A 66969-nucleotide genomic window follows, 5' to 3' on the forward strand; every position below is an offset into this window, starting at 1 on the left:
TAAGCGTCTGCCTTTGGCTCAGATCATGATCCTAGGGTCCTGGGATTGAGCCCCACATCAGGCTCCCTGCTCCATGGGAAGCCTGCTTCTCCCTCTCCCACTCCCCCTGCTTGTGTTCCCTCTCTCGCTGTGTCTCTCTCTGTCAAATAAATAAATAAAATCTTTAAAAAAAAAAAACATTAACAATCTCAAATGAAAACTAAGCAATTAGAATAGAGAATATATCAGACTATGGTGTATTTAACAACAAAACAGTTTTAAAAATTACACATAACCCCAAACAAGATAATTTGACCATTCACGAGTTGGAATGGAATGTAGTCAAATTATCCAAAAGCAATTGTAATGTTCAACCTTGTTATTCAGTCAGTATTTTTATGGTGAACTTTAATATTAATAAGTTGTTATTGACAGAACCAATAATTATGTCAGTTTTAATCAAGATTTACAGCTAAAGTAATAGTTGTATGACTTATTATGTTATAAAAGGGAATGCAATTATAATTTAGATGAGGGTTTAAAATTCAGGTAGGTGTGCTTTAAATTAATGCTAAAAGTCAATTGGAAAAGATCAGTAAAAATTAATGTCTGTACATATATATTTTTTAGTTCCGTTGACTAAGATGGCCTAATAACATTGTCACTCTGTAATGCTAGTTTTGATATGTACTGCTAGCCCTCGGATTTTTATCTCTAATATTGTTTTCCTTAAAAAGAAACTAGGATTCCTTGAACAGATAGCTGGTTTTCATCTTTAGGGAAATAAGTACAAATTGGAGGGGTAAGGATGAGAGTGGGATAGGAGATGGCAGGGAGGCAGGCAGCAGTAACTGCCAGAGAACAAGCAAGGATGCTTCAAAAATTCAGAGGTTCCCTCAAAAGGACAGGAGACAGCTTACAGTGGCACCAACTGGCTAAGTTGTGACCATATGAAAATAAAAAAAGAAAATGATAATATAAGACTTAAAAAATGTGTGAGTCGTTGGGCTCCCTGCTCGCAGGGAGCCTGCTTCCCCCCTCTCCCTCTGCCTGCCACTCCCCCTGCTTGTGCTCTCTCTGTCAAATAAATAAATAAAATCTTTAAAAAAATCCTTAAAAAAAAAGTGTATGAGTCATAATGAAATTCAAAAGTGTAAGAACTACTTTTCAAATACTTAATACTTTACTTGGGTGAATTTTCTCCAAATGCTTAAAAATATTGTTTACATTTCATTTTATTTATGTAAACCAGATCAGCAAAAGTGTTTCCTTACTCAAAAACTAATACAAATCAGAGCTTACAAGAAGATCTTACTTATCTCCCTATAAAATATTTATGGACAGACTCATGATTCTTTTGCCAACCTCCCTCCCCACAACCCCTGCCAGAGGCTACGCACCAACAGGATTCACATATTAGAAGATACGCTACCATATTATTTCAGAAGTTAATGAAATGTGTCAAGATGGTCCATTCACACGAAGGTGCTCTCCCAACTGATCCTGATAGCTATACCACAACAGGATAACGAGAACGTGATGCCAAAGCCAAGTGGCCTTTTAAATGTGCTTCAAACATATAGAATTATGCTTTTTATTTACATTTATTTGCTTGTTGATGGGTTTGGTAGTTGTTGCTGGTGGCTATTTTAACTTCTCTCCTTGCCCTTTGTGGTTCTTAAAAAGAATGGAGTGGATGAAAACATCCCCACAGACATTGTTAGAAGCCAAGAACTTATACCCTATGCCTTCTGCTTTCCTAGTCCAAAATCACCTTGCCCTGAAAATTTCATTTGTACCCTTTAGTCATAAGAGATGAAATGAGAAATAATTTGTGTTGCTTACTCTGCAGATGAAAAATACCTAATTCTTTAGGTTCTTGGCTTTGTGGCTTTAAGGCCAAGAAACTTAATGACTTTAAAATGCATAAGAAGCATATTTCAATAAAAAATTTAAATGATCAAATGTAATAGTATATATATTATCCCATTTATGTAAATATATTATGTATAATCTTGAATTCTGTTAAAAAATGTATCAGATGGCAATACTCCCAAATTGATCTACAGATTCAACACTCTGTCACAATCCTAGCTTGCTTTTTTGCAGAAATTAACAAGCTGATACTAAAATTCATATGGAATTACAAAGGACCTAGACTAGCCATAACAATCCTGAAAAAGAACAAAGTTCAAGGACTCACACTTCCTGATTTCAAAACTTACTATACAACTACAGTAATCAAGACAGTGTAGTACTGGCCTAAGAATAGACATAGATGAATGAAATTCAATCGAGAGTCCAGAAAGGACCTCTTATATTATTGGTCAATTGATTTTCAACAAGGATACCAAGACAATTCAGTGGGGAAAAGAACAGTCTTTTCAGCAAATGGTGCTGGGACACCAGGCAAAGGAATGAAGTTGGACCCTTACCTCAAACCTTATATAAAAGTTAATTCAAGCTAGGTCATAGATCTAAATGTAAAAGCTAAAACTTAGAACTCTTAGATGAAAATATAGATGTAAGTCTTTGTGCCCTTGGATTTGGCAACAGTTTCTTAGATGTGACATCAAAAGCACAAGCAGCCTCAATAAAATAGATAAATTGAACCACATTAAAATTAAAAACTTTTGTGCTGCAAATGATAACCTTAAGAAAATGAAAATACAACTAACGAGTAGGAGAAAATATTTTCAATCATATATATGACAAAGATATGGCATATCTGACATATGTCATACATATGACAAAGGACTGGTCTCCAGAATATATAAAGAATACTTACAACTCAATAATAAAGAAAACCCAATTAAAAAAATGGGAAGAGTATCAGAATACAGATTTCTCCAAAGAAGATACACAGATGGCCAACAGGCATGTGAAAAGATGTTCAGTATTATTAGCTATTAGAGAAATACACGTTGAAACTATAATGAGTTATGACTTAACACCCACAAGGATGGCTGTAATCAAAAGGACAGGTAAGTATTAGGATGATATGGAGAAATTGGAACCCTCATATATTGATGGGAATGCAGCTGCTTCGGCAGTTCCTTAAAGGTTAAACATAATATTATCATATGACCTAGTAATTCTACTCCTAGACATATGTTCAAGAGAAATGAAAGCATACATCCACACAAAAACTTGTACATGAGCATAGCAGCATCACCATTATCACTAAAAAGTAGAAACAAGCCAAATGTGTAGCAACTGATGAATTCATAAATGAAAGGTGGTATATCCATACAATGGAATATTATTTGGCCATAAAAAGGAATGAAATACTGATGTACGCTACAATATGGATGAGTTTTAAAAACATTATGCTAAGTGAAAGAAGCCAGTCACAAAAGAACACATATTGTATGATTTAATTTATATAAAACATCAAGAATAGGCAAATCCATAGAGACAGAAGGTAGTTTAGTATTTGCCTAGGGCTGAGGGAATTGGGGAATGGGTTTATTTTGGGGATGATGAAACTATTTTAAACTTAGATCGTGGTTGGTGATAGTCGCACAACTGTGAATATACTAAATACCGTTGAATTGTATGCTTTAAAATATGTAATAGATAAGTTACAAAGGTATTTTAATCCTAGTAACCCTTAGGGATTTTTAATCCCTAAGATTGTAATTTACTTAAAATTACGTTAATGCAATGTTACCTTAGAGATTGATAAAATCTAATAAAAGAAAATTAACAGAACTTAAACAAATTTAGTTTAATTTATGTGATCTAACTTTATATTAGGCTATTTAGGAAGGGCCAGTTAGAAGAAGTGCAGGGCTTTCTGAAAATTGGAGCTATTTAACTACAATAATTATGATGTTGTTGTTGATAAACTTCAGACTTAGAAATTTAGAAAAACATAAAAACTGCCTTCTTAGCCTAAAATAAGAGAACTTTTTTTTAATGCCCAGATTTTCTCACTAATTATTATTGGACTATTAGCTAAGAAATAGAACCAAACAAAAAGCCCAAAAACTAAACAAACCCAAAATCAAAACAAATCAAAACAAAGACAGTCTTTAGACGAGCAGATTTATTTTAGACATAACATGACATTTAGTTTTCCTCTACAACATTCTTACAGAATTTTATAGAATTTTTTTTTACCTGTGATTATTTCCTTAAGATAAATTAGTGGAGGTACAATTAATTTACATACCTGCCAGCATTTGGTTTATTCATTCAGTCATTCACTTAACAAATGCTTTTTGACTGTCTGCCATGGCTCTAGGCACTGGGTAGAACAGGGGATATAGAGAACAAAGCAGACATGGTCACAGCTTTCAAAGAGCTTACAGTATGTAGTAGTTAAAAAACATTAAACAAATATATATAGTTAAGATTATCTTAAATTCTATAAAGAAAAGATCAGTGTGCTAGTGAGAAACTAATGAAGGATGTGAGGATCAAAAAGGAAGAAAAGTTACTTTTTTTTTTTTTTTTTAAGGAGGCTCCACACCCAGCACAGAGCCCAGCATGGGGCTTGAACTCATGACCCTGAGACTGAGACCTGAGCTGAGATCAAGAGTCAGATGCTTAACTGACTGAGCCACCCAGGTGTCCCAGGAAGTTACTTCTTTTACTAAGGAAGTAATTATACACATGCCAATCCTAGGTTTTATTGTTTTAGAACAATTTTTTACCTACTTGACTGACAAAATAAAGATTGTTTTTAACTTGCATTTCTTTTATGAACAGTGAACTTTAGCAACTTTTCATGTTAACTGGCTTTTATTTTATTTCTTGTACTCTCTTCTTCCATCTTTAATTGGCCATTCTTGAGAAGGAAATGTATATTTTGAAACTATTGTTTGTTGATTTAAGTTTTTTATTACATTGCTCATTTTAAATCAGATTTTATTATTTTCCTCAAAATAAACTCAAAACTAACTTACTTTTTGCCTCTGTGTTAAGTGAATGTATTCTTTTATATGTCATTGACTGTCACTTGCTATCCATACTTTGTGGTAACAAAAACATACCAAATTTGGATCAATTTTAGACACCAAAGAAGACATACAGATGGTCAGCAGACACATGAAAAGATGCTCATCATCACTAATCATCAAGGAAATGCAAATCAAAACTACAATGAGATATCACTTCACATCTGTCAGAGTGGCTAAAATCAACACAAGATATGACAGTGTTGGCAAGGATGTGGAGAAAGGGGAATCCTCTTGCACTGTTGGTGGGATTGCAAAATGGTGCAACCACTGTGGAAAACAGTATGGAGGAGGTTCCTCAAAAAGTTAAAAAAAGAACTACCCTACGATCCAGCAATTGCACTACTAGGTATTCACCCAAAGAATACAAAAATACTAATTCAAAGGGGTACATGCACCTTAATGTTTATAGCAGCATTATCTACAATAGCCAAATTATGGAAACAGCCCAAGCGTCCATCAACTGATGAATGGATAAAGAAGATGTGGTATATGTATACAATGGAATTTTACTCAGCTATACAAAAGAATGAAATCTTACCATTTGCAATGACAGTATGTAGTTATGGAGCTAAATGAAATAAATCAGTCCGAGAAAGACAAATACCATATGATTTCACTTATATGTGGAATTTAAGTAACAAGCAAAGGGAAAAAAGAGAGAGGCAAACTGAGAAACAGATTCTAAACTATAGAGAACAAACTGATGGTTACCAGAGGGAAGGTGGGTGGGGGGGTTGGTGAAATAGGTGATGGGGATTAAGGAGTGCGCTTTGTCATGATGAGCACCTGGTGTTGTATGGAAGTGTCAAATCCCTGTATTGTACACCTGAAACGAATGTGACACTGTATGTTAACTAACTGGAATTTAAATAAAAATTTAAAAATAAAAAGTAAAAAAGGTTTTTGGATCAGGTTTAAAAAATATTTCTAAATACATCTTAATATATGAAAGGGATATATTTTCATCCAGTTGACAGTAGAGCAAAATTTTGTATATTTTACTTATGTATTGATTGATTGTATTTTAGCATTTACAAGAGTTGAATTCTTCCAGGACAATTTTATTATCATACTTCTATTTTTCCAGCATCCTTGTGTCATCTTTTTATGACAACATTGTGTAGTTGTTATGTGTACCTGCTTTGAAATAAGGCAGCCTCTGTTTGAATGCCATTATTACCACCTACAAATCAAATATAATCTTAGGCAAATTACTTATCCTTTCTAAGTGTCCTTATTTTCCTCTGTATAAAAACACTCCTCACGTTCAAAGCCCTTAGTATAGCACCTGGCACAAAGCAATTGCTCAGTCAGTCAGCGCTATTATGGTCTTTTCAATCACTGTCTTCCAATTTTCCCCTTCAGATTTCATGCCACTTTTGTTCCTACAGTTGTTTTCCCATTTTGTTTACTTTCCTATTATTTCTGTCATGTGACTAATTCTCACTGTACTATTTCAAGAAGAAAAATGCAGACAGTCTCAAGCACAACTATGACATCTGTATCTGTGATTCCTATTAAACCTTAAGTCTGCTTAGCAGGGAGCCATCCTGCTAACTAGAGGCACTGGAAAACAGCATTATGGTTTCTAAAGGTGGAAGAGATTCTTACCTTATCCACATTCGGAGACATTGCTATGTTTGGTTGGATCACTAACTGGTAAAGAAGATAGAGGAGGATATTATAAAGCACACCAGTGTAAACCATGCATATCCAATGTGTAAAAACTCAACTTCTAGCAGAGTAGTCTGGTCTTCGTAAGAATTTGAATTTTGTTCATCTTTCTAGGAACTTCTGAAGAATGGGGAAAGCAGGTTTTCATAGTGGCCAGTCAGGATGTTTGAGCCTTGACTATCTTTTACTACCTTGCCTGCAAACATTTGTATAAAGATCAAATTGATTTGCAAGAGCAGTCCTGATTAGTGAAACTGAGAAGTCAGTATGAAGTGAAGTAAGTAGATGTTTTAGGGGCCAAAAGTAGGAGGTGGGAAGTGTGTGGCGAGAGGATAGATTTAACAATAGAACAATACGGAGACAAAGGGTTCACAAAGAAGAGAAGAAAAACAAGGTAGAAGATAGGGTGCTGTATTGTTCGGCAGCCATGAACAGGTTTTTTAATGTTGCCTAAGTGATAGTATAAAGGGATAATGAGTACTTCAATTTATTTTTAGGAATCAGCTGGCAGTAAGGATCTCCTTTTCCTGTCCTTTGACAGTCTAATTCACCTAACAGTAACCTGGATGTCCTGTTTACTACTTTGAGAAGGGAGAAGTTAAATGATTAAAAATGGAATGTTTAGTGTGCCTGGGTGGCTCAGTCAGTTAAGCATCTGCCTTTGGCTCAGGTCAGGATCCCAGGGTCCTGGGATTAAGTCCCACATAGGGCTCCCTGCTCAGCGGGGAGTCTGCTTCTCCCTCTCCCTCTCCCCCTCCCCCTTGCCCTTGCTCTCTCTCTCTCAAATAAATAAAATCTTAAAAAAAAATTTTTTTTTAAATGGAATGTTTTGCAGCCTACAATCTACTGGCAATGTCTTTTTAAAAGCATTTAAGCCTTTGTTGGCTGCAGATTTTAGATTTGCATGTGAATAGTGGCCCAGAATTGAAATTTTTCCAAAACCGATATAAAAAAAAATTTATTGTGGAAAAACTTAAATATATACACAAGTAGAAAGAATGGTATAATAAATCTCCATATATCTATAACCAGCTTCAACTACTAACCCACAATTAATTTTGTTTCATTGATATGTCCACCCACATTCCTTTCCCCCTCACCTTCCTGGTCCCTCTCCCCAACTTCTCAGACTTGAATTTTTTAGAAGCAAATTTAATACATCATATAATTTCATTAGTAAAAATTTTAATACGAAGCACTAGAATATAAATAAACAATAATAATGTGAATTTCACACCTAAAAAATAATAATTCCTTAGGATTATCAAATATCTGGCCAATGTTCAAACTTCCCTGATTCTCTCTCTTCTAGTTTGTTTGGTAGAATTGAGATTCAAAGAAGATTCATACATTTAATTCATATATCTTTTAATTCCATTTTAATGTATTCCTCCTTCATCTCTATTTTTGTTCTTGCAATGTAATTGTTGAAACTGGATCAGATGTTCTATAGTTTCCCATAGACTAGATTTTGCTGATTATATCCCTATGGTCTAGTTTATATCTTCCTTTGTTGTCCCATGTATTTTCAGTATATTGTTAGTTAGATCTAGAGAGACCTGTTAGATTCAGGTTTTGGCCATTTTTACAAGACTGCTTCATAGGTGCTATTATGTTCTTTCATCAGGAAATACATAATGTCTGATTGTGTATCTTTTTGTAATACAAATATCTTTGATATTGATAATCATTGCAAAATGTCATAATTATAGGTGGCTTCTTCATTTATTAGCTAGGTAAGTTTATAAATTGAAACTTCCCTCACTTAGAGCTATTTTTCCATATGCAGTTGGGTCTGTTTCTGTATTTTCTGTTCTGTTCCATTCATCTGTACATTCATGTGCAATGCTATACTATTTTTACAATAGAGGCTTTATAATATATTTCAATATCTTATTGGGGCTAGCCTCTATTTTTCCAGTATTCTTACTCATTTTTCCTTCCAGATGAACTCTATAATCCATTTTTCTAACTCCAGAAAACAAGTAATGATATCTTGTTAGGAGCATATTAAATGTATACATTAACAGAGAGAATATGACATCTAAGCATCTTTATGATATTGAATCTTCTTGTCTAAGAACATGGTATATCTTTCCATTTGCTGAAGCTTACATTATGTTTTTTGGAAGATTTTGTTACATTCCTATATCAGTTTTCTGTGGCTGCTATAACAAATTACTATAAACTTGGTATCAAAAAATAACAGAAATTTATTCTCTCACAGTTTTAGAGGCCATAAGTCTAAAATCAGCTTCACTGAGCCAAAATCAAGGTGTAAGGCAGAGCTGTGTTCCCTCTGCAAGCTCTAAGAGACAATATTTTAATTGGCTCTTCTAGCTTCTGGTAGCTGCCAGCATTCCAAGTCTTATGGCCACTTCATTCTAATCTTTGCCTCCTCCTCCATATTACCCCTTCCTCTTCTGTGTACCAATCTCTGTTTGTCTCTCTCTTATAAAAACATTTGTGATTGGATTTGGAGTCTACCCAGATAATCTAGGATAACCCCCTGTCAAGATCCTTAATTTAATCACATCTGCAAAGACCTTTTTTCTTATAAGGTAGTAGTTATAGGTTCCAGGGATTAGGACCTGATATCTGGATGCCGATATTCAGCCTAATGTAATTACTCCTATAGATTTTGGACATGTCTTTTTAAATTTATGATTAGATATTTTCTTTCATTATTTGTTATCAAAATCTTCTTTATCTTTTAACTGGTTTATATTGGTATACTGATTTTTGTATGTTGATTTTATAACTTGCTACTTTTCTAAATTCTCTTACTCCTTGTAGTAGCTTTTCAAAGGAATGCTTTTGTTTTTTTTTTTTTAATATTTTATTTATTTATTTGACAGAGAGAGAGAGAGACAGAGTGAGCACAAGCAGGGGGAGTGGCAGGCAGAGGCAGAGGGAGAAGCAGGCTCCCCACAGAGAAGGGGGAGCCCGATGCGGGACTCGATCCCGGGACTCCGGGATCATGACCTGAGCCGAAGGCAGTGGCTTAACCAACTGAGCCACCCAGGCGCTCAAAGGAATGCTTTTGTGTTGCTAGATGGCTAATTATATCATCTACACATAAACATAGTTTAAACTTTTTCTTCCCAACTCTCATGCTTCCAGTTATTTTCCATTGTCTGATTACATTGACTAATACCTCCGACATGATGTTAAATAATAATGGAGATATTAGTATCCTGATCTTATTTCAGTCTTTAGCAGAAAAGCTTCTAGTGTTTTTTACAGATAGGATCCAAGGCGTATTTTTTTTAAGGGATTTAACTTTATAATTTAAGATGAGAAATGTCAGCAATTATCTTTATAGAGCTTTATTTATTTATTTTCCTTTTTAGGGCTTTTAAAGCATTTTTCAAGTATCTGATTTATTTGGTTCTATGAGATAAAAGGACAAATAGAGTAACTTAATTTTATAGTTAAGTAAATGTTGAGAGAAATTAAGTAATTGCCTAAGGTCATGATGCTTAGAAAGTGGTACAAGGTGGACCAGAATAAAAAAAGGTTTTTTTTCACTGCACTAGGCTGCATATTCATTTTACTTAATATTTTCCTCCAGGAAAACTATAGATTCAGGACAACGCATTACGTGCCTATGAGAATACATAAATAAGTTATTTTCCTTTTTAAAATGTGAGTTTTAATGGTTCGCTATATTGAATGATTGGGTATGTGCGCTTATGTGTTTTTAGAGAGTAAAATACTATATGTGGGTAAGTGTAAAGTCCCCTTTAATGACCTGACTTCAGTCCCATTTCCTCTCCTCGGAGACAATGTAGTATAGACTCGGACAGTTGTGGTTTTTTTCTTTTTTTGTAATGCCAAGTGCCAGACTTAAGCTTTGATTGTAGAGGCATCCATATCAAAGAGCCATCCATCTCAAAGATTGCTATCTTAAATATACGCTGTGCCAGCCACAAGCCTAGATAAAGAGCCAGGCCACCTGCCCCTAATGAGGCTCCTTTGTTCTGCAGATCTTAATTGATTTTGATAACTGTCCTTTTGGGTCATTTGTTTTTTCCTCTGCCTGAGCTTCAAATTCATGCTCTTATGTTTTAATTCATCAATAAAGAGTGAGCCCTAGAGCCCCCACATTTGACCCCAATAAAAGGAGAACCCCTGGCCCATTTGCCCTCTACCCCCCCCCCCCCCCCCCGCCCCGCCCCACTCTCTGGCACTGTCTCTGGCTCCCTTTCTTTCCTGGGCTCCCACACACTCTCCTTCTCTCCCTCTCTCTGTTTTTTTCTCTCCATCCCTCTCCACCTCCCGCTGTGTGGCCCCAAGTGTACTATGTAATTTCCAGGTCTTATAAGTAATAAACCTTTGTTTTGTCAAAGTTTCCTGATGGTTGTTGCTGAAGGATGTCTTGGAATCGTAATAAGAACCACAAGGGTCAGTCCAGTCATAACACTGATTTGGAAAGGGGAAATGTCTGTGGGCAGCTCACTCCAGGGCCCAGGTGAGCACCACCAGGCATTTCTAGTCTGCAGCCTTACTATGGATAGGCTGAGACTGGCACAAAATAGGCAACAACCCACAAGCGTTAGGTATGTTAACCTTCTAGTCCATTTTTTAAAATCCACAATTCACAGACAAAAATGCATGATACAGGGTCAGCGATTTTATGAGAATTATTACAGAGATGATATCAAAATCTATCTCCCTTTTTTCACTTATCATTGTCATATGGATCTTGAAGTATGCAAGGCTTTTCTAAGCATAACATAAAATGCAGAATGTACTTTTAGAATCTAGATCTCCAGAGAAGTCTGGTATCTTTCCATTATCACTTTGCCTACTAAACTGTTCTCATTAAGAAAGTTTTTAGGGGCGCCTGGGTGGCTCAGTTGTTAAGCATCTGCCTTCGGCGCAGGTCCTGATCCCAGGGTCCTGGGATCGAGCCCCGCATCGGGCTCCCTGCTCGGCGGGAGCCTGCTTCTCCCTCTCCCACTCCCCCTGCTTGTGTTCCTTCTCTTTCTGTGTCTCTCTCTGTCAAATAAATAAATAAAAAATCTTAAAAAACTTGTTTTTAATTTAGAAATATACTTTCAATTTTGATTAAATATCCATCTGGCCTTTCTAAGTTGTAACAAGACTTAAGGAAGAGAGGAAAAACATTTAAATATAAAGCATTTTTAACCGTTTTGTGCTTGTGAAAGTGCTGAATAGAAGTACCTGCTGAACATAAAGTTTGTAATTTCATTTTGCCTGCAGAGGGAGGATTTAGGTAGGAGTTACGCATTAGAGTTTGGTAAAAAGTGACTTACTTTCTTGAATTAAGTCAATTTATATCCTTGATAGTGGCAAAATCATTTCAAAATGTAGGGGCGCCTGGGTGGCTCAGTTGGTTAAGCGACTGCCTTCGGCTCAGGTCATGATCCTGGAGTCCCGGAATCGAGTGCCGCATCGGGCTCCCTGCTCAGCGGGGAGTCTGCTTCTCCCTCTGACCCTCTTCCCTCTCGTGCTCTCTATCTCTCATTCTCTCCCTCTCAAATAAATAAATAAAATCTTTTAAAAAATGACATGTAGTACAAAATTCCAGCACTTAATATTAAAAACCATCTTAGGAGTAGGGGACCTGAGGAGAATTTCGGAATATCTTATTCAATAATCTTTTTTGTTTTCTGTGTTGGAAATGAGAGGCTTCACCAACCACTCAGATGCTGCAAAATACCTGTATAAATAGAACTGCTATTTTGTTTTAAGAGTGAAGTGTTGATGGTTTAGACCAGGAGTTGGCAAACTTTTTCTGTAAAGGGCCGGATAGTATTTTCAGCTTTGTACCCCATGTGGTCTCTGTTGTAACTACTCAGTTCTATTGTTGCAACCAAAAGCAGCCATAGATAATACATAAACAGATGGGCAAGACTGGCTGGGTTCCAATACAACTTTATTTACAAAACAATTAGGTGGATATTAATGTGGGAATCAAAAGCAAAAGAAAATAAATTTCCTTACAACTTGCTGCCAGTTGACAAGTCCTTGATACAGGCAGAGTGACCTTCCTCTAGGAACTCAATTACCTTGATGTTGATACTTTGCTAAGGGCAAAGGGCAATCTTAGTGTAACATTATCCCAACCACCAGGATCCTGTAAGTCTCCTTTAACATATAAAAATTCCTTTGGAAACTTCCTTTTCCTATAACCCCCATGATATATGTTAGCAATCATCCTTCAAGCAGATGGCCCAGTGATATACATCTGAAGGGTTTCATGAGTAAGGTTTTACTAGACGGTGATAAATGACCTTTTCCTAACAATAGTTAGCCCCTCAAGGTCCTGGAAACCTTGCTTCCAAATTCCTTAGAGACCTAGGCTATCCCTAACCCCCCTCCCAACTTGAAAATATATAATGGGCCACCCCTCACAATCCCAGTGCAGCTCTTTCTGCCCATGGGTGCTGTCCCCTTGCTTTAATAATACCACCTTTTTGCACTAAAGTTGTCTCAAGAATTCTTTCTTGACTGTTTGCTCTGAACCTTAACATTTCTACATCAGATATGACCCACAGGCTGTAGTTAGATCTTTGCTGGGTTGAAGGCAATGGTATACTGGTAAACGTTCAACAACTAGCTTTTTGGAGAGACTGGTAAGCCGAGATTTATAGCACTTGCCCATTTATGTGACGTAAATATTTCCATCACAGTTGATTTCAGGCTATTTATTTGATGTTACTGAACAGGGACAGAGAAAGAGATATAGACTAGTATACCATCACATAGCATTTCTACCATACAGCTACACTAGATGTAAATAACCTCAAGACCATAGATAATAGTAAAATGACATAAAGTAATAAGAAGTGATGGATTTTGAATACAATTTGTTTAATTGCAAATTAAAATAATTTTTAATAATGTCTATGTTTAACATTTGGTTCACAAAATTCCTAAAAATTGAATAATTGGTTCTGGTGAGCCAGTATGAGCCAATTCCAGCACACCACTGTGGTGGAGGATATGGTCAAGAATTTTGTCTTAAGAAGCTACCTACTGAATCATATGGGAGAGTAAAACCGAAAAAATATAGAGAATTGTGTTAATATGCAACTTTTGCACTAATCTTGTTCATGTGTTAAGGATCTGAATAAATATATATTTTTTTATTTAGGTGAAAATCGACTGGGCCAAAAGTGCTTTATTTCTTGGTTCTTTATCTCAACTTTTAAGTGATAACATAGGAAGTAAATTAGGTCAGTAGATTCTGTCAATATATCATATATAATATTAAGTGTTACTTACTGTTTGATTTTTCTTTTCCTTTAAGGCATAACTGTGACGCCTGATGAAGAACAAAACTTAAATCATTATGTAGAAGTTTTACAGAACCTAATACTAAGTGTCCCTACTAAGGAGCCAGGTCCTGAGAAAAAATCAAAGTCTCCAAATAATGTTCATTCTATAGGACCGAAAGTATCAAGATTAAAGGAGATAATCACACATGGAGACTTTTCCACTGAAAATGGTGTTTTAATCAATCGTATCAGTGAAGAACCCACAGCTTCCCCTACCGGAGGCTTCACACTGGAAGTAGAGAAGAAGGAAACTACCCAAAGTACAGCATTCTGGTCAACTAAACCAAATAAAGTTTCTGTTGTGTTGCACACAGATGAACCATATATTGTAAAAGAGCCAGAGCCAGAGCCAGAACTGGCACAAACTGAGGCACCAAAGCCATGGCCAAACGTTACTGAGACATCCCCAAGTCCAGATGTCACCTCGGGCCAACCATTTATTGCCTCTTCAGGTTGGAGCACTGACGTGGATAAGGTCACAGAACTAGAAGATGTTCCTCAGCTCTTGGGTGAAAATGAAATGGAAAAATCGGATGCACTAACGTTTGAAAAACGCCCACAGGTTCTGAGTAATGAAGACATTTTGAAAAAAATTTCAGATATTCGTTCACAGGTACAACAGGTACCTCTTGCTGAGAGCCTCAAGCCAGAATACAGAGAGGACATTCAAGCCTCTAGAGAGCACCTAAAACGGAGCCTTGCTTTAGCAGAAGCAGCGGAACATAAACTACAAAAGATGTATAAATCCCAGCTGTTACCACCAGGACGAAACAGTAGTGGAATTGATGACATTGAAACTGTTATTAACATGCTGTACAATTCCAGATCTAAATTATCTGAATATTTAGATATTAGACATGTTCCACCAGAAATGAGACAAAAAGTTACTACAGTATTCAATACACTGAAAAAAATATTATGTGTAAGTCAACTAGAAACTCAAAACCTTATTAGGAAGTTATTAAAGAATAATATAAAAATTTTAAACGTACTTGATGTTCCATGACAAAGTTGATTTAAGCAAACTACATTCATTTCACTGGAGAAATAAACATATTAGTGATTTACAAGTTGTATGAAAATTTTTTCTATTGTTGTTCAATGTGCTAACATCTTTCCATGTCATATGTTATAAAAAAATTTCATATGCACGAAAGCCTAATAATTTAAAATAAAATTTTGGTTCAGGAGTTTGTAGTTTTTTTCTCATTAATTAACTTTAAAAGTTATGAAGATCTTTGATTTTACTTGAATAGATTAGTTAAATTCACCCATTTTGTAAGAGTTAGGAGACGGTGTGCAATCTGTATGTAGCCTGTTTTAAATAATTGAATATAAATGTAAAATTTTAGGATATATGGTCTTTATTACTCTTTGAGAGAATCTGAGTTTTCTGTCTGAATAACAAAGTTGGAACTTGAATCAGCACTTTTATTTGAATATCTGTCTGCCTCCTTTGAAAGGTGGATGGTATATGAAGATACGTCCCTGTTTCTTTGTTGTTAAGTACTTTTGGAGTATCAGTGAGTGACTGTAGCTTGGATTTGTAATGTAGCCATTCTCACTTCCTATTTTTGTTTATTTCTATATATATACATCGAAGCTTTGCAAATCTTTTGTCAGGAATATGACTAACACGACTAAGGTTAACTGTGTAATATTATGCTTATGGTGCACGTAATTCTCTTTCATGATTTGACGAGTATTATATTTAAATTCATTTATTTATTCACTCATCAAACCAGTCATTTATACTTTAGTAGAGATTTATTGACCTTTTAGGCTATGTGCAGAAAAAATACTAGGCTTTGGGGATATAGTAAGACCTAGTTCCTTCTCTCTTTGAGATTGTATTAGAGGAGGAAAGATAGACATTAAATAAATAACCTCAGTAATTTTTAAATTTCAGTTGTGACAAGTTGTTATGAATCTGTGAGAAGTTCGATCTCCCCTAGACCAAAAATAACTGGAAAGCTATCTTGAGAAAGTAGCATTTAAGGCGATATCTGAAGGATGAGGCTGCATGTTGGGGGAAGGCGGCATTCCAGGCAGAGGGAGGAGCAAGTGCGATGCTCTGAGTTGGGAAGGAGTATGGCAAGTTCAAGAAGTAGCTGGAGTGTAAGAAAGGCAGAACATCTCAAGATGGAGCTGGTTAGGTACATAGGGTCGGAACAGATCCCGCAAGGCCATAAAGTGTGTGCATATTGACGATGCTAGCTGTTATCCTATGACCGCTGAGAAGCATTTGTGGATTTTAAGCAAAAGATGGGTATGATCAAATTTGTGTTTTTAAAAAAACCACTCTGGCTGCAGTTTTGGAGGCAGGCAAAAGTAGAAGTGCACTAAGCAAAGGCCAAATTTAGCTTCGACTAGTTCGAAAGAAGTGTTAGTTTAGAAGTAGAATGAACAGTATTTGGTGATTGCATGGACATGGACACTGAGAAAGTAGCAGGGATCAAAAAGAATTCCTACACAATTAGCTAGATCATAAAAAAGACCACATAGGTTTTGTTTCACAATAATACTCATTACTGTTTCCCGTTGTTTGTTTTATTTTGTGTGTGTGTTGCTTATTTTTTAAAATTAATTTTACTATGGAAGATTTCAAACATGTGAAAAAGTAAACAGATTAATGTAATAGGTCTATGTACCTAATGTCCAGTTTCAACAGTGATCTACTAATGACCTGTCTTGTTTCACCTAAACCCTCACCTTTTCCCCTTTCCTATTTTATGTTGAATTAAATCCCAGATACTTTTTCATTTCATTTGTAAAGATTACAGTGTGAAGCTCTTTAAGTTTTTTTTAAAAAAAAAACAACCACAATATCATCACACATACAAATTTAATAATTCTTTATCATCAAATATCCAGTCATTGTTCAGATTTTCAACTGTTAATAATTTTCTTAAATTTAGAGTTTGTATGAATCAAAGATCCAAATAAAGTTCACACATTGAGATTTGATTTGACTCGTAAATCTTTTTTTTTTTTTAAGATTTTATTTATTTATTTGACAGCGAGAGAGGGAACACAAGCAGGGGGAGTGGGAGAGGGAGGAGCAGGCTTCCTGCCGAGCAGGCTTCCTGCCGAGCAGGAGCCCGATGAGGGGCTCGATCTGGGCTCCATCCCAGGACCCTGAGATCATGACCTGAGCCGAAGGCAGACACTTAATGACTGAGCCACCCAGGCGCCCCATAAGTCTTTTAATCTAAAGAGTTTCTTTCATCTTTTTTCCCCTTGAAGCTTACTTATCAAAGAAATAGGTTTGACCTATAGTTTTACACCTATGGATTTTGCTGATTGTATCCCCATAATGCCTTTTAGTATGTTTTCCTGTCCTCCGTATTTTCTGTAAATTGATAGTTGGATCTAGAGAGGCTTTATCAGACTCAGGTTTGTCTCTTTTTTTTGGTCAAGATAGCATAGATCATCTGGTTGTGTTTACTTTTTTTTTTTTTTAAGATTTTATTTATTTATCTGACATAGAGAGAACGAGAGAAGGAACACAAGCAGGGGAAGTGGGAAAGGGAGAAGAAGCAGGCCTCCTGCAGAGCAGGGAGCCAGAAGCGGGGCTCAATCCCAGGACCCTGGGATCATGACCTGAGCTGAAGGCAGATGCTTAATGAATGAGCCACGCAGGTGCCCTGGTTGTGTTTACTTTTGTATTTATAGAGCAGCCTTTGATGTTCATTACCTAGATAGATTATTGATCAGGTGTTGCAAAATGGACATATCATTCCTTCCTTATTAGCAGGAATATGTCTATAACGAGAAACTTCCTCTCTGTTATTTGATTCCCTAGGGGTCCAGTGTGTATTAGAAAGACATCAAATCTTTCTCTTAACAGTTTTCAAAATAATTAGTTCATAGAATCCTCCAATGGTGACCTATTTTTTTAATTTAGATCTTGATTCTTTTGGAACAGTTGGAGGCTTATAGAGAAATCAGAAAATACAGAGTTCCCAAATACCTCTCTCTAGTCTACCATAGTTTCCACTATTATTTATATCTTATATTAGTGTGGTACAATTCTTACAACTGATGAACCCACATTGATACATTATTATTAACTGAAGCTCCATAGTTTACATTAAGGTTCACTCTTTGTATTGTACATTTTATGGGTTTTGACAAATATATAACAACACATATCCACCATTACAATATCATACACAATAGTTTCACTGCCCTAAAAATCCCCTGTGCGTCACCTATTTATCCCTCCCCCTTCCTCCCTAATCCCTCCAGTCCCTGGAAAAACTGATTTTTTTACTGTCTCTATACTTTTGCCTTTTCTAGAATGTCATGTAGTTAGAATCATATAGAATATAGCCTTTTAAGATTGGCTTCCCTTAATATGTGTTTAAGATCCCTCCATGTTTTTTTGTGCCTTGACAGCTCATTTCTTTTAGTGCTAAGTAATATTCCATTGTATGGATGTACCAGAGTTTATACATTCACCTGTTGAAGGACACCTTGATTACTCCCAAGTTTTGCAATTATGAATAAAACTGCTTCAAACATCTGTGTGCACGTTTTTGAGTAGACCAAAATTTCAATTGTGCCAGTTTTTTTCACACCTTTGAACATGCGATAGTTAGCAAACTTCTATATTTTGGCCAATCTGATAGATGAAAAGTATTATCTAGTTGTTTTAATGTATATTTATTTAATTATGAGTGAGGTTGGACATCTTTTTATATTTATATTTTTATTTCTGAAAACGGCGTGTTCATGTTTATTTCTCTGATGGTTGTTCTTCCTTAGTGATACATACAACCTTTTAATATAACAAAGAAATTGGAATTTTGTGTCATATTTTTACAAATATTTTGTCTAGTTTATTATTTGTGTTTTGATTTTTCCATGTAGAAATTGAAAACCTTTATAAATCAAATTTATACATTTTTTTCTTTGGGTGCCTTTGTGTTTTGTGTCTGACCTTTCCCACTCTGAGATTTTACAAAATTCCTCTTTTTTATTCTAGTGTTTTAGTGGTTTTACCTTTTTTAAAAAATAAACTATTTTTTTAGAGCAGTTTTAGGCAAAATTAAGGAGAAGGTGCGGAATTTCCATATATACCCACACATGTATAGCCTCCCCCACTATCAATTTCCCCCACCAAAGTGGTACATTTGTTACAATTGATAAACTTACACTGATGCATCATTATGACCTCCAAGTCCATAGTTTATGTTAGGATTCACTCTTGGTGGTATACATTCTGTAGGTTTGGACAAGTGATAGGTTTTCACCATTATAGTATCATAAAGAGTAGTTTTCATTGCCCTAAAAATCTTCTGTGCTCTGCCTACTCATTCCTTCCTCCTCTCAATCTCTGGCAACCACTGATCTTTTTAGTGTCTCCATAGTTTTGTCTTTCCTATAATGTCATATAGTTGGAATCATATAGTATGTAGCATTTTCAGATTGGCTTCTGTCACTTAATAATGCACATTTAAGGTTTCTCTGTGTCTTTTCATGGTTTCATAGCTCATTTAATTTTAGCTCTGAATAATGTCTATTTATCCATTCACCGATAAAGGACATTTTGGTTGCTTCCAAGTTTTGGCAATTATGAATAAAGCTGCTATAAACAACCAGGTGCAGGTGTTTGTATGGACATAAGTTTTCAATTCCTTTGGGTAAATACCAAGGAGCCCAATTGCTGGGTTGTATGGTAAGAGTATTTTTAATTTTGTAGAAGCCATTAAACTGTCTTCCAAAGTGACTGTACCATTTTGCATTCCCACCAGCAATGAATGAGAGTTCCTGTTCCTCCACATCCTCACCAGCACACGGTGTTGTCAGTGTTCTGGATTTTTACCATTCTAATAGGTGTGTAGTGCTCTCATTGTTGTGACTATTACCTTTTAATTAAATTTTTTAAGTTTTTGATAATTATATATAAACATGCTGTTTTAAGAAATAATACAAAGAGATCTAGTTAATGTGCTCTTCACTCATTTCATCTAATGGTAATATCTTCAAAATTATAGTGCAATATCACAAGCAAGATAAATACGTTAGTATAAGATACAGAACATTAACAAAACTGCAAGGATCCCTCACATTGCCCTTTTATAGCTACACCTACTTCCCTCCTGTTTTCACACCTTCCTAACCTCTGCTAACCACCATTCTCTTCTCCATCTCCATAATTTTGTCATTTCAAGAATGTCCTATAAGTAGAATCATACAGCACATAATCCTTGGAGATTGGCTTATCTTCCCACAGCTCAGTTCTCTAGAGCTTGAGCAAGCTTGTTGCATGCATCAATCCCTTCCTTTTTACTTGAGTGGTGCTGCGTGGTTTGTTTATTTATTCATCTGCTTAACAACCTCTGGGTTATTTCCAGGTTTTGGCTATTACAAACTCCTATAAACATTCATTTACAGGTTTTTGTGTGAACATAAGTTTTCATTTCTCTGGGATAAATGCCCAGGAGTGAAACTGCTGTGATGTATGGTAGTTACATATTCAGTATTAAAAGAAACTGCCCACCATTTTCCAGAGTGGCTGTACCATATCCTAAAACCACCAGCAATGTATGAGTTTCTCTGAAACCTCACCAGCATTTGGGGTCATCACTATTATTTAACATTTATTTATTTTATTTTAAAGTGTACAATAGTTTTAGTGTATTTATAAAATTTTACAACTATCATCATAACTATCTAATTCCAGAATATTTCAAAACCCCCAAAAGAGAACCCCATATCCACCAGCAGTCCTCTCCTCATTCCTCTCTCCCAGCCCCTGGCAATTGTGTTCTCTCTCTATGGATTTGCTTATTTGGACACTTCATATGATGTAATCATACCATATGTGTTCGTTTGTGACTGGCTTCTTATTAACAGTGTTTTCAAAGTTTATCTGTATTCTAGCATGTTTCCATACTTCATTACTTATGGCTCAATAGTATTCCATTATATGGATATATTGCATTTTGTTTATGCATTTCTCAGTTGATAGACTTTTGGTTTTTCCCACTTTCTGGCTATTAGGAATAATGCTGCTACAGATGTACACATTTTTGCATACACATAAGTTTTAAATTCTCTTGGGTATATACCTAGGAGCAAAATTACTGAGTCATATGGTAACTTTATGTATAACTTTGGGAGACTGTCAAACTGTTTTTGAAAGGAGTTGAATCATTTTTTACATTCTCCCTAGCAATATATGAGTATTTCAATTTCTTCACATCCTCCCCAATACTTATCAGTGTCTTTTTTTTTTTTTTTATTACAGCCCCCCTTTGTGGAAGTGAAGTGGTATCTCATTGTGGTTTTGACCTGTATTTCTCTGATGGCTAATGCTGTTGCACACATTTTCATGTGCCTATTTGCTATTTGTATATCTTCTTTGGAGGAAAGTCTATTCAGATCCTTTGCCATTTTTTAATTGAGTTCTTTGTCTTTTTCTTTATTTTTTTCTTTAAATTTTTTATTGTTATGTTAATCACCATACATTACATCATTAGTTTTTGATGTAGTGTTCCATGATTCATTGTTTGTGCATAACACCCAGTGCTCCACGCAGAACGTGCCCTCTTTAATACCCATCACCAGGCTAACCCATCCCCCCACCCTTTGTCTTTTTATTATTGAGTTGTAATTCTTTATATATTCTGGACACCGGTCCCTTATTAGATACACAATTAGAAAATATTTTCCCATTCTGTCAGTTGTCTTTTCACTTTCTTAATGGTATTGTTTTCAGCACAGAAATTTTATTTTCTTTAGATTTTTAAAAAGATTTTATTTATTTATTTATTTATTTATTTGACAGAGAGAAAGACAGAGAGGGAACACAAGTAGGGGGAGTGGAAGAGGGAGAGAGAAGTAGGCTCCCAACCAAGCAGGGAGCCAGAAACGGAGCTTGATCCCAAGACCCTAGGATCATAACCTGAGCCAAAGGCAGACGCTTAATGACTGAGCCACCCAGCCGCCCCTCAGCACAGAAATTTTAAATTTCAATACAGTCCAATGTTTATTTCCTTTTGCTGCTTGTGCTTTTGTGTCACGTCTAAGAAACAACATCCAAATGCAAGGTCCCTTATTCCGTAGGACTGGTGTCCTCATTAGAAGATGAAAAAGCCACCTGAAGACTGAGACACACAGAGAGAACACTGTGTGATGACAGAGACGTAGATTGGAAGGACAAGGATCAATGGCCATCACCAAAAGCAAAGAAGAGGAAAGGCAAGATTCTGCCCAGAGTCTCAGAGGGAGAATGACATTGCTGACACCTTGATTCTGGAATGCTAGCCTCCAAAACCATGAAAGAGTAAAATTCTGTTGTTTAAAGCTATCTAGTTTATGGTACTCTGTTAGGACAGTCCTAGAAAACTAAAATATTTATGGTGTTTAATTCTTTTGTATATATTGCTTAATTCCATATGCCAGTATTATTAAGGATGTTTGCACCTACGAATGAGCAATATTGGTCTGTAGTTTTCCTTTTTTTGCATTTTTTGGATCTGGTTTTGGCATCAGAGTAATATTAGCTTCATCAGATGAATTGGGGAGTGTTCCTCCTTCTTTCATTTTCTGGAAAAGATTGTGTAAATTCGTCTTAATTCTTCTTTCAACATTTGGTAGAATTCTCCAGTGTACCCTCCAGTTTCCCTTATCTGAAATATCTTCATTTTCCCCTCCTTCCTGAAGGATATTTTTGCTGGATTTTGGCTTTTGGGTTGATAGTTCTTTCTTTTCATCACTTTAAAAACGTTGTACTAATTCCTTCCTGCCTCCATGGTTTTTGTTGAGAAACCCATTGTCATTTGCATTGTTTTTTCTTACTGGTAAAATGACATTTCTCTCTCACTATTTTCAAGGGTTTTTCTGTTTTTCTTTGATATGAATTTTCAGATATTTAACTATAGTGTGTCTTGGTGTAGATTATTTTGGATTTTCCTATTTGAAATTTGTTCAGTTTCTTGAATCTATGGGCTTATGCTTTTTGCCAAATTCAGAAAATTTTTGTCCATTATTTCTTGGAGTACTTTTTCTTTAAGATTTTATTTATTTATTTGAGAGAGAGAGAATGAGCGCAAGAGAGAGCTAGCATGAGTGGGGGGGGTAGAGGGAGAGGGAGAAGCAGACTCCCCACTGAGCGGGGAGCCTGATGCGGGCTTGGTCCTGGGACTCTGGGATCATGACCTGAGCCAAAGGCAGACACTTAACCCACTAAGCCACCCAGGTGCCCCTCTTTGAGTACTTTTTCAACCCCACCTTCTTTCTTTCTGGGACTCCAATGATGTGAACACTAGATCTTTTATTATAGTCCCATGGATCCTGGGGCTCTATTCATTTATTTTTTCAGTTCACTTTCTTTTTATTATTCGGATTGGGTAATTTCTATTATTCTGTCTTCAAGTTTACTTATTATTTTCTCTGTTCCCTCTGTTCTTCTGTTGAGCCCATCCAGTGAGATTTTTGTTTCGCTATTTTATTTTTCAGTTCCAAAATTTCCACTTGGTACTTCTTCATATCTTCTAGTTCTTTGCTAAGACTCTCTTTCTTTAGGGGAGATTTTATACTTTTTTCATTTATATGAAGCATGTTTATAATGTTCATTGAAGCATTTTTTTGATGGCTGCTTTAACATCTTTGTCATGTAGTTCTGAAATTGCTGTTATCTTGGTCTTGACATCTATTGATTATTGTATCTGCTGGGTAGTGGTAAAATTCCTGACTCTCCACAAAATTCCTGACTCTCCACCACTGACACCATTCTAGTGGTGAGGAGGAGGGGTGACTCATTACTGCTGGATAGGGGTGGAAGTTCAGGCTACTCACATACTCTTCATTAATAAGAAGTGGGGGATTAAGTACATCAATTGGGGAAGAAATTCCTGTATTCCTACTGAGCCTTCTCTAATACGACCCTGGTGAGGGGAGGGTCCCTATTTGGCTTTTGCCATTGGGGTTGCGGATTGGGTCAGAAGTTACAGTTTTTCTGTAATGTTTGGCTGTAATTGAGTGGTTACTGTCTAAACGTTTTATGTGTTGCTAGCCTACTCCTTTCCAATCCTTTGGCTACAGAGAATGGCTTCTGTTAGGGTTTTTCTCTCAGTGCCTGCTCATGTTTCTGGTTTGTCAGCTTTTTTAGCTCTAAGTCTGGGATATATGAGGGAGAAAAAAAGTGCAGAGGATGCACCACCATGTCATTTCTTGGATTCAGAGTTCTCTAGCCAGTATGCCTTCTTTTTTCCTACCACTTAGAATCTTCTGGTGTTTATTTTACATGTAATGTCCAGAGTTTTTAGTTATGCTTAGGAGTTTGCACTTTATCCTAAAGACAGTGAAAATATTTTGAAATACTTTAAGCACTTTTAACTAGTCATTCTAGTAGGCTGCAGTGCAGATAAAACATAAGAGAGAGCAAGACTAGAAGTAGAAGCCAGTTAGTAGACTGTGATAGGAATCTTAAAGACAATGATGTCCTGCACTTGGATGGTAACAGAGGAAATGGAAATTAAGTAGTTGAATTTCAGAAATATTTAGGAATTAAGAATCAATAGAACTTGGTGACTGTTTGATATTCGAGATAAAGAAGGCAGAAATAACTTCTATGCTTCTGACTTGCTCCACTGGGTGGGTGGTAGTGTACTTTATTTTTTAATAGCATTTATCACAATTATGATTTTATAGTTATTTATATATTTATTTGTTTAGTGTTTGTCTCCCATGGAGGGGCCATGAGAGTTTTGTTCACTGCTGTAATCCCAGCACCTAGCACAATGTTTGGCCTGTAATTATATGCTCAATAAATATTAATACATTACAGTATATTTATTTATTTTTTTAATTTTTTTATTGTATTATGTTATGTTAGTCACCATACAAAACCTCATTAGTTTTTGATGTGGTGATCCACGATCCATTGTTTTCGTATAACACCCAGTGCTCCATGCAGTACGTGCCCTCCTTAATACCCATCACCAGGCTAACCCATCCCCCCACCCCCCTCCCCTCTAGAACCCTGTTTGTTTCTCAGAGTCCACAGTCTCTCATGCTTCACCTCTCCTTCCGATTTCTCCCCCTTCATTTTTCCCTTTCTTCTCCTAGTGTCCTCCATGGTGTTCCTTATGTTCCACAAATAAGTGAAACCATATGATAATTGACTTTCTCTGCTTGACTTATTTCACTTAGCATAATCTCCTCCAGTCCCAACCATGTTGAAGTAAAAGTTGGGTATTCATCCTTTCTGATGGCTGAGTAATATTCCATTGTATATATGGACCACATCTTTATCCATTCATCTGTTGAAGGGCATCTTGGCTCTTTCCACAGTTTGGCTGTTGCAGACATTGCTGCTATGAACATTGGGGTGCATATGGCCCTTCTTTTCACTACATCTGTGTCTTTGGGGTAAATACCCAGTAGTGCAATTGCTGGGTCATAGGGTAGCTCTATTTTTAAATTTTTGAGGCACCTCCATACTGTTTTCCAAAGTGGCTGTACCAACTTGCATTCCCACCAACAGTGTAGGAGGGTTCCCCTTTCTCCACAACCTCTCCAACATTTGTTGTTTCTTGCCCTGTCCATTTTTGCCATTCTAACTGGTATAACGTGGTATCTCAATGTGATTTTGATTTGAATTTCCCTGATGGCTAATGATGATAAACATTTTTTCATGTGTCTGTTAGCCATTTGTATGTCTTCTTCAGAGAAGTGTTTTTTCATGTCTTCTGCCCACTTTTTGACTTGATTATTTGTTTTTTGGGTGTTGAGTTTGAGAAGTTCTTTATAGATCTTGGATACCAGCCCTTTATCTGTAGTGTCATTTGAAATATCTTCTCCCATTCTGTGGGTTGCCTCTTTGTTTTGTTGACTGTTTCCTTTGCTGTGCAGAAACTTTTTATCTTGATGAAGTACCAAAAGTTCATTTTTGCCTTTGTTTCGCTAGCTTTTCGAGATGTATCTTGAAAGAAGTTGCTATGGGTGATGTCAAAGAGGTTACTGCCTATGTTCTCCTCTAGGATTTTGATGGATTCCTGTCTCACATTGAGGTCTTTCGTCCATTTTGAGTTTATCTTTGTGAATGGTGTTAGCGAATGGTCGAGTTTCATTCTTCTGCATGTGGCTGTCCAATTATCCCAGCACCATATATTGAAGAGACTGTCTTTTTTCCATTGCATGTTTTTTCCTGCTTTGTCAAAGATTATTTGACCATAGAGTTCAGGGTCCATATCTGGGTTCTCTATTCTGTTCCATTGGTCTATATGTCTGTTTTTGTGCCAGTACCATGCTGTCTTGGTTATCACCGCTTTGTAATATAGCTTGAAATCGGGCAACGTGATGCCCCCAGCTTTGTTTTTCTTTTTCAACATTTCCTTGGTGATTTGGGGGCTTTTCTGGTTCCATACAAATTTTAGGATTGTTTGTTCCAGCACTTTGAAAAATGTCATTGGAATTTTGATTGGGATGGCATTGAAGGTATAGATTGCTCTGGGTAGCATAGACATTTTAACAATGTTTATTCTTCCGATCCATGAGCATGGAATATTTGTCCATCTTTTTGTGTCTTGTTCAATTTCTTTCATGAGTGTTCTGTAGTTCCTAGAGTATAGATCGTTTACCTCTTTGGTTAGCTTTATTCCGAGGCATCTTATGGGTTTTGGTGCTATTGTAAATGGAATCGTTTCTCTAATTTATCTTTCTACAGTTGCATTGTTAGTGTATAAGAAAGCAACTGATTTCTGTGCATTGATTTTGTATCCTGCCACATTACTGAATTGCTGTATGAGTTCTTATAATTGTAATTTGGGGGGTGGAGTCTTTTGGGTTTTCCACATAAAGTATCATGTCTTCTGCGAAAAGAGAGTTTGACTTCTTTGCCAATTTGAATACCTTTTATTTCTTTTTGTTGTCTGATTGCTGTTGCTAGGACTTCTAGTACTATGTTGAACAATAGTGGTGAGAGTGGGCATCCTTGACGTGTTCCTGATCTTAAGGGAAAGGCTCTCAGCTTCTCCCCTTTGAGGATGATATTCACTGTGGGTTTTTCATAGTTGGATTTTATGAACTTGAGGAATGTTCCCTCTATCCCTATACTCTGAAGAGTTTTAATCAGGAAAGGATGTTGTATTTTGTCAAATGCTTTTTCTGCATCAGTTGAGAGGACCATATGGTTCTTCTCCCTCCTCTTATTAATGTGTTCTATCACATTGATTGATTTGTGAATGTTGAACCACCCTTGCATCCTGGGGATAAATCCCACTTGGTCGTGGTGGATGATCCTTTTAATGTATTGTTGGATCCTATTAGCTAGGATTTTGTTGAGGATTTTGGAATCCACATTCATCAGGGATATTGGTCTGAAATTCTCCTTTTTGATGGGGTCTTTGCCTGGTTTGGGGATTAGGGTAATGCTGGCCTCATAGAATGAGTTTGGAAGTTTTTCTTCTGTTTCTATTTTTTGAAACAGTTTCAGTAGAATAGGTATTATTTCTTCTTTGAGCATTTGGTAGAATTCCCCAGGGAATCCATCAGGCCCTGGACTCTTGTTTTTTGGGAGGTTTTTGATCACTGCTTCAATCTCGTTACTGGTTATTAGCCTATTTAGGTTGTCAATTTCTTCCTGTTTCAGTCTTGGCAGCTTATAGGTTTCCAGGAAGGCCTCCATTTCATCCAGATTGCTCAGTTTATTGGCATATAGTTGTTGATAATAATTTCTAATAATTGCTTCTATTTCCTTGGTGTTAGTCGTGATCTCTCCCCTTTCATTCATAATTGTATTAATTTGGGTCCTTTCTCTTTTCTTTTGGATAAGTCTGGCCAGTGGTTTATCAATCTTATTAATTCTTTCAAAGAACCAACTTGTAGTTTCGTTGATCTGATCTACTGTGTTTCTGGTTTCTAATTCATTGATCTCTGCTTTAATTTTAATTATTTCTCTTCTAAGAGAGCTACCCTATGACCCAGCAATTGCACTACTGGGTATTTACCCCAAAGACACAGATGTAGTGAAAAGAAGGGCCATATGCACCCCAATGTTCATAGCAGCAATGTCTGCAACAGCCAAACTGTGGAAAGAGCCAAGATGCCCTTCAACAGATGAATGGATAAAGAAGATGTGGTCCATATATACAATGGAATATCACTCAGCCATCAGAAAGGATGAATACCCAATTTTTACATCAACATGGTTGGGACTGGAGGAGATTATGCTAAGTGAAATAAGTCAAGCAGAGAAAGTCAATTATCATATGGTTTCACTTATTTGTGGAACATAAGGAATAGTATGGAGGACACTAGGAGAAGGAAAGGAAAAATGACGGGGGCGAGAATTGGAGGGAGAGATGAACCATGAGAGACTATGGACTCTGAGAAACAAACAGGGTTTGGGGGGGGAGGAGGGATTGATTAGCCTGGTGATGGGTATTAAGGAGGGTACGTACTGCATGGAGCACTGGGTGTTATATGAAAACAATGGATCGTGGATCACCACATCAAAAACTAATGAGGTTTTGTATGATGACTAACATAACATAATAAAATGAAAAAAAAAAAAGAAATTGGCCTCGAGTCCTATGCTAGTGAATGGGGCAGCTCAATGGCCCCCGCCAGGTCCCTCACCCCTGGAGAGGTTGAGCCCCCTGTCCCAAATGCACTCCAAGGAGAGGAACTGCCTCTCTCCATGTGACCCAGAGGATCCTCAGACCATGCTGTCTACTCCCGGGTCTCCACCTTCCTTCACCAGAGTATTTTATCTTTCATTGCTTTGTGTGTGGTACAGATGAGGGGTCCTCAAAGAGTGAACTTCAGGCCATCTTAACCAGAAGCCCCAAATTGCAGCTTCTTACTTTTCTGACTCTGGCTTGCGGGTGTGAAGGAAGTAACATTAGCATTCATACCCACCTTTTTCTTATTGTGGATCTTGGCCTCCCTACTCCATTTTCAGTTTTCCCCAGGAATTTCTCCCAGTGGGCATTTGGTATCACATGTGCTCACAAGCCAGCCTGCTCAAATCCAGCCACTCAAATCCAGGTGCTCCCGGAGATGTTTACCACATGGCAGCCATTTAAGGACAACTCCTCTCACTGCTCAGCAGCTGATGTCCTCCAAAAAATCAAGACCCCTGAGCCCAAATGGTATCAGAACCACCCAAATTCCCTGCAAAAGTGGAGAGAACATCTCCTCTCTTTTCAGAGAGCTCAGACCAGAGTTCAAGGGTAGAGCTGAAGAACAGTCCCATGTTTTCCTCCTCCTCTTTCCAGTTGCCATCCCAAGCCTTTTCTGCAAGGCTGTTGACCCAGAAAAAAGGCTGAGCTAAAATAAAGACAAAAGCATTTATTTGTGTTCTCAGAACTGAGAATTCTGGGGAAACAGATGTAGGCAGCAACCCAAACTGCTCTCCCAGGGAACAAAAGTCAAGAAATTTTTAAAGACAAAAGGGAATGTTTTTATATGTTGTTTACAAAGAATTTTGATTGGTTTGGGGGGCAGAAAACAAGTCTTGGCTGAGTATAATTGGTTGCTAAGGCTCTCAGTAAGCTAAGTCTCTTATTATAACAAGTTGCAGGTGTTCAGGTGGATTCCTTAGAATATTTGCGGTTTGGCCAGGTTCAGAAGTTCATGGTTCCACCTGTTGAAATGTCCAGGAGGCCCACCTTCTTTATGGCCTCCCAGCTCCATGTGAGGTGACATAGGTGAAACCCCTTGACATAAGTGAAACCATTCCATTTTACCTTTCAAAAAACAAACCAGCTCATGCAAACAGGTTCATCAGAAACTACTCCCTTCTGAATCCCATGCTGGGCCACCTTCTGCACGTGACTAAAAAGGAACACTTCATTGTAGCAGAGATTTTATCTGGATGGGTGGATTGCAGTGATTTTTTTAAATCTTTTTTTGTGCTTTTATATGTTTTCCTATAATTAATGTTTATAAGTTTTGTAATCATGCAAAAATGTTGATGGGGGAAAAGTATACTTCCCAAATGTTGGTTAGAAGAAAGCCATGTTCAAAAATGCATATTCACAGTGTTTATCATCCTCCTTCTAAAAATTTGCATTTTGTCCGTATACTAGGAGATAAACTGGACTTTCATCTGTCAGAACTTTGGCAATTACTTGATCACATTGCTCCATTGCTTTATATGTTTTACTGGCTCCCCAGCAATCAGGGCAGGGGCCTCGCTCTTTAGCTCACCTCATACTAGACCTTCCTGCTCCTGGTTCCAGTTCTGCTTTCAAACTTGTCCTTCCCCATGTCATTGTTTAGTTAGACCTGAACTACTCACAGCTTCCTGAATGCAGAATGCATTCCCATCTCCATGCCTTTGTGTTTGATCTTCTGGTTGCTCCCAATGTCCTTTCTGCTTTCTACCTGGCAAACTCCTATCCACACTCTAAAACCCATCTCAGATCAGTCACTTCCACTGGGAAATCCTCCTGATGCTCTCTTCTGTCTCTGCCTTGATCACGCTGGATTATTTTACTCATCTCTGTATACCCAGACTGTGCATGGCACATGGTGTTTCATAAATACTTGTCAAATGGAGGCAGGTTTATTCATTCCACAAATGTGTATGGAGTGCCCCCTATGTACTGAGCACCATGTTAGTTTCCCGGGATTCAAAATTAATGAGCCAGAGACCTTGCCTTTCGGAGCTCACAGTCCAGTGGGGTAGACAGAGAATCATGCGCAGATAACCACAATGACAATAGGGCACAGACAGCTCTGCCTCACCTCTTCTCCTTCTTCCTTCTCTTCCTTAACTGGTCACGACTTGAAAGCATAATTCATATTTTCTTTGCTTATTTCTTCCAAAGAATTTTCCATTTCCTACATGTAGTTTCTGGAGTCACTTAATAGAAGTTCCTATTTCTCTCTTCCCTCTAGCATGAGGAACACTCTCTGAATAGTCAAAGTAGCCCCCAAATTGCTGCTTCCCAAGCAAGTGAATACCCCATGACTGGAGGTGTGCAAGTCAAGGTTGCTGACTACCAGGTCTGGTTGGGGTAGGGTAGAGGAGGGACTTAAGTTAAAAAAATAGGTTGGTTGAACTCTATGCCCTTGAAGGTCTTTCCAATCCTGATTTTAAGGAAAACACGTCAAACCTAAACCAAGATCATGGGGCTGAATTTCTCAAATGCTATCATCACAGCACAAACTCTGTCACCCTTGAAAGAGAAACAGATGTTCTTTATCGTCTCTGATGCTGTCTTAAATCATCTGGACCCAGTGAATTTTGTCTCTTGCCAAGTCAGAATAGAGAATTTTCAGAGATCACCAGATCACCCTGGTTCTGCAGATCTTACATTGCCTTGGGACTAGCTCAGTGAGAACTGGCTGAGCCTGTGTGCAGAGGAGTATGGGTGACAGCAAAGGGGCATCAGGTGAGCCCCTGATGACTCTGGAGTCCAGACAGAACTACAATCCAAGGAGTCCTTGAAAGTACCCCACCAGGAGCCACATAATCGAAGAAATTTCTTCTACCAACTTGCCTGCTTTAAGATAAAACAAAACAGTTATTATTTCCCTCATTTTGGAAATTAGCAAGAGACATCTAAAATCACCCGTCGGGGGTCCAAATCTGCAACAGATGTCCAGGGTTATCAGCCTCGGCTGATGTCTTGCCAGGCAGGACAAAAAGTAAAAAGCATTTTGAATTTTAGTTGCAATGTGACCTTATCTAAGCATCTGTATAATTTCTCTTAGATTTTTGGCCAGTAGGGCTCACTGACTTCCCTCCCTCCCCAGGTCCCTTGAACTGGGAACCTCTTCACAGGACCAGTCCAATATATTTTACTCGATTCGTTGGGACTGAGCTTTGCTCCCCGTGTCATTAAATGCAGTCTCCAAAGTCAGCCCAACATGGCTGAATGCCTGCCAAGCCATCTGGACATGTTACTCACCTTTCAGGGCCCCTCTTTCACCTTTGGTGCAGTGATAATAATAATACCCACCAAACAGGGCTGTGTTTTGTATTTAATTGAACACTCTGTGTAAAGTCCCTAACAGTGCATGGCTCAGAGTAAGTGCTTCAACATTTCTGTTGGTAATCAATGTTACTGGGATTGATGAAGTCTCACTTGGCTCATTAAGGGCTGAGCAGAGCCTGCTCCGACTTGATGGTGATCTTTTTTTCACAGTATATTTCTAGATTTCCTACCTGCTGCTCTCCTTGAAGGAGGGGAAATGGAAGGGGAAGGTATCCAGCCGGATGGAAGAGAGCCAACATCTTTCCAGTGAAATCCTTGCCCCACCCTTGCACCAGGCTCCTTGTTGGGATTTCTCTGGATCAAGTCGGCCACTAGCCAGTACATGGATGACTGAGGGGCTGTGGGTGTGAGCAGCTCTTTAGGAGAGTCAGGAAGAGGAGGAGCTGGGGTGAGGTGAACCGTGGGCTTCACGACGCACGCTGCTGTACAGACCACAGCCTCTCTGGGACCTGTGGTCTAGAAGACAGGAGAAAGGATGAGCAGGCCAGAAGACCCAGCCCAGCCAGACCCTGAAAGCTGCAGAGGGTGAGTGGCTCATTTCTCTAGCTTTCCATGCCAGCGACAAGGGAAAGGCAAGAGTTCTTTGCCTTTGGTGAGGGAGCTACAAAGGATGACTGTCTGCCTGGGACAGAAGTCAGGAGACCTGTGCTCCCCTCTTGCGTGGTTACTAGCAAGCTGTGCAACCTTGGGCAAGTCACCTGACGTCTCTGGGCCCGTTTTCACATCTGTAAAATCAGGAATTGGCCTAGTCAGAGTAATGACAATATCTAGCATTTGTACAGAGCTTGTCAGTTGCACATTCCCAAATAGCATCTCATGTGATCCTCATAGCAGCGCCTGTTGGAGGGATGTTTGTAACGTGTTGCAGATGAGCAAACCAGAGTGCAGTGGGGCCAGTGATCAGTTAGGGCCAAGCAAGCCTGGACCTAAACTCCTGGTCTCCTGAGGAAAATTCTGGCCTCTGCTGAGCACATTGTTTCCCCAGAGCTCTGAAATCTGAAGATTCCTAGCTCCTCGTTGAGGAGTTCTCTCTCCTTTGGTGCTACCTTCTCTTTCCCACCCATCCCACCCTCCCTTCTTCCTGCCAGCTGTTCCAGCCTCTTCTCCACCAGCTTCCCAGAATTTCTTCTCCTTCTGCAGGCCCGAAACACTAACATTTCCTAGAAGAGGGAAGTGCCCACCAGATACCCCATCCCCACCTTCCCTGGGTTAGCACTTGCACGCAGCCTACTTCCCAGAGTTCTCTCTTCTTTGTGGAATGACTTCCTGTGGGTCCCGAGAGGTAAAGTAAGTGGGGCTGTTTAACTTCTAGGTGAGAGCGTGGACCAGCCGGCATGGGTCGCCAACATCCAGGGTGCTCGTTAAATGTGCAGATTCCTGGGTCCCACCCCAAAATTGGTGAGCCAGAGTGGGCATTTTAGCAAGCTCTCCCTGTCTCTGACAGGCAGGTATCACAGCTTGGGGGCTGCTAGTCTTCCAACCTCTGCACTGTTGGACAGCAGGGGGTGGTTGACAGATTTCTTCATAGTGAACTATCCTTGTATATCTGGAAGAGGTCCTTCCTGATAAATGTGGATTATTATTTTTTGAAGTAAATTCCAGAATTTAACTTGGTTATATTCTAGTTCAAGTGTTGCATCTCTACCAGTTACATTTGTCTAGAATTTTCCTTTTCTTGCATGCTATCTACATCGGGATTGGGTAAAGCTAGCTTGGTCAAATAAACTGGGAGTCTGACCATTATTTTTTTTAACCATCGGAGATAGTTTGACACTGGGCCTAGTCTTTGAAGACTGGATAGGACTCGGCTACAAAAACAAGCTGGGGCTGACATTTCACTGCCTTTCTCATTTCTGAAATGATTTTTGGACCGTTAAGATTGTTACATCTTCTTGAAATCAACTCATTTCCCTGAATTCACCAAACATTTGCAGCAGACGCTCATATGTCTGTAGCCCCTCTGTTTTTATTGCCTTTCTCAATATTAATGTTGTATTTTTTCCACTTGTTTTCTTTAATTGTGCTTTTCTACGTACACTTTTCAGAGACCCAACTTCTTTTTTCACTGCATTGGAGCATAATTGATAAACAATAAACTGCATACTTAAAATGAACAATTTGATGAGTTTTTAAAATATGGATACATCTGTGAAACTATTGCCATTATCAAAAATAAATGTATTATTTTGACCTTTTTTAGTTTTCTAGTTCCTGAATTTCAGATTTTATATTTAATAGTCTATCTCTAGATAGATGTGTGTATTTTATTATTTTTTCCTGGTTTCTTAAGTGGAAGTTAGCTTGTTTATTCTTAATTTTTATGTATAAATACAGTTGATTCTCATTATTCATGGCAATTATGTCCTCTAAATTCATTTCAAACAACGAATTAGGGAATTCTGAGCCTTTGCACCTCAGGAAAATACAGGGTTAGGTTCCTGCCAACATCTAGTCACAAAGTGTTTTTTATCAAACAGTCAATATATAATCTTGTTTTATGTGTGATTCTTTTAAAGACTCCTTTAAAAATATAAATTGTTGATTTGTTAACATAGAACTCATGGTCAACGGCACTAGGACTCACGTCTGAACAAAGCTTACCTAATACACATATTTTTCCTGTAAGGCATGTCACAGCCTTTTTGTGCTCAGGAACACTAGTCGGCATTTCAACACCACTCCTGCGGCCATTTTAAACAGCAGAATCACTGGTACAGCGTGGGGACTATAATCAGTGATATGGTAACAGTGTTGCCTGGTAATAGATGGTAGCTACACTTGCAATGAGCACAGCCTAATTACAGATATACCTGAAACTAGCATAACATTGTGTGTCAACCACACTCAAAAAAAAAAAACCAACCACTTTTTTTTAAGAATGAAAAAAATAAAGAGCAAAATAACCAACAAAAAGCACAAAAATTCAAAACTTGCAGCACTCAGTAGATCATGCAAAGGACACTCGTTCTCAGTATGAGAGCTGAAACAAGAAGGCAGAGGGTCTTTAAAAAAAAAAAAAAAAAAGAAGGCAGAGGGTCCCCTTATTCAACCTTAGCTCGGAACCTGTACATCAGGCAACTCAAACTGATCACTGCTTTGCTCATGTCCACAGTGTCTGGGAAAATGCTGCAAGTATTGGATTGGGGGTTACTAACAAGTTTCAACAAACAGGTGAATTCGTGAATATGGAATCTACAAATAATGAGGACTGATTGTAGCTAAATCATTTAATGTTCTATTGAACTCATAGGATACAGGCAAAGTCATTCTCTCAGAGAAAAGTTTATGGTAATAGATCCTATAAATCCTCACTCACAGCTTCATTTTTGGTTTGTTGGGTTCTGATGCCACAGAAAGTGGTGTCCTCATTTATCACTAACCTCTGTTCAGGTCATTATGTAGTTAGCTCGTCTGGGAGGGTGTCAGTTCGCTGATACCCTTGGAACATCATAGAATATGCCCTGGGCCCAGAAAATCAAGACCCGAGGTCTGAGTCCTGGTGTGGCTTGTTCTAGAAGTGTTCAAGTAGAGGGTGGAGGCTCTGGGGCATGATGGAAAACACACTGGCCTTGGATTTGAACACACTCTCTCTCTCACTGGCTGAATAAATTTCGCTAAAATACTCATCTTCTCTGAATCTATTTCCTCCCTATAAAACATCATGACCCACCAGGTTGTGACAGAGACCAAACAAAGTCGTGGGTGGGAAGTATTTGGAAAACAGTGAAGAGCTGTGTAAATGTGAGGTGGGGAATATTGTCATCATGTTAATAGCATTCCCAGAGTGTGCCACTCTCTGAATTCAGGCCCACAATTTGGGCTCCAACTCACTGGGACCCTATCATTCCAAAACCTAAAGAGCCATGAGTCCAGGCTGACTGATGCCAGATGGAAGAAAGAGACAGGTACTTAGGGACGTAAAGAAGAAGCAGTCTTGGGGAGACTCCTCTCCCATGGGCAAAGCTGATCCAACCTATGGAAGGCCGAGGCCCTAGTTAGAAAAAGGCACACGTCCTGGAACCACCAGGAGCCCTTGGCCACCCCAAACCCATAAACCTGTCTCCTTTTCTTCCAGTGCCATGAGTACTGAGGAAGATGCCACGTGGATTCAGTGGGTGACACACCAGTTTGAGACCATTGTGGGAAAAGACTGGGAGATCAACCTGCAAGAATTCAAAGCAGCCCTGAATGTGAACGAGGCAAGTGTCCACTCCGGAAGTGGGCCCTGCGTTCATAACAGAGGAGCAATCTGGCTCTCAGGGACACAGTACCTCACAAGGAGGGAAAGATTGCCCCCGGGGCTTCCTCAGGGCTTCCGGCCCCACCTCTAAGCAGGATCTGAGCGTTTCAGTCTCTGTTTCTAATGCCCTCCCATCTCTCTGGTAGCCGTGCCTCCTGGGGTCTTCAAAACAACATGTAAAGTTGGGTATCAGGAGCTTGCCAGATCTCAAGAAATATTTTTGGCCTCATATTTTCCACCAGCCTCATGGGCAGAGTTGACGCTATGATGTCTGTAAGTCTCCTTCCAAGAAATAAGCTTCTCAATGATTTATATCCATGAAACTCCCACCCCATTTCCAAACCCGCTCTCATTTCATAAGTTCTCTGCCCATTCCTGGAGGAGCCTGCATGTCCCACAAACAGGGGAGACATCCGCAGAGATATGGGGGGAGTGAGGCTGCAAATGTTAACTTCTCCCCACACGTTTCATGGGCTGGCATCTGGTGGTGGCCTGTGTCCTTGAGAGGGGCGAGCCAATGAGCATTTGCATGTCCCTATTCGGATCAGAGGGCCCCTCACTTGCTGGTAGCAGGGATACTGTTAAGAACTCTAAATGCCATGCCTCCTTCCATAGTAAACATGGGGAAGGAAAAAAAGACATTCTGCCTAACAATACATTAGTCTTTTTTTTTTTTTCTGAAGATTTTATTTATTTGAGAGAGAGAGCATGAGCAGGGGGGATGGAGGGGGAGGGAGAAGCTGACTTCCCGCTGAGCAGGGAGTCTGACTTGGGCTGGATCCCAGGACCCTGTGATGATGACCTGAGCTGAAGGCAGATGCTTAACCAACTGAGCCACCCAGGCCTCCCAATACACTCTTAACAGGACGCTGTAATATACCTTAAGATAGAGACCACTCCGGATGTTAGAGAGTGATAAAGGGATCCAGGGATCCAGGAAAGAAAGAGGAGAGCCGAAGAAGGGTGAGTGTCTACAGCAGACTTCGGTCCCCACTTCCTGCTTGTAAACTCTTCATGATTTCTTAGGTCAGACATGAAGCCCTGCGGGCCCCTCTCCCTGCCTTGAGGGGAGCCTCCCGGGCCGGCAGATCTGGGGCACTGACCCCGTCTGTCTTAATTTCTGTGCTGGGGGCCTAACACCAGGCCTGGCAAGTCGGGGCTGTGCAGGACATGATTGCTGAATGAATGGATGAATGAATGAATGAATGAGTGAATGAATGAATGAATAGAGTGAGTGAATAGGAGCTTAAGAATCAGCCTGAAGTGTAAGCGCAAGGAGCCTAAACAATAAGTCCCGGGACGATCCAGGTGCTCAAGTGCCATCTACCCTCTAAGAACTTCCTGGTTCGCTTGTCCCTTGTGTTCATCCCAAGGGGGATGAGACAGGACCTGGCAGGAGCCTGCAGGGGGAGCCTGCAATTTGCATGTTGAGGGGTCTGGACTGCAAGGCTGATGGGGGTGACGGGCATGTAGGGGACAGAGAGCCTGTACAAATGACCAAGGGTGAGGGGCAAGCAGGGGTCCTGAGGCCCGGACACAAGCCCAGCTTCACTGCTGGGATCTGAACCGTTCTTCCACGGAAGTCCAAACTTGCTCTAGGCCAACAGGAGGGGCCGGGGACACCACCCCCTGGTGTGGCCAAGCGGGGCGATCACACCCGGTGCGCAAGCACTGGGGGCCTGCGTGAGGCCCCCCACCCCACAGCGCATGCGCGCACACCCTGCGGACCTTCAAAGCCCAAGCGCCGAGGCTACACTGTGCCCATCTCCCGCCCTTCTCTGGCCACAGTCCTTCTTTGCCGAGACATTCTTCACCCTGTTTGACCCCGATGGAGGCGGCACCATCACCCTCCAGGAGCTGCTGGAGGCCCTGACCCTGCTCATCCACGGCAACCCCATGGATAAACTCAAATTCCTCTTCCAGGTGTACGTCGATGGTAAGGGCTCCGGAGGGACGGGCGGGCGGGCGGGGGCGGCCTCAGTGGGAGGGGCAAAGGGATCCGCCCACCTCAGTGACTGTCTTCTCCAGACCGGGCTGATGGCTCGCCCCCTCTGTGTGCCCGCCCCCCATCTCCCTGTCTGACCACTGCCTCCCTTCTGTGGAGACGTGGGAGAAGGGGCCACTCTGGCCCAGGAGACAAATGCCCTTGATTCGATCACCAGAAGCCTGAACTTCTTTTGAAAGTTTGAAAAAAGAAATTGCTTTATTTCTTTTTCCTTATTATGATAACATATGTCCACAGAGAACATTTTAGGCAATACAGAATGGTTTAAAGAAGAAAGCCAAAATCACCCGTAACAGTTTTCTATACTGCCTTCTAATTGATCTCTCTGTCTCTGTTTCTCTGTACACAGCCCCACACATTTTTTTTAAATGGGATTACACCATACATACTGCCTTTTCTTGCTAAACAATGTAAACACTTGTTCGTGTAAGACTATATTGCTTTCTAACCTCATTTTTACTGTAGTAAAATATACATAACATTAAATTTACCACTTTAACTGTTTTTTTAAGTGTCAGTGTAACAGCATTAAGTGAATTCACATTGTTGGGCAACCATCACCACCATCCACCCACAGAACTTTTTCATCTTTCCAAACTGAAACTCTATACCCACTCAACACTAGCTCCTGTTCTCAACACCAGCTCCTATTCTGCCCTCCCCAGCTCCTGGCAACCACTCTCTCCTTTCTGTCTCTAAGAATTTGACTACTCTAGGTATCTCATATGAGTGGAATCATGTAATACTTGCCCTTTTGTATCTGGCTTATTTTACTTAGCATAATGTCTTTAAGGTTCACCATGTCGTATCATGTGACAGGATTTAGTTCTTTTTTTAAGGCTGGACAATATTTCATTGTATGATACCACATTTTGTTTATCCATCCATCTGTCAGTGGACGTTTGGGTTGTTTCCACCTCCTGACTACTGCGGATAATGCTGCTGTGAACACAAGTGTGGGTCTTTGGAACCCTGCTTTCCATTCTTTGGGGTAAATACCCAGATGTGGAATTACCGGATCATATGGTAGTTCTATTTTTAATCATTCAAGGAATGCCGTATTCTTCCACAAGGTTATACCATTTTCCCTTCCCACCAGCAACGCACAGGTTCCAGTTTCTCCACATCCTGTGCCAATCACTCATTTGACTTGTTATTTCTGTTTCTCTTTTTTAATAGTACCCCCCTACTGAGTCGGTTAAACGTCTGCCTTTGGCTCAGGTCATGATCCCAGGGTCCTGGGATCAAGCCCTACATTGGGCTCCCTGCTCAGCAGGGCGTCTGCTTCTCCTCTGACCCTCCCCCTCTGGTTATGCTCTTTCTCTTGTTTTCTCTCTCTCTTTCAAATAAATATATAAAATCTTTAAAAAACAATAGTAGCCACCCTAGGGTGTATGAATTGGTAACTCAGTGTTTACAGCATCAATTTCTGTGACCATGTCCCATCCCACCCTTTGTACATATGTGACCCTGTGTCCTGTGCAGCACAGCCTAGGAGTTCAGATCTCTGACCTGGAGGTCAGGCTGCCAAAGTTCAGCTCCACCACTTATTAGTAATCACGGAGCCTGGGGCAAGTCACTTAACTTCTTTGTGCCTCAGTTTCTCTACCTCTCATATGCGAGTAATGGTTATAATAACAGTCTACACTCATGAGGCTGATAGGATTAAATTTGTTAGCTTATGTAGACTCAGAACAGTGCCCACCACACCTTTATAAGTGTTAGCGGTTATTTATTACTGGTTATTCAAACCCCATTACCAAAATGGAGAATTTCATTGTCTTCCCATTCCCACCACTTTTTTTCTTATCTGTTCTTTTCTTTCTTTCTTTCTTTCTTTCTTTCTTTCTTTCTTTCTTTCTTTCTTTCTTTCTTTTTTTTTTGCATTAAAAATGACACTGCTATGAATGTCCTGCTTTTAAGTCTTTGGCAACTGTGGGGCATCAAGCATCGCTGAGTGCCTGGAGTCATCAGAGGAAGGAGCACTCCAGTTGGAGAGAGGCACCCAGTGAGACTGGGATGATGGGTGAGGCCAGACTGGACAGGCCTTGGTGGCCAAGGTTTGGTCTCAGTACAATTAGCCACGGGGAGCCACTGAAGAGTGTTGAGCAGAGAGGTCACTGGGCTGGATTTGCATCCTGAAAAGCTCAGCCTAGCTGCAGGCCTGCTCCTGGGCAGGGCCCTCTGTCCTATGGGGTTTCGTTAGCTCCCAGTTCCACCTGACTCAATCTAGCCAGACCTCATTCCCGGAACCCACTCCCCAAATTGGCCCCCTTCCCCTAGTACACAGGCAGTTGGCCACACCCGCTTCCTGAACATCTTTCTCAGACCACCCCGCCCCAGTCTGCATGGGACAGTCCTTACTGACTGCTTCCTGACCACCAAACTTTGCTCACTCCTGAGAGGCTGGTTTGTCACAAGAAAAAGAGCACACTCACCTTCTCCTTGCAGGCAGTGGTGGGGAGGAAGGCAGAACAGCGCAGGTGGAAGGAGATTTGTAGTTTTATGGCAGGAACTAGAGGGCATTCCCTTCCAGTGGCTTCTGTTTTCTCTGAGAGCCAGGCGGGGAGTGGATGCACATGGAGGTGAGAAGTGGTCCTTGCAGGCAGTAGGAGAGTGACCTTACAAGAGAAGCAGGAGAAAGTTGCCAGGCAAGTTGAAGGCCTTGCTGTGGCTGGGGATCAAAGCTTCCTGCTCTCTTGAAAGCTTTTCTTCAAGAATGTTCTATCAGCTGCCCTGGTGCAGGAAGGGAAAGAACAGGTGGCTAGATTAACTCAGGGATGGGATACGTTTAGGTCACTGGAATAGAGGACAGCAAGCCAAGGAAGAGGAATGTGTGTATGAGGATAATAGCGAAGGGGGACCCTGGATTTGAAACTAGCCAAGGAGAGAATAAAGCCGGATGGATGAGAGGGTGTGAAGGCAGCAGGGGAGGGACTCTCGATGCAGTTAGAAACCTGTTGCATGGTGGCTCTTGACTGGGAATGCTGAAGGACAGGAGGCGTGACTGGAGAGTGGTACCTTAGATTCTGCACTGTCATGTGATTACAGACTTTGGCTTGGGCTTTTATGATGATCAAAATACCAATAAGGCTTTCCATTTATATGCAGCTACCTTCTTCCAGATACTGCAGTAAGTGCTTTATAATTGTTATCCTTGAGCCAGTTCTGAAAGGGGGGAATTATCCCCATTTTATAGATGAGCAAAGTAAGGTTTGCCACTCTGAAGGACTTACAGCCCATCATCACAGTTAGTAAGGGGCAGAAACATGAAGCTACCTTATGTGTGTCTACATCCAAATCAGGCCAAGAGCTCATTAATCATGGGCCCTGCTGCTCATGCAGAGTGGAAAAATACACAGAAAAAATGGCCCAAATCTCATCTTGATGGGTAGATTTGGCTTCCTTGACCCATCACACCTTTAGTCACTCATGTTCATGTAAGACCACATGACTGGACTTGGGGGCCCAGCTCTGACCTCCCAGGACAACATGGAAAAGCAAGATCTGCTACAAGTTAGAGAACAACAGGGAACTTTCCCTCACCACCAACCCCTGTACAATTTGCCTCTGGATAATTGAGGCTCTGGGCATGTAGCTCCTTACAGATTAAGCAAGTGTATCTTCTCCCCCACTCCCCCCCCCTTTTTTTTTTGGAGAGAGAGCGAGCTCCAGTGGGGAGAGGGGCAGAGGGAGGGGGAGGGAGAAGGAGGGAGAGAATCTCAAGCAGGTTCCAAGCTCAGCGTGGGCCCAACAAGGGGCTCGATCCCACAACCCTAAGATCATGACCTAAGCCAAAATCACGAGTCAGATGCTTAACTGATACAGCCACCCAGGGCCCCAAGCAAGTGTATCTTCTGTGCAGATGGTCTTGGAAGCTCAGTACTTAAGAGACGAGGCTGCAGATTCTGGAGAAAGGCATGTACTAAAGCTAAGATTCTCTATGCTTGGGGAGGAGTTTATCTCCACTGAGCTGGGCAGTAGGGAGCCATGGAAGGTTTCTGAGCTGGGGATATTATGTACTTTGATTGCCTGGTCTATACCCCGAAAGGGACTTGGTTGGCAGAAAACTGGAGGTGGGCGAATAGGGAAAGTTCACCACTCCATGAAATGGTTGGGCACGGCGGAATCTGCAGGTAGAGAGTGGGGTCCGGGGAAGGCCCCCACTCGGCTTCATCCCCACTTGGGACAGGCAGCGGCTCCATCGTGGATGAGCTGCGCACCGTGCAGCAGTCGTGCGTGTGCGAGAGCGCCATCTCGCGGCCGGACGAGAAGCTGGACCAGCTACTGGAGCTCTTGGAGTCGGCCAACAAGGACTGCAACCGCGCCAGCACCTTCGACCCCCTTCGGAACCGAGCTACAGCGCTTCCCCGGGGTCATGGAGAACCTGACCATCAGGTGCGGCCCTGTCTCTGGCGTGGGCACCAACCGTGTAGAGGTTAGATTCCAGGTGCGCAGAGTGGCGGGTAAGCTCCGAGGATCCCTCAACCCCGCCCCCGGCCTCGCCCGCTTTCTCATAGGGGACAAAGGTCTGTTCTGCGGGGAGCTATGGTCATGTCTCCGCTTTACAGTGTCTTTTCAGAATCAACTTCACAGTGCTAAGCACCTACAGTGGGCTGGGCATTTTTACAAATATACCAGTGCATTTTATAGCAACGCGCAAAAGGAAATTAGTTACCTCACCCCAAGTAACTTACCTAGGATCACACAAATAATTAGCAGAGGCAGACATTTATTCAACTTGGTCGAGCAGGAGGCACTGTTAATTTATAAGTAATTTATGCCAATAAACAAATGCATAAACTAGAGAAGTGCTAAATTGAACAGAGCTATGGAGGAAAATAAAATAGACGGGGTGTAACGACACACCCAAGTTTGTCTGACTCCAAGCTCTGAAAAGGCCCGCTTTTGTAGTTTATTCTTTTTGTGTATTAGCTTACTTGTGGGTTATTTACCACAACACATCTCAGGTTTTTCCATCCTTTTCGATTGCCTTTCCCTCCCCCCCTACAGTTGGTAAGTAAGGGAAGTAATAGAAACAGCCGTGATTATGTCATCAGACAGATGGGAGTTCCATCTTGGCCTTGCCTAGCTGTATGACTCTGAGCAAGTTGCTTGACCTCTCTGTTTCCTTCTAGAAAGGGAAGCCGGCCGCTTGCCCCGAGGCTCCTGAAAGTTGGTGGGTTACGGTGGGCGTGGGGTCTCTAGGTTCCCACTCGGGTGCTGCCCGCCACACCCCAAGCGGATTGCCCCCTCGGCAGCCCACCTGGCCCGTGCCTCTGAGCAGAGCCCCTCTCTCGCAGCGCTACCCACAGGCTGATGCCCCCTGCCCCCCGCCGCCCAGCCGCGCCGGCACCGTGCCCGCCCTCTGACCTCCGCCTATTGGTCCAACCACCGCAGCCACCTGCTCTGTCTGGCCGCCGACGCGGGCCTCCACGTGTTGCTCTTCGCGCTGGTGGCCAGTGCGCACCGGGCCCCCGGCCCCTGCGTCATGGTGGCCAAAGGCTGCGCCAGTGCCTCAACGTCGACTGTAGCTTCATCGCGGTAGGACTCCGCGGGCACGATGCTGGGAAGCGGGCGGGGGTGGGGGGGTGGCGGGATGCTGACGCAGGTTCCTCATAGCCGAAGGGACCCACACGTGGACTCCCGGAGTGCCAGGGCAGAAGGGTACCTCAGACATCAGCTGCGTCGATCAATACTCGGTGGACACTGAGGCCCAGAGAGGGGCAGTGACTTGTCCATAGTCACACAGCCTGTAAAACACAGCCGGCAATTTTGCGCACTTAACTATGCACAGTCACCGTGCTAAGCCCTTTCCATTTGCTGTTCACAACAACCTGTGGTGGCCCCAGGGCAGGTGGCGTGACTCCCATGCGGGACTCCCAGCAGACAGAGAACACAGTAGAAGCCCTTGAATGCCAGGCTGATGAGTCAGAACAGATGCTCCGGGCCAGGGAGTGAGGTCTCCAAGCGTGTTTGATTGTGCGCTGCTACAATTAAAACAAAACAGAAACAGAAAATGAAAAACCCTTCCAATGACCCAATATGTGCTCATTTACTTATAATGATATACATGCCCTGTTATCATTATAGCACCCTATAAGGCAAGAGTCATCCTGAACGGTCAGGGATGTACATCTTTAGTTCAGATACTCTTCTTGATAATGTCAGCCTCTTATGTGGGTTTTATTTTTATCCTCAGAACTGGCTACATACCAAGAGTCGGAGACCCATAACTCATTTGCTTGGTCACTTGCTTTATTAACACTGTTTTCAATCAGCACTTTCTTCACAGGAAATCTTGTCTTTTCTGTGAGAGGTAGTTTAACTTGGTTAAAACCAGACAAATGTCATCTGCAAGTCTATGTATCTGGGCACACATATACTGAAAGCAAATGAGCAAGGAGGGAGCCCTCCTCCAAAGCCCCTTTGGAAAACCCGGTCTTCCTCCAGGACACCTTGAGAACTAGACATAACACGTGCCTGTCTGACATACAGACTAAATGAGGGCACCGTGTCAACACGGATATTAAATGTTAGCAAAAGCTTCTGTGCTTCTCATGTGTTTAGGCAAAAGTAATACCAGCAGTCATTCTGTAACATTTTCTCTTCCTGCCCCAATTCCGGAGACCCTGCTTTGCACATCTCGGCTGTGGACCTAGGGGAGCAGCGAAGGCTTGGGGGCAGGGGAGATGGTGAAGGGGCCCCTTGGAGGGGGGCACAGCCCGCTCAGAGGGAGGCGGGGAGACAGCTGCTGGGGAAAGGAGAGTGGGCCGAGAAAGAGAGAACCAGGTGGGCGCTCTCTGCTGCTGCTGTGTCCAGCCAGGTGCTGATGTTCAGGTGCTGCCTGACATGGCCACAGGCCACCTGGCTGGCTCAGATCCTGCTGCTGGACTGGAACATCCAGTTCCACCAGCTCATGGGCTACGTGGTGGTTGTGCTCTCCCTTGTGCACACTGTGGCCCACGTTGTGAGCTGTGTGTCCTATAGGCCCAGTGGGTGGGGAAGGGGTGTCCTGCATCAGCCAGCAGTCTGGATGGAAGTCTCTACCCGTGTGGGTATCTGACGGGGAGGGGTGGGGCCTCTGAAGGAACAGTGGAGAGGGAAGAGCTTGCCTTGTGCTCGTCTCCAGCGCTCCAGGCTCAGTCCGAGGCCAGCGCCTTCCTGTTCTGGGAACTGCTGCTCACCACCAGGCCTGGCATCAGCTGGGTCCATGGCTCGGCCTCCCCGACCGGTGCTTGTTTGCTCCAGCTCCTGTGTCCGGAGGGGCGGCCCCTTGCCCCTTTGCTCTCCCAGGCTGGGCTCGCCTCTCATTTCCTCCAGAGCCCAGGAGGTGCCCAGGCTGGTCTGCATATCATGTGCATGTGAAAGGGGCACAGGGAGAGACTCTCAAGCAGACGCCCCGCTGAGCATGGAGCCCGACACAGGGCTCGATCTCACGACCCTGAGATCACGACATGAGCCAAAACCAAGAGTTGGACACTCAACCGACTGAGCCACCCAGGCGCCCCTCCGACATAAATTTTTAATGTACATAATCTGCTAGTGGAGATGAACAGGTGAGGAAGCATAGGTATTGATTGTGGGGTGAATGCTCAGTATTTTTCCAGATGAGGTGGCAGTCGACAAGGGTACAGAATGGTCTAAGGTACAGGTTAAACAACTTAGCATGTACGAATTATTTTCCTGTTTGGTCCCTTCTTTTATATGAATGTTGTGAATGTCCTCCTCCAGCCCCACGGTCTCCCCCTGCCCACCCCTAAAGGTTGCTGCCTACATTTTGTGCTAAGCCAAGGCTTAGTCTATGCGATAGCGTGTTTCTCTGGGTTCATCGGAGTCTTCACAAGACATCTTTATGGAATACTGAGGTTTTTATCCTGTGTTTTAAAGTTAATCTGTTAGAATCATTGTTTTGTTTTACTTATGGAATAGTAATATGAGGAGGAATAACTTTGGAGAATTGGTGGGGAGGTTTTATACTGGTTGAATTCAATGGAACCAGATCTTCTTTGGCTGTTTTAATTATACTAAGGCTGCCATAAGTGAATTAAAATTCCTATGATAAATAGTTTATAAGTTCAAGTAATCAAACGTGGGTTTTTTTTCTTAAGATTTTATTTATTTATTTGACACAGAGAGAGAGACAGTGAGAGATGGAACACAAGCAGGGGGAGTGGGAGAGGGAGGAGCAGGCTCCCCGCCGAGCAGGGAGCCCGATGCGGGGCTCGATCCCAGGACCCTGGGATCATGACCTGAGCCGAAGGCAGACGCTTAACGACTGAGCCACCCAGGCGCCCCTTAAATGCAGTTTTTTATAAGAAACATTCAAACAGATGTAGTTTATTATAACAAACGTTCAAAGCCCTAAAGCACAAGTCAACAGTGTTTGACACAGAATTGGTAAACTTTAGAATGTTGCAATAAAGCTCCTCACCCTTTCTTGTAAATAACAATTATAGCAAATGTTTATAGAGCTTCAACTTCGTTCTCAATGCTTTTATGTATATTAATTTATTAGAAACACAATTTTATGATGACAAGCTAGGGGGGAAGTTTAGATTTCATTTAAATTTCCTGGTCGCTGGTATATAAATATTTGCTATTTGTTTCTTCCTAATCTGTGTAAACAAAGGATAACAACAAACCTGGTGCTTTGCCTTCTCAAGGCCACTTGAGTCAACAACTTTATTACCTCAAATTTCTTCCAGGGTTTTTCATTAACTGCAACAGAAACCCGTGACTTCTGGTTTCAACTTTAATTATTTACCAAGGTTTGAGTTCAAGAATGTATGGCTTCCTGCTTTTAATTTCTACAGCTTAAGCTTCAAACATTCTGTTTGAGTTTGAATCTTTATTCTATACCATAATAGCTATCAAAACTTGGGGACATTATTGAACTGCTTTGCTTCGATTTCCTTATGTGAAAAATAGGGATGTAACAGTACCCACCTCATAGGGTTGTCATGAGGATTCAATGAACTCATCTGTGCAGCACCTAGAGCAGTGATTGGAGCTTAATAACTGCTCAGGAAAGTAAGCAGCAGCAGTAGTACCTGTAATAGTGGCAATAGTAGTAGCAGTGGTAGTAGCAGCAATAGTAGTTGTAGTAGTAGCTATAGTAGCAATCGTAGTAGTAGTAGCAGTAGTAGTAATAGCAGTAGTAGCAATACCTGTAGTAGCAATAGTAGTAGTAGCAGTAGCTGTAGTAGCAGTAGAAGTAGTAATGGTAGTGTAGCAGTAGTAGCAATAGTAGTAGTAGCTGTAGTAGCAGCAGTAGTAGTAGTAGCAGTAGTAATAGTGGTAGTAGCAATAGTCATAGTAGCAGTAGTAGTAATAGTGGTAGTAGCAATAGTAGTAGTAGCAGTAGTAGCAATAGTAGTAACAGTGGTAGTAGCAATACCTGTAGTAGCAATAGTGCAGGCCAGACAGTGGATATAGTCGCTGTGTGCGCCTGGCGCAGAGCCCACTCCGCCCCATCAGTGTGCCAGCGTTCCTTTCTAAAGCACTGGTGGGCCAAAGGTGTGAGTTCTGAGCACCCGTGGTCTCTCTCCGAGCCCTGGGGGCAAGGGGCTGACATCATGCCCTGTGCCTATCGTGGGCGTGAGCCCCTCCATGCCACCTTTGCCTCCCACCACCCAGGCCCCTTCTTGGAGCTGCATATGTACATGACCTCTGCACTGGGCAAGCATGACATGAAGGTCAGTAGCCTGCAGATGGCCCTTGACCTCCTGGCCGAGAAGGAGACGAAGGACTCCATCACAGGGCCTCCAGACATGCACCCAGCCTGGGCGGCCTGACTGGAGCAAGGTAAAGGCTAGCGAGAGCCCGGCCGCCTGCAGGGACCAGTGGGGCTGAGAGCCTAAGGCAGTGGCTAGGCAGGTTAGGGCCAAGCAGCTAGCGACTGGGCACGAGGCCAGCATCCAGGGTCCAACCGGGGTCACTGGTGCCATGACTGGCTCCCCTTGTTCCAACTTTGGGCTCGGTTTCCTCAACTGTTCAGAGAAGAATTTAGCCAATTTGACCTCCTAGGCCTCCCCCCAGCCCTGACTCCCTATGAGCCGGGGTCAGAAGGCCTGAGTAGACGGGGTCTTGGGGAGGCAGCAGGTCCTGTCCTTCCTGGTACAAACGGAAAGACTGAGGCCCAAAGGCACAAAAGTTTGCGGTCTTTCTATTTTATTTCTCAGATTGGTTTTTAAATTATTTTTCCCCCTGAGTACTTACCAATCGGAGTGCAATTTGAGTGAGGTGCCAGAAGGTACTGCTTTTCAATCTGTGGGCGATAATCATGCCCAGGTAGTGAGGGAACAGGACACCACTGGTGCTTGGGCACCAAGGAGGGCTTTCCACAATGGCCTCCGTAAGCAGAATTTGGGGTGGGAAAGGGTCTTCGCTGGGGCAACAGTCAGACTTTAGGAAAGAGACATTTCAGTGGAGGCACGTGCCTGCTGGAGGACTAGCAGGATGTCCAGACAGTTGGGGTTCAGCGTGCCCACAGGGCCCTATCCCTGTCCCCCAACACTGCAGTCTCCCCACAGACGTGCTCCAGGAGTGGAGGGCCTGGGCCTTCTGGTCCAGCCCCTTCCTGGTGTCTGGGTCAGGTTAGGGGTTGAGCCAATGGCCCCCCAAAAGAATGGCTGCATGTTGGACCCTTTGCTCTGAAGCTAAGCACCTGTGCCTTGGAGTTCCTCATGGGGACAGAGGGACATCGCTGCCGACCCATTATGTTTTCAGCTCTAGCTGGGTGTGTCCCTGAGCGGGTCCACAGGCTCACTCCCCTCCCTCTGCTCTCTCCGACCCCGTGTGGGCTCCAGATGCTCCAGAAAGTGGCTGCTGAGAGGAAGGGCAAGGTGCAGGTCTTCTGTGGCTCCCTAGTCCTGGCCAAGGTGCTCAAGGGCCACTGTGAGCAGTTTGGCTTCAAATTCTTCCAAGAGAACTTTTAGCCTCGTCTCTCCCAGTTCTGCCCAACCCACACTGCCAGCCAACTCGATCACATTTCTCCCATGCCCCACAGAGGCCAGCCTCAGAGGACCCACCTCGTCCTGCTCCACACCCAGAGCAGATGGACTTCCTTCAAGGACCCAGGGGAAAGGGCGGTGGCCTGCGTGGTGCTGCTGTGCATTCTGGGATTGCTGAGAAACTGACCAGGCCAGAGGCCCGCGGCTCCGGAAGGGGGTGTGGAGGCGGCTCCCCAGGCCACTGCCCCTCCAAAAGTCCCCTGAGGGAGCCTTCCCCTACAGCGGTGGTCCCACACCTGCCTAATCATCACATCATTTGGGATTTTATCCCAACATTTTATTATGAAAATTTTCAAACCTACAGACAGCTGAAAGAATTGTACAGTGGACAGGGTTACCCACTTGCTGGATTCCTCTGTCAGCGTTTTGCTATATTTGCTTTCCTGCATATTATCCATCCAGCCCTCTCTCCGTCCATCAACCCACCTTGTTTTTGTGATGCACTTCAGAGCATGCTTTGCCGTTCAGAGGAGCTTTCTTTACATGCAGACTCCTGGGTCCCATTCCCAGAAATTCTGTTTGTGAAGTCCTGGGGAGGAGACCCGGAAGATGTATTTTATTCAAAATCCATCCTTTTCGGAATAGATAAGCAGCACATTTCCTACTTGTCTCTATGTCACTGTCCCCCTAGTTGTCTGTGTCCCTTTTCCTCCCCCCACCCCCTGCCCCTCTCCCTCTGCCTCTCTCTGCCTCTCCCCTGTGTATGTCCCTCAGTGTCCCTTCCTGGCTCCACATGTTGATTTCTCCCTTCTCCCCATGCACCGAGTCATCAGAGAAATAGGGGGGAGACTGTGTGTGTGTGTGTGTGTGTGTGTGTGTGTGTGTGTGTGTGTGTCCATCTGAGGGGGAACAGAAAGGCCAAGTGCCTGGAAACCACGCACGTTGTTACTTGAAGCTCAGTTGAGCCACGCCACCGTGATGCAGCCCTGGCCTCCTCTCCCGAGTCTGATTCTTCATCTGAAAAATGGCCCTGATGACATCACCCGGTCACAGTTGTGAGAGTAGAATGAGACATCAGCATCAGGGCTCAGGACACGCATCTTCCATCCCCGCATGGCTCTCTGGGTCTCAGCATCTTCTTCCTAGGCAGCCTCTGTCACATCTGTCACCGTGCGGCCAGAGTACCTGGCAGAGGCAGCAAATGCCGAAGCTCTCCTATGAGACGCGTTGTGGAGGGCAGGGGAAGGAGGGCTGGCCTCGCCCCCTCAGATCGGAGCTGGGGGTTTCCACCTACCCCGCACCGCCAGCCCCTGTGAACCGTTCAGGTCCTGGGCATCCTCCACGTTGCAGCCTGTCCGGCTAGTTCTCTGTCCTCTGTGAGAGTCTAAGACACCCCTCCCCAACCCGCCTTCCGGGGTTCCAATCAGGCACTTACCCACGGAATTGCAGTTGTGCCTTTCTTTTGTGCGGATTGGAAGACCCAGAGGGAGAACAGGTGAAGAAGCTGGGTTACAGCCGTGATGATGACACCCCTTCTAAAGAGCTGGGCATCCAAAGGAGGAGCTGGGTGGTGTGCACAGGCTGAGCGGAGAGGACAGATGGAAGCATCCTGTGGGTGACAACAAAACAAAAGTCAGTGGGGAAAGTTCTCTTCACAAAGCAGCAGTGAGAGAAGGGGAAGGTGGCCAATGGAGTGTAAGGGCGCCCTGGGGGAGAGGGCGGAGTGCTCCTTGCGGACAGAGGCAGGACAGCGGAGGCAGGAGGAGCCGGAGGAAGGGCTGGGTGCAGAGGGCGTGGAGGAGGGGAGCTGGGCCTCACTCAGCCCCTCCACACTCGGAGCCCGCACATCTGGGAGACCTGGTGTTGGGGGCCTTCTACACATGGCCAGGTTCTGTTCCCAGCGAGCCTGGGGTAGGCACACAACTCACATGGAGGAGTCGCGTTATCAGCTTGTGGTCACACGGGCTTGGAACCCATTTGCCCCTGCCGATTTGGTTTTCCCCCCTTCATCAGACTTGTGAAGCCTTTGGGGGAGACTGTCACTCTTTGCAGTGGAGAAGTTAACTAAGGGGGTGTTCTGACTCAGGGTTGGAGTATGCAATGGGAATGTGCCAGTCATTTGGAAAGTTGGCAGAGCAGAGTCTGTTTAGCATAGGACTTCTCTGTCTGTCTCTGTTCATCTAGAATTTTATATCACGCAGAGGGTGGGAACAGTTGGAAGAACATGAATATAAAATCTTTTTTTTTTAATTTTTAAAATTTTATATAAATTCTAAAATCCATTAAGGGCCCACATGTTTGACTTAAGACCCGGTGAGTCCTAAGGCTTTCTCTCCAGACATACTCCAGTTACCCACTGGAGGGCGCTGCGGAATCAGAGATCTTGGAGGTTTTGTTTGCTGGGAAGGAGTCTGGTTCCCGAGTGGCAGTGAATCCAAGGCAGGCGGGAGGAGACTGCACCCCCCCACACACACCCCCCGAAGCTCCAGGCAACACCTCCAGGCCCAAACGTGGGATGTGTGAAGTCGAGAGAATTAATTTTCAAGAGCAGAGTTCCTCTAGCTGCCGGCCCCTAACACCAACACACAGATGCACACACAGACCCTCTCCCGGCCACGCCCTCCCCACGTACCGCTCCCTTCCTGGGACCCACTGCCTACGTCCTGGGGCTTCCCACGTTTCCATCTGTAAGGTCAGAAGAGGCCTGGCTGGGGGAGAGTTTGTAGGTCCATGCTCTGCCCCGGGGCTCTACCACCGTGGCCTATCATCGTAGGTGGTGTGTCCATCTGGATGTGGCCTGGATGTCCAGATGGGGGCCATCGTCCCATCAACAAAATGGCTGACTCTCCTCCTTAGACGTTTGCCGGTCTAAGAGGGCTGAGGCAGGCACACAGAAAAAGAACAGAAGGAACCCAGGCTAACTACAGATAAAGGGTGGATTATGTGGCGGTGAGCTCCCCACGCCGTCAGCTCCCCAAGGCCAGGCCCGCGGCCCCAGAATCTAGCGGAGGGAACAGCAAGAGGCCTACGCCGCGTGTCGACTCCCACAAGGCCAGGGGCTTCCTCAACTGGCATGATCCTTGGGGAGGAGGGGTCCTCTGCATATAAGGGTAACAGAGGCGCGAACTCGAGCCCACTGAAGGCATCCCCTCGCCAGGGTCCGCAAGGCTTCTCTGCTCTGAGGGCAACAGCTCGGGCAGAGACAGCAGGTGCTCGTGAAGCGGTGAGACAGGCCCACCCGGACGAAGGAGACGCACAAGTGCAGTCTATTAATACACTGAGAGCCAACGGGCATTCCCGGGAGGGGGGGGTGACAGCGGCAATAGTGCGAGGTGCCACCAGCCTGGCAGACAGGGTCAAGATTGGGGCGGGATTAGAGACGAGGCTGGCGCTGGGCGAACACCTTGGAGACGCGCAGAGAAAGGGCCTGTGCCCTCTGAAGTCAGGGCACGGGCTTCCACATTTGCGTCTGTCGCAGTCAGCTGTGTGACCTTGGATCTGCCCTGGGGCCTCTCTGAGCTGTCGCCTTCTCATCTATAAGATGAGCAGATTAAGGATGAGTATTTTTTTTAAGATTTTATTTATTTATTTGAGACAGAATGAGAGAGAGAGAGAGAGCGCGCACATGAGAGGGGGGAGGGTCAGAGGGAGAAGCAGACTCCCCGCTGAGCAGGGAGCCCGACGCGGACTCGATCCCGGGACTCCAGGATCATGACCTGAGCCGAAGGCAGTCGCCCAACCGACTGAGCCACCCAGGCGCCCCTAAGGATGAGTATTTTAAAATGCTAGGATATGCATACTCCTTTCTTGAAAGATACGCAAAAAATGCATGTTTTTCACCTGTTTGGGGAGTAGGACCGGAGGGACAATCTTGTCTGGGGGCCGCTTTGTTATTTCTTTTTCTTTGTATCTTCTACCCCTCCCTAAAGTTGGAAGTTTTTACGATAAATGTCTGTAGGTTTTATAGTTTTATTTTTTTAAAGGATGTTAAGTAAAAGAAAAATGAACTTCACGTAACCCCAAAACAAACTGCGCATGCGTATGGGGCAAGGGCTAAATGGGCCGAAACGCGTGGGAAGACAGGCGACACACCGAACGCTCGCAGGGGCCCGCGATGGAGGAGGTAAAGGAGGACTCTCGCGCGTTCCTCTTTCCCCTCATGCATTCAAGTAGCAGCCATGTAACGTTTCACATTATGGCATAGAAATTTTACACCTGGCTCTTCAGGAGTTCTTGTGTGATTGTTTTACTTCTTAATCTATGTTCTTAGGTTAGGCCTATATAGTTTTGTTTTGTTTTGTTTTCCGAGAATAAACAAAATGGAGGAATTGAGGTGTCCTTACGATCCTGAATACCGATTAGCTCCCAAATGGAAGTGTTCGGGCCGCGGCTGGGCAGTGGGACCGGCGCGTCCAGCGAGGGGGGGCGCTGCCGGGCCTCTTCTGAAAAGAGAGGTCGCAGCCTGCGGGATTCAGTGTGCCAACCTGCGGGCCCTAGCCGGTCTGAGGAGTAAAGCCGGTGCGCACAGACGGCAGGGGCCCTGCGCAGGAGAAGCTGCCTGCACGGGGCTGGGCGCAGCAACAGCGCAGCCTCGCAGGCCAGATGCCGGGGGCCGGGGGAGCCCGCGGAGCCGGGGCGGGGGGGGGGGGGTGCACCAGGGGTGCCGGGAGGAGGTGCACGGGAGGGGGGCACTATTTCTGCTAAACAAACACTCATCGTAACCAGCCTTCCCGACAGATTGATGCATCTTTTTATGATCTGTCTTTACAATATGATGACTCTCTCCTTTTAAAAAAGAAGATTAATTCAGACAAGACATTTATTTTATGGGGAAATCCATCCCAGGGGGAGAAATACTCAAGCTCAATGGCGGAGATGGCTGGAAGGAGAGTTGACTCCGCAGGCAGCTTCCAGCCTCCCAACCAGAGCCCCATGACAATGGCCCCAAAAGGCTCCTGCCCACGGACAAACGGGGCCATTTTGAATCAGCCCAGCTGGGTGAGGGTAGCTTGCTGGAGAAAACAAAAAAAGAAAAATAGGTAGTGAGTTTCTAGGGGCCAGGCGTGAAAAGGGCACATTTTTTTGGTAAAGAAGTTCTGAGATGCACCCAAATGTGGTGGGATACGAGTTTTCATATATAAATCAAGCTTGTCTTTAAACGCCCCTGAAGAGCATTCAAGAGAAATGAATTATTTGTCTCTGTGTCTCTGGGACTGGAATAACGCTACCACCTGGCAGGGGCTTGGCCGTGTGTCATGAATGTTTCTGCCCCTGTGGTCCCTGTTTCAGCTGGTGGCACCGGGAGGCAGCATCGACTCTTCTATCTTCCCCGTCTTCCTCCCCCAGCCAATCACCAAGCTCTGTCAACATGACATCCTATGCGTTTCTCACATCCATTCCCTCCTCCTTGGCCCTGCCCAGGTTCAGTCCTTCAACTGCCTTTCGCCTGGACTCCTGCAGTAGCCTCCTGGCTGGTCTCCCTGCCTCCAGCCTCTCCCAGCCAACCCCCCCCCCCGCAACTGTTGCAGATCTAATCACACATCTTCCTGTTGGATAACTGTCCCTTTGCTATCATCCAAGCCCTGAGACGGGCACACAGACCTCCCCCATAAGCTAAGCACTCAGTTACGATCTGCAACCACGTTATTACTGGCCCTTCCCGACTTCTTGCGTCTTGCCAATGCCCATCTCCCTCTCTGTGCTCTAAAAATACCAGGTAACAGAGCTCCTCCCAGACAGAGCATCTTCAAGCCCTGGCCTCCATGGTGCCTGACATGTGGAGCACTCTTCCTCACCTTCAGGTTGAGGTTTCAGAACATTTCATCCCCAGCCCATCTGTGAAGATGGCCTTGCCTGGTCCCTCTCGTCACAGAATAAACAGCCTCCTCCATATGATGGCTCGGGACCGACTTCTGCTCGGGCATCTTCCGCAGGTACTTACCTATTTACTAGCCTGGGGACCCCTTGAGGGCAGGAACAGACTCTGTCTGTCTGTCTCTCGGCCCCTGGTACGTAGCAGGTGATCAGCAAAGGCGTTGGTAAGCTGACAGGACCCCCTGGAGCCCCCATCTCTCCTTCCTTTCCCTACCGGCATTGCTGCTCCCCATCGAGGGTGGGAAAACCCGAATATCCCTGCAGGCAGTCAGGACCTCTCCTGTGAGTAGAGCAGGCGGCTGCCTTCAGAAAGGCTCCTGCGTCCCCCACCTCCCCCACCAGCCACGCTGGCTTTTCTCCCACGGGGTCGTGGAGGGGGGAGGTCAGGTGTAATAGACACGTCTGAGAGGCAGAGGCGCTCACGTCTCCAGCCCCGCTGTGAGACTCGGCGGTGGGGCTTGAGGTCCCTTGCACCTGTGACACCTCATTCTCCTCTTCCTCTCTCTTCCTGTAACTCGAAAGAGATGGATGACTTAGAAAGAGCAAATGAATCAGAAATGGGGAGAGCAAAAAAAAAAGAGAGAGTGATTTTGCCAAGTTATTATTCAAAGGAGCCCCGTCAATCGCCCGGTCAGTGGGGGGAGTGGCCGTGCTGTCTGCAGCTGGCTCTGCGTGAGTGAGCAGGTGCCTGGGGTCCTCTGCCAGCCATCACAGGGGGAGGGAGGGAGGGAGGCCAGAGGGGCGCTGAAGGGGGTCAGCCAACCCAAAGGTCCGGGACAAGGTCCACCGACCTGCTTTTCTCGGCAGAGGCCAGAGCCCTGAAGGCTGCACTCCGGGCCAGGCCAGCTCTGGTGGAAGCACCCGCAGGGCAGAGAGGAGAGAGATGGGTGGGGGTGGGGGGCACAAGCCTCTGGCTAGGAGCCTGCTCTCCTCAGCGGCATGACCCAGGCCTCTGCTACCCTGGACGGGGCAGTCACTGCCTCCTCCCCCCAGAAGGGGAGCCTGAGTCACTCTCATCCCTGCATCCCAGGGCTGAGCCCAATGAACGCTCCTTGAGGGAGTGAATGAATGAATGAGAAAATTATTACAGCACATTGTTTGCTTCTCTTCGTGATTCTTACTTACTACTACTTACTACTTTGCCATAATTTTTACCCATAGGTTATCCCTGCTTATTAGATTGTCATTATAATCTACTTGGAGGCAAAACCTAAATCTGATTTCTCTCTATGAGAAACTGTTGCAAATCGCTGGCCTTGGAAAATAATCGTGGGTGAAGGGAGGGTGGTGGGGAGGGGCATGAGAGCCTCAGTCCGTGTCCCAGGGGAGGTCGTTGGCCCCCAGGCTCCACATCAGAGGGCATTTTGGTGCTGTGAAGCAGACGAGCTTGTTGAATTCCTACCATTCTGGGTGCTGGAGTTCAACAATGGACAGAAGGGTCAAGGTCTCTGCTCTCAGTTTACTCATCTGTAAAATGGGGACAAAATAATAATGGAACCTATTAGATAGGACAATGGTAAGGATTCAAGGAGTTAATGTGTGCGAGGTGCTTAAAACAGTGCCATGCATGTAGTTACATTTCAATAAATGTTGGTTATTTCTGTCTTACTCTTTTTGGGCCGCTATGACAAAACAGCATAGACTGGGTGGCTTATAAACAACACAATGTATTGCTCTCAGTTCTGGAGGCTGGGGGGTCCAAGATCAAGGTGCCAGCTTGGTTGGGTTCTGGTGAGGACCCTCTTCCAGGTTCCGCCCCTGCCGTCAGGAGACACCTGTTGTCCCTTGTCTTTAGGTCCTTCATGACCAGCCATATCTGGAGGCCTAGTAAGCACCCTCCTGTCCCACGGAGGACCACCAGGCGCCCCGGGGGACAGCAAACACCACCGCCCTCCCCCACCTCGGGGGGAAGCCTGGGTCAGGCCGTGTGGCTACTGCTGCAGTGCCCCTCCTGCTTCCCATCCCAAACCCACTCGTCCTGGGCGGTAGGAGGCAGGACCAGATCAAATCATGGCTCCTCCAGCTCATTAGCGCTGCATTGTGAATTCCGGGAGTAATGTATGTTCTTTTCTCCCCGGATTGCTTCTGAAATTTCCTGCCTGTTTATCAAATCTGAGCCACACTTCGCAGCCCCTGCTCTTTAGCTTTGTGCTCTTCTTCTCCAGAAGAAGAAAAACAGCAAAATTCTCTCGGGGGTTTCAATTCAGTGCTGAGGACAAGAGGGCCAGTTTCAAATAGCCTGGCCCCATGTCCCCAGGGGAGCAGGGAGATGCGGTGGGCTTTAGGAGGTCGGAGGGTCTCAAAAAGAACCTGGCCCCCCACCCGGGCTGGACTGAGGCTAATCTCCCAGGAAGGAAAGCCCCCTCTTCCCGCCCTACTCCGCCAACAAAACCCTATCGAATCAGCGGAGGCCTGCTAGTCCACCATTTGAAAATCGCTCCATTCATTCATTCATTCATTCACTTGACAAGCGTTTGCTGAATGCGGGCCTTGTGCCCGGTACAGGGGCAGGCAGGAGGACAGCGCGTGTGGTGCCAGTACTATGAAGCAGATGCCTGCGGAGAGCCTCATAAAGTGCTCTGATGGCCAAAGGAGGAGGGGGCCGAGGTCAGGGTAGGGTGAAATGACCCCTGGCCTTGGTCTTGAAGGGGGAGTGGGAAGCAGGGGTGGAGGCAAGCGGCTCTTCAGGGTACAAGTCCGAGCATGCGCGGAGGCTCGGAGGTGGGACTGTGTATCTCTGCGTGGTGGAGGTTGGGGGGGGCGGGGGGGGGGGAGGGGGAAGGAGAGCAGCGATGGAACCGGGCCTGGAAGCGGAGCCCTGAGGAGCCACTCCAAGATTTAAAGCAAGGGCATGACAGGGCCATAAGAAAGATCAGCGTCCACATTTGTAAATGAAATGGAGGCGGGAGAGCGAATGCAGGGAGCCCAGGTGGGGGAAGAGGACCCGGACCAAGGCGGAGGCGGGGAGGATGGATTGGGCAGCACTGAAGAGGCGATGAAGGGGTGAGGGGTGAGGGGTGAGGGCAAAGACTTCCCACACCAAAACCATTCAAGCCAAGACACAAAGGCCACTCAAGCCAGCCCTAGCAAAAGGAAAGTTGATGGTCAGGATGGCACAGGCAAGCTCCAATCCCGGGAGGGGATGGACCCAAGCCAGCAGTGAGGCTGCCCTTCGCTTCTCAAGGACCCGAGTGGCCTCTGCCGGCAGGTCCCTGCGCCCGGCCCCTTCTGGTATGGAGACCCCTTCGCGCAGGGGGCCGTAATCTCCGGGCCACTGACACCCCAGATCCTTGAGAGAGAGTTTCTGAGTGGCTGGGCTCGCGTCCTGGCCGCCAGCCATTGTCTGCCTTTGGCTCGGGGCCCATGTCTGGTGCCATCAGCCGTGGCTGGGGTGGGGATGGGCCCAGACGTCCCGGGACTACCCCTTCGGGAGCTGTGAGCAGGCTGTGGTCTCTGGGAGGGGCGTGGGCAGGGAAGGCCGTGAGGGTGTCTCACGCAGGGATCGCCTGTACTCGAACCTCTGTTCCCTCAGGTCTGTGCATTCAGATCCCACCAGAGCCTCCTCATTCTCTCACGGGGGAGGCTGTTCCATGTGCCTGTGTGTGTCACCTCCAGCTGGTCTGAACGGTCCCTGAGGCTGGAGCCTTTCGTCCCCCTTCACGTGCCCTACAGAGCCCTTGGAAAAGAGCTTGGTAAACAGTAGTAAATACATAAAGGCTTTTTGCTTGACCTCGGATTGTATCTAACATCATTTTTAAATTGTTTCTCTATACTGAAGATTGGAAATAGTACCCTTGCCCAGGGAGTGTTTACCTTAGTGGGTGTCCACCCACCCCACGAACAGTGAGGGAACAAGACACCTGACCCCAATGTTCTTCTCCCTTTTTCTTTGCAAACTAAACCCTGACTTTATTCTGGGCAACTCCAGGTGATAAATCCCGACCAGATTAACGAGTCATGAAAATTCTGAGGCACACGAGGACACCAGGGCTCCCCAGGGATGACAGTAAGCAAGAATCTGCCGGGGGTTCCGGGAAAGCTTTTGTTCTTCTGGGAAAAGGAACAGCAAAGTCTGGTGCCACCTCCGTCTCCTGCTTCCCGTCTTGACTGAGTGAGATTCCTGGACAACTGGAGCCATCCGCTGACCATGAGGCAGAAGCCAATACCTGGAGTGATTGGAGGAGAAAGGCACGGAACCCCGGTATCCAAGGCAATGTCAAGTCCTTGCCCTCACCTAAGCTGCTTCTTCTCCAGGATAGGAAGTTCGCTTTTCTCAGGTCTCACCACAGCTCCTAGAACAGTGCCTGGTGCGTGGTCAGCTCTCAGTAGTTTTTTGTGGATCGAGGGAATGTCTTTACCCCTTAGGGCACTGTTAGTTGGGCGATGGGTTCCTTACAATCAGATTCCTAACCGATTCACTCCATACCTACAAAAATTCGTAACAGTGTAGGCCAAAATTATAAATGGAGGAAGGTGGGTGGACCCACAAATTCAGGTGCCACCCTGAAATTTGAAAAGAGATGCTGTGAGAAGCCACCTGGGCCCTGACCCTCTCGGCCTTTCTGGGCTTAAAGCAGGGACCACCCGCCCCTCTCCCTACAACTTGCGCTTGCGCCCCCCTTGTTCCCCAAGGGAAGGGCAGGATGGCTCACTGTTGATGAGTTAATGTTTCTCGGTGTTAGCCATCACCTTCTGGCCCTGATTCCCAGAGCTGAGGAGGCACCCGTGACCCAGGTCTTCCCAGGTAGGAGAGGTCAAAACCCCACCAAACATGGAGGGGAGGGGACCAGCTTTTCTCAGGTTCCCACTACAGGCCTGGAACCTAACTTGGCAAGACCCCTTTCAGCCTCCCTATTTTTATATCCAACTAATACCAGATTGTAGGTTTCTCAGCTCCCTCTCCCGTGCTCCCAATTTTCTTGCCATGCTGCTATCAACGTCTTACCCCCCATTCTCTGAAACGTCACCTAATGTCATCTGCTCTTTCCTTCAAAATCCAACTCAAAACTCCTTTTCTCTAGGAAGTATTTCTGCTTTATGCTCCCAACCCCATCATCCACAGTCTGTGCCTCACGCTGCTAAGCACGCACTTGAGTGTGGATTAATAAATGTCTCGAATCTTCATGCTTGCCCGTGTGCAACCTCCTTGCCCATACTAAGCTCCCAAGGGCAGTGCCTGCATATCTCTCATAATGAGCGTCCGTGGTTTGGCACATAGCGAAGACTTAAAAATCCCGCTGTTTCAATTATCTATTGCTGTATAATACACAAAATTTAATGGCTGAAGACAACCATGTGATTATCTCTCATGAGACTGGAGGGTGATTGGGATCCGCTGGGCAGTTCTTCCGTTGTACATGGTATCGCCTGGGACCGCAGCCATGTGGGGTTGGACTGGGCTGGAGCGTCCAGGATGGGTCACTCACGTGGCCGGTGCCTTACAGGCATGGCTGGAAGGCTGGGCTCTGGGGGACACAGGGATCGTTGACCTTCTCTCTCTCTCTCTCTCTCTCTCTCTCTCTCCACATATTCTAAGAGTTTCTTCTTTTCCACGTGTTCTCTCAATATGCTCTCTCCAGCACAGAGAGACCAAATTTCTTACATATTGGCTCCACATCCCCCAAAAGCACAAAATTGTTAGTTTCTAGGGCTTCTTAAGCCTTAGGCCCAGAACTGCCTCAGTGCCCACCACATTTTACGGGTTAAAGCAAATCACAGACCAGCCCAGATCAGATATGGAAGGAGGTCACACAGAGTGAGACCGTAGGACCAGTTCATGGGGGGACATCTCTGATACCCACCACCCCCTGACTGAATGCCCAGGAGTATTTTATAGAGTCAGGGGTCTGGTTTTCTTTCTTTTTTTTTTTTTTAAGATTTTATTTATTTATTTGAGACAGAGAGAATGAGAGAGAGAGAGCACATGAGAGGGGGGAGGGTCAGAGGGAGAAGCAGACTCCCTGCTGAGCAGGGAGCCCGATGCGGGACTCGATCCCGGGACTCCAGGATCATGACCTGAGCTGAAGGCAGTTGCTTAACCAACTGAGCCACCCAGGCGCCCAGGGGTCTGGTTTTCTAAAGTGCCAAGATTTCCACAAAGACTCAGTTCTTCCTTGTTTTCATCAAGACACACACACACACACACACACACACACACACACACACACATCCTGAAACACTGCCAACCCCATCCTGTAAAAATAATCAAATCTCGAAGATGCTGAAGTATGTTATGTGTGTTATGAAGGAGAGATTAAACACCATCCTTTTTTAGCTGCCTATTTATAAGGTGTCTTAAATATATTATCTCGTTCGATCCCGATTTCCATCCCCATTTTGGAGATGAGAAAACAGGCTAAGCAATCTGCCCACAGTGGTGAGCTAGGTCTGTCTAACCCCCAGACTCTTCCATCATAGTGAAAGGAGTCACTAGAGAATGAGGTAATGTTTCTAGTCTGAACAAGAGAGGCCCTGAAAGGCGAAATTGCCCAGGGTCCCACCACCAGGATCCCGATCCCCCCATAGAAGAGAACAGACACAAAAGAAAGCACAGGGCCTGGCACAAAGCAGGTGTCAGTAAATTCGAGCCTCGCCTCGCCTCCCCAAGCCTGATTTCTCACGCAGCTCACTGTCACCGGCCCCAAGAACGCAGCATGTGCTGCGTGATGGGCATCATTGTGGGCACGGCCCCTGTCTGATTGGGCAGGAAGACGGAGGGCGAGCGGAAGGACTCAGCCCGCCCCACCTCATCCTTCCCCGCTCACCTTACCCAGCAGTCATATGCACTTTGAACAATCCGTTCCTGGAAAGCAGAGGAGAGCAACAGATGGATGCGTCGACTACTGTGGGGCCAAGTGGTTCATTTGTTAATTTTTATTTATTTATTTATTTATTTTTGTGATTTATTTTTAAAGTGACTAAACAAGACACACACCTGCCTATGGAAATGTAATCACATCGAATCATCAGGGACTCAGAGGGCCATTTAGGCCAGGAGAAGACGTAGAGGGAGCGGGAGGGAGAGAAGTGAGGGGAGGAGACATAAGGGGGGGAGCAGAGAGGAGGTCGGGGGCCCGCTCCCTAAAAATGATGATTTCGACAGCATCAGCGAGGCACCTCCAAGTGGCCCCAGTGCCCCCACTTAGCGTCGCTGGTACCTGAAATTTCACAGACTTTTCATTCCCGTGGTCTAGGCAAACACAGTATGGCCCCCACCAAAGTGTCCATGTGACAGCAGAAGGGCACAAAATGACACCAATTTGACTTCAGTGAGAAAGAATTTAGAAGATCTTTTACACAAGCAGGGTATTTTTTTCTGGGGAGATGGGTATTAAAGTCTGTGGAAGTCACTGGAGAGGAAATGGGGGGGCGGTGGTGGTTCTGGAAATTTTCTTTTGTGGCTTTTTTTTAGTTATCCCAGCTGTCCGACCTGGGGCTCTGGGGCGTCCAGGTGCTGTGGGCACAATCCGATACACGGGTGCCTTCATCCCGTCTTGGCAGTGGCCCTGGGAGTTGTCCCCGCTCTCCAGGGGAGGGCTGTAGCCCAGCCTGGCCTGCTGTCCCTCTCAGCCCCCCAGAGGTGCGCTCCGGACACAGCAGGTTCTCACGGGGTTGCCAACAGCTCAGGATGGACATGTCAACAGAGTCAAGTGGCAGAGATGGGACTTGAATGCAGGTAGTCTAACTCCATTTCTCTCTCATCCGGAAGTCTAAGCTGGTAGGAAGTCCTGGGAAGAAGGGTGGCTCCCTGAGGGGGCCCAGGGACGGGGTCTTTCCATGTATCACCCCACTCTCTCCACAGGGAAGGAAGTAGGCCAACAGCCTCCTGTAAGGGCATGACCCAGTTTCACACGATACCTGTCATTGTCCAGCACTTAGTGATATGGCTCCACATAGCTGCAAGGGATGCTGGGAAGTACATTCCCGAGCCGAGCCAGCTCAAACCCAGGAGGTCTGGTGAAGCAGGAGAAGACAGACAATGGATAGTAGGGGACGATGAACAGTTTCTGGCACAAACAGGAATGATCAAAATTAAAAGTGCATACACCGCTTGATCCTGTAATTCCAGTTCTAGAAATCTGGTCTAAGGATACATTCACATAAATGTGCAAAGATTATGTATAAGGGCAGTACTGATGGTTTCAAGATATGTTCACAAATCCTTTGCACTCCTCCCTCTAGAACTGCTGGACTTAGTGACCTGTTTCTGAGGAACAGAACGTGGCCCAAGTGACAACGTGTGACTTGTGAGCTTAGGTTGTAAGAAGGCATGGCTCCTTCTGCTTGGTTCCCTCCTGAATAACTGCCGCTGGGGAAACCAGCCACCGTGTGGTGAGGACACCCAGTCAGCCTTGTGGAGAGGCCCACACGGGGGAGAAACTGAGGCTCACCTCCAACGGCCAACACCCATTTGCCAGCCCTGTGAATGAGTGTCCCCTCCCGCCCCAGTCAACACCCATTCACTGCAGCCTCGTGAAAAATGCTGAGCCAGAAGCCACCCAGCCAAGCAGCTCCCAGCTTCCTGACTGGCAAAAACTGGGAGTGATAATAAATATTTAGTATGGTTTTAAGCCACCGAGTTTTGGGGTAATGTGCCAGGCAGCAATAGATAACTAATATAATAGTCATCACGTCCTTGTTTGTAATAGCAAAATAAAAGTTAGAAACACCACGGATGTCAATAATGAGAGGTTAAAAAACCAAGAGAAATCCGCAGATTGGAACAGGCAGCTGTTGGGATGAGATAGGGCTCCATGTAGACTGGTGTGTTCCATGATTGACAGCTCCCCCAGACACATTACATGAGGACAGCAATTTGCAGAACACTTATGGTATGACCCCAATTATATTAAGAAAAAAGCAGAACCTGGGGCGCCTGGGTGGCTCAGTCGGTTAAGCGTCTGCCTTTGGCTCGGGTCATGGTCCCAGGGTCCTGGCATCGAGGTCCACATCGGGCTCGCTGCTTGGAAGGGAGTCTGCTTCTCCCTCTCCCTCCTCCCCCTGCTCATGCTCTCTCTCACTCACTCTCTTTCTTTCTCAAATAAATAAAATCTTAAAAAAACAAAAACAAAAATGATATGTACGTGCACACATAGGCATAGATGTAACAAAGCCGTATTTGTGTATGCTCAGACGTGTGTATTCATGTATGTGTGAATGCAGGAACTTCCCTGAGGAACACGGATGAGATGGTGTAGCCCAGACTCTGGCTGTGATTCCACCTGGGAGGAGGCAAGGGAAATTGGGGGGGCGGGGCAGGGATGGAGGTATGCTCTGATATTGACATTTTGCTTTGTGATCTCAAGCATGTATTGTTCCAACGTCTTCCATGAGAATGAGCTTGTGTATTCCCTGTGTGATGGAACAAGGAAAATCATGAAAAGAGAAAGGGAGGCAGCCAGACGGAGGACTTGGAAGGAAGCAGACAGAGGAGAGGGAGAGGCATTTCACAGCTCACTGGGTCTCCCCTACAGGACCTGGCTCAAAAAAGCAGGGAAGCATCTCCGTGGCCTTGCACTTGCTGGGTGAGGCTGCCAGCCCTAGGGCTCAGGGCGGTCTGCTGAGGAGCAAGAGAATGGGAACTGCCTGATTTGATCCCTCCTTTCCCCTGGACCCTTGCGCTCCCCTTGTGGAGTTTGAGCTACGGAGGGGGAGAGGGGTGGGGAGGGTGTCTACACCCAAAGGGGCAGGGCACAGACCAGGCAGAGTGGCCGAGGGACATTGGGGGAGAAGGGGGAAGGGGGTGCGCTGGTGAGCCTGCAGCAGGGAGGGGCATGGGGTACTCTCGCTCCCTTGGGTGCTCTGTTCCGTGCCCTGCGGGGACAGCGGCTGCCCGGAATCCCCAGGCTTGGGAAGTCCACGAAGTTTCTGCATAAAGGCCTAGGGAAGAATCAGTCGGGGCCTTGGGCACAAACCAGATACGGGAGGAGGGGGCACAGAGAGGCCCGAGACGGTTTGCACCCCTACAAGGTAGTGACTGCAGCCAGCGAGGAAACCGAGGAAGCCGGCTTCCGGCCCTGGGATCTGGCCTCTTGGTCACCGCCCTTGTCCAACGCCCCCCCCCCCCCAGCCTCCCTAGGCCTCTGCAGGAGAAGGGGACTGGGACACCTGGGATCGTCAGACAAACCCCGTTATTCCTCCTCCATCTCCCTCCCTGCAGGCTGGGCCCCCCATTCCGGCAGCCTCACTGAACCCACTTCCTTGCGCCCCTGAGATGAAACAAAGAGAAAGCTGGACTCTTTTTTTACTACCCCTCCCCTGTGTGGGTAAACGCTTCCATAGCTCCTGTTGGCCTTCGGGAACTCACCATCAGAGCCCCATGAAGCCTGTAGAGGCCCGAAACATGACAAAGCCCCACAGAAGGAGGCCACTACCTCCATCTCTGAAATTGAAAGGGAAAAGCAATACACAAATAACAGTTTACAAAGAGCTGATTTTTTTTCCCCATCAGATTATTTCCAGGGCAACGACATGTTTTGCCCCCGGCCTCCCAGCACACTAGCTTGGGCACCGGACGACCCTGCAAGTGGCACAAGACCTGTTGGGGTCTCCATTACTTCTCTCCGCCTTGCCTCTTCCCAGTTCCCTGCACCAGCACGCCACCCCCAGCCAGTTTCCAGTTCCTCTGAGGCTCAGCTCACCCCTGTCTCCAGGCCTTTCCGGAGAAGTTCCCAGTGCCGGGCAGGCTCGCCTGCCCTCTCTACCTAACTAACTTGCACACCACTTTCCCAGCCAGCCCACATTTCCAGTCCTCCAGCAGCCTCACCCCATCTGCCCCTGCCCCAGCTTCCTTGCCAGTCTGTGTTAGGGGTCTCCAGGGTTTCTCACTTGCAGGACTTACTGCCCTGGAGGCTCACGCTGTGGTCTGCATGTGTGCGTGCCCTCCCCTGGCCCCCCACCAATTCATATGTTGAAGCCCTAACCGTGTGGCTCTATTTGGAATAAAGAGTGATAAGGTAAAATGAGACCATAGGGTGGGGCCCTGATCCAATAGGACTAGTGTCCTTCTAAGAAGAGACGCCGGAGAACGTTCTCTCTCCAACATGCCCCAAGAGAAGGCCATACGAGAACAGAGTGAGCAGGTGGCCATTTTGTGCTCCAACAAACGCATCAATATTGGAAATTGGCCATTTGTGCATAGCAAAATAAATAGTACCCGATAAAAATGCACAGTTCATCCTGGCCTATGCAATTAATTAATCATTCCTTCACATTCAGCTTGTCAACATGTATTGAGTTCCTCCTACGTGCCATACAGGTAACGCTCAATACAAGTTAGCTTCCTTCATGCGAAAAAGGATGTGGTGTCCACCTAACTCGGCTGCAACCCTAAAGGAAACCAATTATCCTCCCCTTTCCCTGGGTGTCTGATTGAACTCGGCATGCCCATCATAGCCATAGGAATATCACTAACAGGCAGCAGGATTAGATCTGCAAAGTGTTTAAAGTTTAGCAAGAAAGCTTTCTGCAAATGTCAACACTCCGACTTGTTCCCTGCGAACCAGCATTCTAATCAGCGGGGCTGCCGTTTCCAGCTCATTGAGCAATGACATAAAAAAGTCCTGACACAATCAGTTCTCTAGAAGAAAAATACCAGAAGGCGGAGGGAGGGAGTAACAGTCATAACTGCCTACTACGTGCAGTGGGCAGTGCCCGCTGCCTCCATTACAGGCACCCCCGATTCTTACGGCAGCGCGCACAGATGGAGTCCCTGAGGCTCCCGGATGTCACCCAGCTCCAACCAAGGCCAGGTGGGGTCTGCCCTTCCATTTCGTGTCAGAGCAGGACTAACCGCAGAGGCTAGTCATAGGAAAAGAGAATAGCCAGGGGCCTCTCGCCTGGATGTCCCGGGACCCCGATCTTCTCCTCTCCCTCTTCAATTCCCCTCAGAGGCCAAGTGTAGGGATGTAATGATTTTGGAAATTGTGAGCTAAAAAAGGAAATCATTTTCTTTTTCTTTCTTTCTTTCTTTCTTTCTTTCTTTCTTTCTTTCTTTCTTT

The 66969-nt window shown here is 44.5% G+C and overlaps 2 protein-coding genes and 1 long non-coding RNA gene across 5 annotated transcripts in view; all 3 read left to right on the forward strand.

Moving 5' to 3' along the window:
• The window catches only part of SPESP1 (sperm equatorial segment protein 1), a 154602-nt gene extending 137852 nt beyond the window's left edge, over positions 1-16750 (forward strand). Inside the window, exons 1-2 of one of the 3 annotated variants that reach the window (XM_073877271.1) lie at positions 5169-5292; positions 13903-16750. In XM_073877271.1, coding sequence (XP_073733372.1) covers positions 5202-5292; positions 13903-14936 — 1125 coding nt within the window. In that variant the 5' untranslated portion in view covers positions 5169-5201 and the 3' untranslated portion in view covers positions 14937-16750. Of the gene's footprint in view, positions 1-5168; positions 5293-13165; positions 13226-13902 lie in introns of those variants that run through there. The other 2 variants (XR_012373688.1, XR_012373687.1) reach the window with 2 other exon arrangements.
• Positions 16751-32371: 15621 nt separating this feature from the next.
• NOX5 (NADPH oxidase 5) lies at positions 32372-49081 on the forward strand. The gene is given in 13 exon segments (XM_025884236.1): positions 32372-32421; positions 35972-36095; positions 37925-38072; positions 42334-42494; positions 42496-42539; positions 43445-43478; positions 43480-43648; positions 43651-43685; positions 44968-45136; positions 45274-45399; positions 47781-47902; positions 47904-47948; positions 48953-49081. Coding segments are annotated over 13 exon segments (1356 nt in total).
• A 4027-nt stretch (positions 49082-53108) lies between these two features.
• Positions 53109-60666, forward strand: LOC141370071 (uncharacterized). Its single transcript, XR_012373771.1, has 3 exons — positions 53109-53219; positions 54813-55029; positions 58899-60666. It is a non-coding gene; the product is annotated as an uncharacterized lncRNA (long non-coding RNA).
• Positions 60667-66969: the final 6303 nt, after the last annotated feature.

Source organism: Callorhinus ursinus, unplaced genomic scaffold (assembly GCF_003265705.2).
Source record: "Callorhinus ursinus isolate GAN/ISIS: 27379988/994484 unplaced genomic scaffold, GSC_fseal_2.0 scaffold25, whole genome shotgun sequence".
Taxonomy (NCBI): domain Eukaryota; kingdom Metazoa; phylum Chordata; class Mammalia; order Carnivora; family Otariidae; genus Callorhinus; species Callorhinus ursinus.